At 46.8% G+C, this 71155-nt stretch overlaps 5 protein-coding genes across 10 annotated transcripts in view; 2 read left to right on the forward strand and 3 right to left on the reverse strand.

The window, feature by feature from the left end:
• The window catches only part of daxx (death-domain associated protein), a 21839-nt gene extending 18326 nt beyond the window's left edge, over nucleotides 1-3513 (forward strand). For all 3 annotated transcript variants that reach the window (XM_055665121.1, XM_055665122.1, XM_055665123.1), the window contains one exon: nucleotides 2570-3513. In XM_055665121.1, coding sequence (XP_055521096.1) covers nucleotides 2570-2629 — 60 coding nt within the window. In that variant the 3' untranslated portion in view covers nucleotides 2630-3513. The remainder of the gene's footprint in view (nucleotides 1-2569) is intronic.
• Nucleotides 3514-7683: 4170 nt separating this feature from the next.
• Nucleotides 7684-27444, reverse strand: LOC129715264 (uncharacterized). Of its 4 annotated transcripts, none has more exons than XM_055665125.1 (9): nucleotides 27255-27442; nucleotides 23758-23940; nucleotides 18762-18869; nucleotides 14832-14933; nucleotides 13544-13660; nucleotides 11358-11441; nucleotides 10599-10691; nucleotides 8185-8222; nucleotides 7684-7964 (listed from the first exon to the last, which is right to left on the reverse strand). In XM_055665125.1, exons 1-9 carry the CDS (start codon nucleotides 27337-27339, stop codon nucleotides 7890-7892), a joined length of 885 nt encoding a protein of 294 aa, XP_055521100.1. In that variant the 5' UTR covers nucleotides 27340-27442; the 3' UTR covers nucleotides 7684-7889. The 4 variants fall into 4 exon arrangements, with proteins under 4 accessions (XP_055521100.1, XP_055521099.1, XP_055521101.1 ...); XM_055665124.1 differs by having other exon boundaries at nucleotides 23758-24018; XM_055665126.1 differs by lacking the exon at nucleotides 8185-8222 and having other exon boundaries at nucleotides 23758-24018; nucleotides 27255-27444.
• A 2834-nt stretch (nucleotides 27445-30278) lies between these two features.
• On the forward strand, nucleotides 30279-34893 carry cunh11orf98 (chromosome unknown C11orf98 homolog). The gene is made up of 4 exons (XM_055665113.1): nucleotides 30279-30356; nucleotides 32557-32678; nucleotides 33567-33664; nucleotides 34379-34893. Exons 1-4 carry the CDS (start codon nucleotides 30321-30323, stop codon nucleotides 34459-34461), a joined length of 339 nt encoding a protein of 112 aa, XP_055521088.1. The 5' UTR covers nucleotides 30279-30320; the 3' UTR covers nucleotides 34462-34893.
• A 7022-nt stretch (nucleotides 34894-41915) lies between these two features.
• On the reverse strand, nucleotides 41916-48321 carry LOC129715262 (leucine-rich repeats and immunoglobulin-like domains protein 1). Its single transcript, XM_055665120.1, has 3 exons — nucleotides 47896-48321; nucleotides 46140-46274; nucleotides 41916-43640 (listed from the first exon to the last, which is right to left on the reverse strand). The coding sequence occupies exons 1-3, from the start codon at nucleotides 48296-48298 to the stop codon at nucleotides 43606-43608; spliced, it is 573 nt and encodes a 190-aa protein (XP_055521095.1). The 5' UTR covers nucleotides 48299-48321; the 3' UTR covers nucleotides 41916-43605.
• Nucleotides 48322-65831: 17510 nt separating this feature from the next.
• The window catches only part of LOC129715261 (uncharacterized), a 41581-nt gene continuing 36257 nt past the window's right edge, over nucleotides 65832-71155 (reverse strand). The window contains exons 11-12 of the mRNA XM_055665119.1: nucleotides 69052-69159; nucleotides 65832-65921 (exon numbers count right to left, since the gene is read on the reverse strand). Coding sequence (XP_055521094.1) covers nucleotides 65845-65921; nucleotides 69052-69159 — 185 coding nt within the window. The 3' untranslated portion in view covers nucleotides 65832-65844. The remainder of the gene's footprint in view (nucleotides 65922-69051; nucleotides 69160-71155) is intronic.

Genomic DNA, 71155 nt, shown 5'->3' on the forward strand with positions numbered 1-71155 from the left:
CTCTACTGCCCTCGCCTGGGGCCTGATATACAGCAGGCTGGGGAGAACCATTCATGTTTCACCTCGCCAACCCTGAGTGTGTGTATGTGTCTGTCTCTCTGTCTTTGTCCCTGTCCCTGTCCCTGTCCCTGTCCCTGTCCCTGTCCCTCTCTCTGTCCCTGTCCCTCTCTCTGTCCCTGTCCCTCTCTCTGTCCCTGTCCCTCTCTCTGTCCCTGTCCCTCTCTCTGTCCCTGTCCCTCTCTCTGTCCCTGTCCCTGTCACTGTCCCTGTCCCTCTCTCTGTCCCTGTCCCTCTCTCTGTCCCTGTCCCTCTCTCTGTCCCTGTCCCTGTCCCTGTCCCTGTCCCTGTCCCTGTCCCTGTCCCTGTCCCTGTCCCTGTCCCTGTCCCTGTCCCTGTCCCTGTCCCTGTCCCTGTCCCTGTCCCTGTCCCTGTCCCTGTCCCTGTCCCTGTCCCTGTCCCTGTCCCTGTCCCTGTCCCTGTCCCTGTCCCTGTCCCTGTCTCTGTCTCTGTCTCTGTCCCTGTCCCTCTCTCTGTCCCTGTCCCTGTCCCTGTCCCTGTCCCTGTCCCTGTCCCTGTCCCTGTCCCTGTCTCCTGTCCCTCTCCCTGTCCCTGTCCCTCTCTCTGTCCCTCTCTCTCTGTCCCTCTCTCTGTCCCTCTGTCTCTGTCCCTGTCCCTGTCCCTGTCTCTGTCCCTGTCTCTGTCCCTGTCCCTGTCCCTGTCCCTGTCCCTGTCCCTGTCCCTGTCCCTGTCCCTGTCCCTGTCCCTGTCCCTGTCCCTGTCCCTGTCCCTGTCCCTGTCCCTGTCCCTGTCCCTGTCCCTGTCCCTGTCCCTGTCCCTGTCCCTGTCTCTCTGTGTCTCTGTGTCTCTGTGTCTCTGTCTCTGTCTCTGTCTCTGTCTCTGTCTCTGTCTCTGTCTCTGTCTCTGTCTCTGTCTCTGTCTCTGTCTCTGTCTCTGTCTCTGTCTCTCTGTGTGCTGCCTGCACTCCTGGCCTTGTCATCAGATGCTCTGTGATGCAGGCATGGGTTGTGGGTCAGTGGACTGGGGGGGGTGGGAGACACGGTGTGGACTGGAGTGGGGGGGGGGGGGGGGGGGGTGGTGATGTGGGAGGGGGGCTGTGAATTGGGATGTGGGACAGTGGACTGGGGGGTGGGAGACACGGTGTGGACTGGTCAATAGGCTGGGACCGGGTCGGGGGGGGAGATGTGGGAGGGGGGCTGTGAATTGGGATGTGGGGCAGTGGGTGGAAGTGGATTTGCCAGGTGTATGGGTCAGTGGGGAGGGGCTGGATGGGGGGGGGAGGGGGTTGGAACAGTGGCAGGGGGTGGGTACATGCACTTTGCGGTGATCTCTGCAATACACGGTATGAGATTCAACCTCCTATTTCTGTGTTCAACTTCCCAAGCAGTGGGTAACATTAGTTTGCCCATTTGCATCGGCCTTGGCACCTGGTCCTGTGTATCGTGTATGTCAATGCCCCAATTTCTCTGCACCTCTGCCCTGCCAACTCATCATTCAGATAACCTTTCATTTTACCTGTTCCTCTTTGGTCTTTGGTCACCTACAGCGTCTCTGCACTTGGCGTCCTTCATAACTTGGTAAACGTGCCTTCAGTTTATAACTAATGCCAGTGGAGGCCCCTCTCCAATTGCCCCCCCATCTCCACGTGCCCCCCCCTCTCCACTTGCCCCCCCCCTCTCCACGTGCCTCCCCCCTTTCCATGTTCACTCCTCTGCCCACTCCCTGTGTCCCCACCCCCTACACAGAGCGCGTACTTTGCAAAGCCATCAAAGCAGAAGCTGATCAAATGCCTGCTGACATGTGGAGCACATCCCTTTATCTACATCACATCTTCAAAACTCCCCAATAAATCGGCCAAACGTGCTGCCCCAAACGTGCTAGAATGTCTTCAATAAAAGCTTTGAACATTTTCCGTGTCAAAGCTTCAGCTACAGCGGTGTGGAATTTCTGCTTCACTTCACCGTTACTATATTCCCAGTGTAAAGGAACTTTTCCAAAATTAGGAAATATTAGGAATAACCAAGTATTAATAATTTCACCATTCACTTTCAGGAGCCTAGATTGTGGTGATGAGGCAATGGGAAGTTGCAGGGACAGGGTCTATTCTGTTGCAGTAGGTTATTTAAAAAACATCACGATTGCCTTTGGCACCACACAAGCATAGGAATAGATTGTGTGAATACAGAACCCACAGTTGCTTCCCAAAGCCGAGTGTGTCGATTTCATGGGCAGTTTGGGCTAGTAATTGAGGTTAGTCAGGCCACAGCTCTGATGAGTTGCTGAGTATCACTTTCCTGGGCCCCTCCCTCTCCCACGCGTTGTGGTTTATAGATATTTCTGAGATGTCATGTTGTTGAAGGCTGGCGTGTACAACCCATGGATAAACGCCCAACATTGTATGTTTTATGTCAGGGCTAATGAAACCTGCACCTCTCTAGGATCACCAGAGCTGAGAGGCAGCAGCTCTACTTGCTGTGTCCTAGTGAGGAGGATGAACAGTGTTTTGTGGAGCTGTGCAGCTTTTTCTGACCAAGTTGTGTTTGTGTTTCAGGTGAACGTGGCAACGCAATGTGATCCTGAAGAAATCATCATCTTATCTGACTCTGACTGACACAGGGCTGAGTCCCAGGGTCACAGACAGTGCATCAAGGAAACAAAGCTGTGGCGGTTTCAAATAGCAGAAGCATTGCAGGACATATGCTGCTGAGAAATGTATTCTATTATTTGGGGCGAGTGCTGATGGGGTCAGAAGCTTCTCTTGTCCACTGGCCTGAAGCCCAATTTACTTCTCTAGGGAGTGGGGCATGGGAAAAACCTATCCTGTGTTATAGGTTGTTTTAAAAATGTGTACAGATGAATTGTGTGCCGATGCACATGCTGGAAGGAGCAGGACAACGAGCGGGCAGTTCCCAGATCAGAGGTGGCAGAACTTGCATTAAGTGTCGGAAATTTGTCAACTGATCTTCACACTTCCCAAAAGCTCAGTGGTCTGCGCAGTGGAATCCTGCAGAAGGTAATTAAATGATGATTTTCCCCGATTGGAAATCTAACTTCACAGAAATAATTGGAATAACTTGCAAGGAAGTTCAGATTTCATAGTTGGTTGACTCTAAGATTTATTCCTGCCAGGCCTCTCTGCGCTGCGCTGCAGGTAGCTCGCCCCCACAGTGGGGGTCCCACAAGGTCGGGTGTGAGCTGTGCTGGTCTTGGCTCAACCCTGGGCTGTCCCGTCCGCTCCCATCACCCTGCCCATCAGTGGGAAGCAGGTGCCTTCTGTCTTGTGCAAGCCGACCGACCTCTCTGGGCTGAGGTGCTCTGTAATCTACAGATCCTTTAACCAGTGGTATCATCGCTTGCCTCAGGGTTGGATGTGAAGTTGCTTTTCCATTCTCTGTTTCACTTTTTAAATGCAGAGTTTACTGCACTAAAGTTATGTATTAAAACCTAAAATAAAAAAAGCTACATTTTTGGTCATGAAGCAGATTGACGTAATAACTGGTTTTGCCAACAGTTTGTGTATTTGTCCCAAAACAGACATGCGCTTTCTTGCCTCTTACCCCTTTGGCTCCCGAAATGGACCGAGAAATGGCAGATGGAGTTTAATCCGAGCTAGTCTGAAGGGTCTCGACCCGAAACGTCACCCATTCCTTCTCTCCAAAGATGCTGCCTCTCCAGAGAGTTACTCCAGCATTTTGTGTGGATTTTTGATCCAAGCAAGTATCAGGTGTTTCACTTGGGGAGGTTGATTGCAAGGTTGATACAGTTAAAAGACAAGACCCTGAGCAGCATTTGGATGCAGTGGAATGTCGGGGTCCAAGTCCCTACCTTCCTAAGTGGCAACACAAGTAGGTAGAGTGGTAAAGAATGTTGAACATAATCCAGAATGGTGCCTAGATTTGTGGCTTTCAGCTACAGGGAGAGGTTGTTTTCTCTGGAGCCTCGGAGGTTGAGAGGAAACTTAATAAAAGTGTATAAAATCATGAGAAATATAGATAAACAGAGCCTTTTTCTCAGTTAAAATGTCAAAGACGAGTGAGCATAGGTGTAAGGTGAGCAAAGTTTAAAGCAGTTTTGTACCAGAGTGGTCGATGTAAACGTGGTAGAGAACTCATGACCTACTGAGTAGGGATTCCTCTGGGCTTCAGATAGTTAGACTGTCCAATACATTCAATGGAGAGATGCTACTAAATCCATCCCTGCAAACTGTTCCAATTTCAGACAGGGTAAATTGTTCATGGCCTGTTGCCAGGACTCTAGGGCCTGAGCTATAGGGAGAGGTTGGGCAGGCTAGGACTTTTCTTCCTTGGAGTGCAGGAGGAGCGCTCGGGGGTGATCCCTGAGAGGTGTATAAAATCACAACCTGTATAGTCTTTTACCCAGAGTAGTGGAATCAAGAACCAGAGTTCATGCTTAATAGGATCCAATGGACAAAGGATAGGTGGGATTAATGTAGATGGCTCATCTTGTGTTAGCATGGGCAAATGGGCCGAAGGGCCTGTTTCCATACTGTATGACTTCTCTCAGCACAGACCTGTGTGTAAGGTGGGAATAAGTTACACAAGATGTAATTGACTTTCAAACTGTAGTTTCACTGGCATGGCCAACACCTGTCTATGTAAGAAAGAACTCTTCTGCCACAGCCAGAAACTACCTGATGGGGAGAACTGGTGTAAAATATACTGCTGTAACGGACCATGAAGATGTAACATATGGTTTTAAATGTTTGCAACAGGCATGAGAGTTGGGCCGTAACTTTTTACTGTTTAATTATATAACTTGCATATTTTAATTCTGAGGGTGACACAAGATGAGTTGTGGTGAAGAGGGCATAAGGATCAGGTTAGAATACATGAGTGGACAAAGATCTGACACAAGTGACATCTTGTGGGGAAATGTCGAATTGCTCAATTTGAGAAAAAACATTAAAAAGCAGATGAATCATCTGGGTGGTGCAATTCCAGAACTCAGAGGGATCTGGGTGTTCAAGAGGGTAGGAAGGTTTTCTTGTTTGCGGGGCTATCTAAGAGTAGAGGGAACCTGAGGGACCTGATGGAACGCACAGTCCAAGTAGACTCACAACACTTCAAACATCAAAGCAATGGACCAAGTGTGGGTAAAAGGAATGAGTCTAGGTAGGCATTGTAAAGGGGAATGGGTCTAGGTTAGCCTTTGGCCTTTATCTGTGCTGTATGACTGGTTCTAGATTGCTACAGTGGCCTCCATAATGTTTGGGACAAAGCCACATCATTTATTTATTTGCCTCTGCACTCCACAATTTGAGATTTGTAATAGAAAAAATCACATGCGGTTAAGTGCACATTGTCAGATTTTAATAAAGGGTATTTTTATACATTTTGGTTTCACCATGTAGAAATTACAGCAGTGTTTATACATGATCTCCCCATTTCAGGGCACCATAATGTTTGGGACACAGCAATGTCATGTAAATGAAAGTAGTCATGTTTAGTATTTTGTTGCATATCCTTTGCTTGCAATGACTGCTTGAAGTCTGCGATTCATGGACATCACCAGTTGCTGGGTGTCTTCTCTGGTGATGCTCTGCCACACCTGTTCTGCAGCCATCTTTAGCTTATGCTTGTTTTGGGGACCAGTCCCCTTCAGTTTTTTCTTCAGCATATAAAAGGCATGCTCAATTGGGTTCAGATCGGGTGATTGACTTGGCCACTCAAGAATCCACCATTTTTTAACCTTTTAAAACTACTTTGATGCTTTAGCAGTATGTTTGGGATTATGGTCTTGCTGTAGAATGAACCGCCGGCCAATGAGTTTTGAGGCATTTGTTTTAACTTGAGCAGAGAGGATGTGTCTATACACTTCAGAATTCATTATGCTACTACCATCAGCAGTTGTATCATCAATGAAGATAAGTGAGCCAGTACCTTCAGCAGCCATACATGCCCAGGCCATAACACCCCCATCGTGATTCACAGATGATGTGGTATGCTTTGGATCTTGGGCAGTTCCTTCTCTCCTCCATACTTTGCTCTGGCCATCACTCTGATATGTTAATCTTCGACTCATCTGTCCACGAGACCTTTTACCAGAACTGTGGTTGCTCTTTTAAGTACTTCTTGGCAAACTGTAACCTGCCCATCCTATTTTTGCGGCTGACCAGTGGTTTGCATCTTGCAGTGTAGCCTCTGTATTTCTGTTCATTAAGTCTTTTGCGGACAGGGGTCATTGACAAATCCACACCTGACTCCTGAAGAGTGTTTCTGATCGGCCGGAAAGGTGTTTGGGGTTTTTCCTTGATTATCGAGAGAACTCTTCTGTCATCAGCTGTGGAGGTCTTCCTTGGCCTGCCAGTCTATTTGTGATTAGTGAGCTCACCAGTGCTCTCTTTCTTCTCAATTATGTTCCAAACAGTTGATTTTGGTAAGCCTAAGGTTTGGCTGATGTCTCTAACAGTTTTATTCTTGTTTCTCAGTCTCATAATGGCTTATTTGACTTTCATTGACACAACTTTGGTCCCCATGTTGATAAGCAACAATAAAAGTTTCCAAAGGTGATGGAAAGACTAGGTGCTGAGAGCTGTCTTATACCTGCATTAAGGAGGCATTTAAACACACCTGAGCACTTACAAACACCCGTGAAGCCATGTGTCCCAATCATTATGGTGGCCTGAAATGGCGGAACTATGTATAAACACTGCTGTAATTTCTACACGATGAAACCAAAATGTATAAAAACACCCTTTAATAAAATCTGACAATGTGCACTTTGACCACATGTTAATTTTTTTTTCTCTATTAAAATCTCAAATTGTGGAGTGCAGAGGCAAATAAATAAATGACAGGTCTTTATGGAGGGCACTGTTCTTGAACAAGGGGTTGGATTAACACAGTCAACATCTACAGGGGCCAGGATCAATGCAGGTTATCAGTAGGGATACAGCAGAGTCACTGCTCAGCCCTGGTCCACTGTGTTTGCCTGATGAATGAGACTGTCTAGGCCAGGCAGCTAGCTCGCTTGGCAAAGGGAACAAGAGATCACCATCCGTCTGCTCCAATCCTTGACAGAAAGGCTGCTATCCATTCCTGTCCGTGAATGGTGCTGGCTGGCGAGACTTGGATGCATCCATCCCCCACCCCCCCATCTGAGTGACAGTGATAGATAGACAGGAGGATGGCAGTTGTCCAAAGCTATGGGTGTCGCCAACCGATGGCAATCACCAGCACCCGGAGGTGTCGGTCTCAGCCGCTGATGTGCATCTTCTGTTGTCTTAACCAGCTGACTTGAAACTGTTGTCCCTTTCTCCACTGTTGCGGAGTGGTGGTCATCCCAGTTAACTAACACTTGGATTTTACAACCTTTACCCTCCTCCAGCCTACCCCTGCACTCACCCTTTTGCTGTCCTCTTGCTCAACACCAATTTAAATGCCCCACCATGATTCTAAACTCCAGAATTCAACCCCTGAACCACTCCTAAAAGCCTGTCACTTTAACCACGTCAGGGTCACCTTTTAATTTGTATTAGGAGTCTGAAGCACTTGGAATGGTCCATTGCATCAGAGGTGCTATATAAATGCAGTTACTGCTGCTGGAGTAATTTTACAATGGAAGTACTGATTGATGTAAATGCTAAAATTCACAATGACCAGTCAAACAAATGAAATGGAAGAAATGATAATGTAACTCAGACATGGTGCTGAACAGGAGCAGATTGCTGTATTCAGATTATGAGGAGGTGAGTTGTGACTGCCAATTCTCGGCTCCTCAGTGGTGCAGCGAGCAGGTCAGTGCTACGTCCCTCACTGTGCACGTGGAGACCAGGGCCATAGTTGTACATTCAGGAAGCCACGTGCGTGACTTTGTCACATCTTCAGCCATTGCAGGCGGCTGGAAGCTGATCAGGCCAGTGTTGGTTCAGATTCTTCTCTCTCTGGTTCACCCTCACTTTCTTCTTCTTCCTCCTGGGCTGCAGACTGTGGAGCAGGTGCAAGATTTAGAATGGGAAAACAAAGATGTAAGCATTATACCTGCTCTTTCATCTGACCACTCAGTAACTATCCCTGCACCCTCTATCATGTTCAATGGAATTACTTCCCCAAAAACACCAATCATTCAAAAATAGAAGATTCTATACCAAACTGGGCAAGTGGCAGATAGATACTTATTAATGAAAGTTTAAAAAGTTGTATTTACCTGCAGCCGATAGTCTCTAATTATGTTGGTTATTTTCTCTACAAAAGTAAAGAAAAGCCATTCAGGACAGCAAATAGCTTCAAGACATGTACTTTTTATTCTATGGTGAGTTTTTGTGTCACTTAACTGCCCTCTTGCCAAAGTGATTTCAATATTGTTTCCAACATATAACCAAACAAAAGGCAAACTTACTGGGATTGGGAAATGGACACGGATTTATCTGTTCTTTTTGCTCCCTTCCCCAGGAAATAGGCTTGTACTTTACCTTTAATGCTTTTGAAAATAAAAATAGTAATCTTGTCACCAGGTGGCATCCCAGGAAATGCCATGCTCACTGTTTGTTTTAGTGATGTGAATCCCAACATGATGGCTCTGCTCTATTTCAAGATGTCTATGAAACTGGCCCAAGAGTTAGTTGTTCCACACCACTCTTGGTCCAACTTGAAGTTAACCTTATTATTGTACTGGTGAGTAAGATGCAAGAAGAACAGTGTGGCTTCAGGTCTTGCGTTAGTACTGAGGGAGATTTGCATGGGTGTCAAATGGAGAACTCTCCATCAAGCTGCCATGCACAGATGGAGAACTAGACATCACTGCCATGCACAAATGGACAGCAGTTATTCAGCCATTCCAACACAAGGAAGTGCAAGGGGCAAGCATTCATCCTTGGCTTTGGTTGTCTGTTACTGGTCCTTCATCATTGCTCTGTGTAACTCCTGGGACTGCCATAAAAGGTGATGCTGGTGGAGAGAGGCAACATGCACAAAATTAATGAATTATATACCAATGTGGGTGTACATGTGGAGCAGGTAAATTAGTGGCATTCAAGAGTCTTCTGCATGGACATATGGATATGCAGGGATATGGAGCAAGTGCAAGCAGATAAGAGATAGTCTTGGCATCATGTTCGGCACAGACATTGTGAGCTAAAGGGCTAGTTCTTGTGTTGCACTGTTCTATGCTCCAAGTTACCCAACACGGATTGACATGCTCTGTCATGCCTGAAGTTCCAGGTTGGATTCTTTAAAATCACAGCTGATGATTTTCATAGGATTAAATTCTGACCACAGATTTACCAGGAGTGACTGAGATTACATGACATTTTAGGAAAAGCCAGACGATATGCAAGGATCAAAACAGGCTGAGCTGTGAAATGTATAAACATGGAGGGTGGCTGGCTGGTGCATGGAATGTCATCATCAGCTAAATGTTATGGAACTCACTGAAATTGATAGTCCAACATTGCCAACAAACGCATGACCAGCAACGTTTCACCTGTAGTAAGGATGATACTGACCACCCATTTCATGATCAGAATAATTGGGCAAACAGTAGGGAAGTTAGCACACATTTAGCAAACATAGACCATGGGTCCCTGTCACACAGGATTGCTGGTTCCAGAGCGTAATATTCCACCACTCACCCATAACCCCCCCAACTGCGCAGGGTGACGACAGAGATCCCTGTTGTGACGTGAGTCACGGCAACCCTCCCCAAGTGCACCTCGCCATCTCTCTTCCTACCCCTATCCTCTATTCCCCCTCATCCCCAGCACTTCACCCTTCCTCTTCTCCTCCCCTACCCTACTCCCTCCCTCTCATTTCCACTACCCTCAGTCACTTCCTCCCCCCATAACCCCTCTCACCTCCCTAGCCCCCTTGACATAATTGTGAGGTGGAACTGCTGACGGGCAGTTTATGTAAATTAGATCCCATTATGACGTCATACGCTGCTAGCTAGTGCAGATGGAAGAGATTTTTGTCAAAGTTGGTTTTTGTAAAGTTTAAAATGTGAATAACTTGTAAGATATACCATCAATCTGAACAAGACTTGACACAACACACCACGTGACAATGGTAAGTAAGGTGGGCCAAAAATTGTAGCGCTATCGTGTACCATTTTGGCGCAATTTCAGGATCACACCCCACACAGACAGACATAGAAACAAACAAGATGAGAGTTTTATAATATGCTAGACCAAGTGGGACCCTTTGGGCCCTGTCCCCCAAACATAATTAAATAATCAAATAAAGGAAAGAAGGAACATGTTCTTCAACACTGATGAAGGGAACATCAGGGAAAATGCATTAATAAACATATTTCTAGTATTAGTACCTCCTCATACCCAAAGTTCAATCTCAATCTCATTCCCTTGTCCAGTTGAGACATTCAATCTATATTAGATGATAATAGGAATGCTCCAACTGACCTCAGTGCCATGGAGATGGGTGACTCACTGACACAGGCTTGTCAGTAAGTCTCCAACTTGCTGTTTGATAGGAGAAGACTCATTATAGGGATGCATTTTAAACAGGGTGGAAGAAACACTTACAAACCTTATCCTCAGCATTAATTTACTAATTTCCCTTTAATGCACCACATCTATAAATTGCACAGATATTTACAATACTTACTGTAAATGTAGACCAATGTACATAATGCAAAGGGTGAACCAAGTGCAAAAAGTAATCGATGTAGCAAAGGCATTTCAGATGCACATCCTTCCTCTAAAAAGAACAGAAACAAGTATGTTTGAATTTGGAAGATGCAAAAATTGAGCTCAAAATAGCACTTATAAAGCCACGTGTTCTCTCAGGGAAAGTCCGTTGCTCTTGAAGAAGTTACAGATTAGATATGTTTATGCAAATGCAAACATGTGCTAAAGTTATTGGGGGGAAAATACTTGGAAAGGCTTGGATTAATAAAACTAATTGGATTGGCTTTGTTAGAGGTAGATGTGGTGTGACCAAAATAAAAATAGGAAATGTGGAAACAAGAAACTGGAGGTGCTGGAATCTAACAAAAACTGCTGCAGGAACGCAGCCAGGGGGCAGTGTCTCTGGAGACAAAGAAATGATCAATGTTTTGGATAAGAGTGTGATGTGAGGAGTTGACCAGAATAGTCACACAGAGATTTGGCCAGGGGTTAGAGCCCACAGCGTTGGGTTGAGACAGAATTGATGTTTATCCATCTTCCATCACGCAAGACACTAAAGTTAAAATGAACTGGGATTGTGTAATTTAGGGGCTGGATCTGTCTGACAGTTCTGCTAAAGAACACTTCTCTATGATGGGACAGGAAATGTTTTTGTGGAAATTTTTCTAGACCAAACAAGTGACTGGGTTAAAGAAAGTTTCTGCTTTCATTAGTGAAAGCTCCCAAGTATACTCACCACCATATTGATACTTCCTCATGATCACAATGACTGTGGTGATGATTGTTAGATGTACAAACAAGGCGATCAGGATTGGGAGCCCTGCCAACCACAAGAACAATAACATCATGACTACGTACAAAGAAGTCAACATACATCAGGAAACAATCTAGGAATCGCTCAACATACCCAGGCCTGCTGTGTTAATTGCATGCATTCATGGTTATTTTGGTACAGGTACCAAATGCTTCACTGTGTCATCAGTGGAGGCGATGTCCAATTGCAGGCGTTTAGAATAATGCAAAATAAATGAAAATATAGAAGTCAATGTGGTTTGATGGAATAGATGCCAAGAGGATGTACCCTTTGTGGAAGGATCTAACACTATTAGGCATTGCTTTAGAATGACGGGATCACCCATTTAACACACGGAGAGGGATTTTGTCAAATTCTAAATTGTTGTAATTCTCTACCCTGGAAAGTAGTGAAGGCTGAATCATTGATTATATTGAAAGCTGAGAAAGATATTTGGGTCAGAAGGGGGTTGGGAGGATGATGGTTAAATAGGCAAGCTGCAGCTGATCGTTTAAGAAATAAGTTTCAGGGGCCAGATATCTATTCTGATTCATATTTGTGACGTTGTGATGCAGACACTTGAAGTTCAGAGTCCCATAGACCGGACGGGGTGGGAGATTGCAACCTTCACCTGTTTCGACGAATGCAATAAACCTGGCATGCACAATCAAATAAGATCAAATAGAACAAGTTGTCCTACAACTTTAGGCTGTGCATGCCATACGCAAGAAGAAGATAGGCAGGACAGTCGTAATGGCGTTAAACACTAGTTTATTTTAGAGATACAGTGTGGAAACAGACCCTTCGGCCCATCAAGTCATGACAACCAACCAGCCAGTACATCATCCAGGCTGCCCATTGGCTCTTAGGTACATACAGTAAAACTCTGATAATTTCAATCTGATTATTCTGAAATATCCACAGTTCACCATCATGTTCACTGACTGGTAAATTCACTGGGCCTATTTCCCATTCTCCCTCTAAAACACCAGGTTCACAGTTAAACATATTGTGACAGTATAACCTCGAAAGTAAATTGAAAGTGTGTTGAAGTATTAGTAGAAAAAACATTTGATAGTCTTATAAGCCTGCCAGTCTGCTGTCCCCATGTGACCTCTGTTCTCCACACTGCCAGAGGATGGGATTGTACTGGTGAGAGTGCAGAAACTTCACCAGGATGGTGTTTGGATTGGAGGACTTCACAGATTGGGAAGATTGGACTTTATGTTTCCTCCAGCCAAGGATGCAAGAACTGATAGAAGTATGTAAGATTATAAAAGGCCTCAACAGGATAGATAGTCAAAATCCTTTGTCAATAGTTACTCCACATAGTTATGTGGATACAAGATGCCAATCCCGTGGCATCTATAAATAATAGTAGCTGCACTTCTAAAGGAGCTTAATGGCTAGAAAGAGCATTGGCACTTTCTGTAAAGGATATGTAGGACACTACAGAAACAAGCTTGTCATCCTTTTTTCCAATTTGGTACCACGACTTATTTATAGGGCTATTTCATTCATGCTTTCCCAGCACAATGTTACAAGCTCTGATACTTAAGTTTGTACTTCAGGAAAACTGCTGTAGATTGCACCAGTTGGTAGCAATAGAGAGAGATAGAGTAAGGAGAATCACCAGGATGTTTTCGAGTTAGAAGGAGAGGTTGGGCAGGCTGGGTTTACTCTGAAGAAAGCTGCCAGGCCAAAACGTCAACCTCAGCCTCCCACATTCCTGCCAGGCAGTTATTTCCAGGGCAGGGCAGTCTCGAATTAGAGGGTACAGGAGAAATTTAAGGAAATCTGAGTGGCAAGATTTTTGTGAACTAAAGGTGGTGAATATATGGAACAAGCTGCCAGAAGAGATGGTGGAGGCAGCTACTGAGGTATTTGGACAGGTACTTGGCTAGGAAAGGAGTAGAGGGGCAAGGGGAAATGGATTAGGCATCATCTTCGGTATGGTCGAGGTGGACCATAGGGCCTGTTTCTTTGCTAGATACTTCTAGGATTATTTCAGGTCAAAGAGACATGGCAGCATTGAAAACAACCAAACTTGCAAAGTCTTTCATATATTTTATCAGGTCAGAAATAGGTCTATTATAGACAGAACACACAGCTACAAAAATAAAACTTACAGCTATCTGCCAAATCACGTGCACATCGACCCAATTTCCTTCCAATATATGTTACGAATGGTGAAAGTATGAAAAGAACTGAAAAGATCAGGAGGCACATTGATTCCACAGTCCAACCTGTAGAACAGTAGAATTGTCAATCATCTTTGTCACCTCTTCAAAAAACTCATGAGACACAATTTCCCATGGTGACTATCCCTAATCAATCCCTGCCTTTGCAAATCCAGGTAGGTTCTGTCTGTCAGATTACCCTCCACCACCATTGATATTGGGTTCACTGGCCTATAGTTACCTGGATTGCCTTTGCCACCTTCCTTAAATGAAAGCACAACTTTAGCCACCCTCTAGTCTTCCTGCACCTCACCCGTGGCTAAAGAAAATGCAAAATGTCATTACTTTCCTCCCTAGCTTTTCACGGGTCCTAGAATTCACTTGAGCAGTCCCTGGGGATTTATCCACCTTAATATGTCCCAAAACTGCCAGCACCTACTCTGTGTTATGTGGATATGTTCTAAGGCATCACTATTAATTTCCTTAGATTCCATGAGTAAATACAGATGACAAATATTAATTCAATACATGGCTCATCTCCTGTAGCCCCACACTAACAACTACATTGAACTTTAAGGAGACCTATTGTCACCCAAGTTACCCCTTTGATCTATACTTGTAGAATCTGTAGGATTCTTTACTTTTTCTGCCAAAGCGATCTCACGTCCTTTTTGCCCCTGAAGTCCTCTTTCCCTTTTCAGATGTGTAGTTAAATTTGCCATTTTCCAACCTGCATACCTTTGAAAAATGATAAGCAATACATCCAACATTTCCACAGCTACCTCCTTTAACACCGGACCCTGGGGATTGATCAGTCTTCACTGCCATTAATGTCTCCAGCAATGGTTTTTCCACTACTAATAATTGTCTCCAATTCCTCATTTTCATTAGGCTGTTGGTTCCTAGCATTTCAGGTAAGTTAATTATATCCTCATCCCTGTATCAGAACCAAATGTAAATTGCTCTCCCATTTCTTTGTTTCCCTTTCCAAATCCTCCTGTTTCCGACTGAAAACACCCCTCTCACATCTACATGATTGTATTTACTTGCAGCAGCGTTTACAGTGCACTTTTATGTTCCTTACACTATTTCCTTCTCTTAATCCGACCCTTGTGTCTTTTTAGCTGAATTCAAACTTTTCACAACCCTCACAGCTGTCTGATAATTTTTTGTGGCCGGCCCCATCTTGGATGTAATATTAATCAGGCACATAAGTGGAAATATATAGGGTGATTACCATCTACTGCAATCCATAATACAGTAGAAGTTAGAAGCATAATCAGTGATGTCATCAGGAATAGCAGGCATAGGACAATCAGGGAAGTTTGTGCTATCTTATCTGGAAAAGAACAGAGGATATTATGTGAGCGGTAGCCATTTGAAGGAAACGGAATTATATACTATTGGTAAACTGTATAACAAACCAAACATCACCAAATGAACACTCTAAGTTCAAGTCAAGTCAAGAGAGTTTATTGTCATGTCTCCCAGATAGGACAATGAAATTCTTGCTTGCTGTAGCACAACAGAATATAGTAAGCATAAATACAGAACAGTTCAGTGTGTCTACATAGCATAGACCATATATATACACATAAATAAACAGATAAAGTACAATAGGCTGTAATAGTTCAGAGTTTGTTTAATGGCGAGTTTAATAGCCTGGTGGCTGTGGGGAAGAAGCTGTTCATGAACCTGGACGTACCAGATTTCAGGGTCCTGTACCTTCTACCTGAAGGTAGCGGGGAGATGTGTGTGTGGCCAGGATGGTGTGGGCCCTTGATGATGCTGCCAGCCTTTTTGAGGCAGCGACTGCGATAGATCCCTTCGATGGTGGGGAGGTCAGAGCCGATGATGGACTGGGCAGTGGTCACAACTTTCTGCATTCTTTTCCGCTCCTGGACGCTGAAGTTGCCGAACCAAGGCATGATGCAACCGGTCAGCATGCTCTCTACTGTGCACCAGTAGAAGTTAGAGAGATTCCTCCTTGACAAACCAACTCTCCGTAATCTTCTCAGGAAGTAGAGGCGCTGATGTGCTTTCTTTACAATTGCATCAGTGTGCTGGGACCAGGAAAGATCTTCAGAGATATGCACGCCCAGGAATTTCTTGACTCTTTCCACCATATAAATGGGATAGTGGTTCCCTATCCTACCCCTTCCAAAGTCCACAATCAGTTCCTTGGTGTTGCTGGTGTTGAGAGCCAGGTTATAGTGCTGGCACCATTTGGTCAGTCGGTTGATCTCACTTCTATACCCTGACTCGTCACCATCAGTGATTCGTCCCACAACAGTGGCGTCGTCAGCGAACTTGATGATGGAGTTCGTGCTATGTCCGACTATGCAGTCATGAGTATAGAGTGAGTACAGCAGGGGGCTGAGCACGCAGCTTTGAGGTGCTCCCGTGCTGATTGTTATCGAGGATGACACATTTCCACCAATACGGACAGACTAGTCTATGAATGAGGAGTCGAGGATCCAATTGCAGAGAGATGCGCAGAGACCCAGATCTGAGAGCTTGGTAATCAGCTTGGAGGGTATGATCATATTAAACGCCAAGCTGTAGTCAATGAATAACAGCCTGACACATGAGTTTGTGTTGTCCAAGTGCTCCGGAGCGGAATGGAGAGCCAGTAAGATCACATCCACCGTTGATCTGTTGTGGGGGTAGGTAGGTGGGTCGAGGTACGAGTTGATATGCGCCATAATCAACCTATCAAAGCACTTCATCACCACAGACGTTAGTGCCACTGGTCGATAGTCATTGAGGCACGTCACCTTGCTCTTCATGGGCACTGGTATTATTGATGCCCTTTTAAAGCAGGTGGGAAACTCAGACCTCAGAAGTGAGAGGTTGAAAATGTCCAGTTGGTCGCACAGGTTTTTAGAACACGACCGGGTATACCATCAAGTCTAGGCGCTTTCCGAGGGTTCACCCCCTGAAGGATTTCCTGACGTCGGCCTCTGTGACTGTGACAGAAATACCATCACGGCAAATGTGGACTCGGGAAGGCACATCAGTGTTCTCACTATCAAAGCATTGAGCTCATCAAGGAGTGATGTTTTGCTGACAACTGAGCTGCCTTCTGATTTTGCCTTGTAGGAGATGATGGCATTCAAGCCCTGCCACAGTTGCCGAACATACGTCTTATCCTCCAGCTTGGAACAGAAGTCCCTTTGGGCCTTTTTGATGGCCTTACCAAGGTCGTATCTGGACTTCTTGTAGACCTCTATATCTCAGTCAGTGTTTCAATTAAGCCCTATCCCACTTACGTGCTCTTGGCACGCTAATTACGCGACCTCGTGGTCGCGTTGAGGCGCGATGGTCCGGCAAAGGTCGCCCGCACAGCCGTCTCGAGCGTGTGGCGTCATTTGAAGACGGACACAAAACGCAGGAGTAACTCAGCGGGACCAGCAGCATCTCTGGAGAGAAGGAATGGATGATGTTTCAGGTCGAGACTCTTCTTCAGTCTGAAAGAAGGGTCTTGACCCGAAACGTCAACTCCAGCTCCCGCTCCTCTTCTGCCCAGGTCCAGTCGCCGGGCTCGGCCTGCGGCAGCAACCTCCCCACCATGCGCTAACCGGGGGTGAGTACAGGGCCCGACTTGCTCGTTCTTTCTGCGTCTTTTGAATAACCTGGGGGAGGGGGTTGAAGTGGTCGGGGAGGGGGGGGGGGGGAACGTCACTCACAGCGTGTTGAAGACGGCACGGGGAGCAAACCCATTGTCATGTCATCAGCGAAAAACAGTCATTTTAAAATTCAAAGCTTTGTCAGATTTATGAACATTTTCATTAATAACCAGAAATAAAGCATGATATTTTCAGATAAGGCGATTTTGGACTCCACGGGAATAATCTCTACTGGAATATGTAAAAAAAATGCCGTTACTGCGTCGTTTTTTCGCGAAGATGTGATTACGCACAAACACACAAATAAATGCATATCCAAGATCAGAGTTTTATAAGTGTAGAGATATTTTCTTTGGGAAAGCTCGCTAACGTGTTACCATCTGCCACTATTCAAAGCAGCAAAATAAATTCTGTAGGGTTTTAAAAAAAATCATTGTTATATGTCATAAGGTCATGTCAGAAGTTACAGGAGTAGAATTAGACCATATGACCCATTAAGTCTAATCCGCCATTCAATCATGCCTGGTCTATCTCTCCCTCCTAACCTCATTCTCCTGCCTTCTCCCCATAACTCCTGTGTATGTTGGCCATTGACATGCAGGAAAAAATCTAATCCAAAGGTTTTCTGTTTTTAAAAAAATGGAGTTCAGTCTATTTAGTAAGACACAGTTAAATTAGTAAGTCTATTTTGTAAGACACAGAATTTTGTGATCCACACTTATCTTGGGAGAAGGTTATGGACCCGTCGCACTTAGGCGATTTTTCCATGTCAAGTTGCCGGCAGTCGCCTGAAAAACCAGCAAATGGAACGGCGACAGTCAGAGTGGAATACACACACAAACACATCACTTCCTTCACCAGCCCGATATGCAGGCAGGGCAAGCGGGGGGAGCATTGTCTGAGTGAAATTCACACGGTGTAAAGCCAAGGTGATATAGACACACACCGAGATGATCAGGAAGGTTGGCGCTGTAATTAAGAAGCTAAAAAGCAAAGGGTACGGTAAGTCCTTTAAAAGAGGGGGGAGAGAGGGGGAGAAGGAGTGGAGACAACTTTTAAGAAGCCAGAGATACACGACATTAACATTGCCAGTCTGTTATCCTTGGTTCTGAAAACTACTGCTTATGTTTTTTTCCCCCAATGAGCCAATGAAATGGCAACCCATTAGGACTTCCTGGCGACCCACCTATGGCACGAGAATTCTCGCTACTCTCCATGACGGCTTCATTCTAGTCGCCGCTAATTTTTCAACATGTTGAAAACTTTGCGGCAACCATAATGAGGCTGCGACAAGTTCCCAGAATGCGGGAACTCCTCACGACCATGAAGGCGACTCCCCGGCAACAACCCGCGAACATGTGGCGACTGCATAATCTCCTGCAGTCACCTAAAAAGTTGCCTAAGTGGGACAAGCCCATTAGGGTGATGAAGAATATATTCTTCCAATCAAAACAAAGTTCCACAGCAACCTGTGCTTTTGCTTTTTAGCCTCTGCAAAGTCAATATTTTGTATTACCTACAGAACAACATTCTTATACCTGTGTACCGAAATACCGTTGAAAGCATGAAGGCACTAACTGAGGTCAGCATACATCCAAGACCAATAATAGCCACTGATATTATCTTGTATTCAAATGGAAGGATACCTAAAACAAGTGAAGAACAAAATTAACATCAATAATGCATAAGCATTAGCAGTAATCTGCTTACTAATTACTAGAATCATAGAAATTAGGTGCAGGAGTAGGCCATTCGGCCCTTCGAGCCTGCACCGCCATTCAATATGATCATGGCTGATCATCCACTCAGTATCCCGTACCTGCCTTCTCTCCATACCCCCTGATCCCCTTAGCCACAAGGGCCACATCTAACTCCCTCTTAAATACAGCCAATGAACTGGCCTCAACTACCCTCTGTGGCAGAGAGTTCCAGAGATTCACCACTCTCTGTGTGAAAAATGTTTTTCTCATCTCGGTTTTAAAGCATTTCCCCCTTATCCTTAAGCTGTGACCCCTTGTCCTGGACTTCCCCAACATCGGGAACAATCTTCCTGCATCTAGCCTGTCCAACCCCTTAAGAATTTTGTAAGTTTCTATAAGATCCCCTCTTAATCTCCTAAATTCTAGAGAGTATAAACCAAGTCTATCCAGTCTTTCTTCATAAGACAGTCCTGAAATCCCAGGAATCAGTCTGGTGAACCTTCTCTGCATTCCCTCTATGGCAATAATGTCCTTCCTCAGATTTGGAGACCAAAATTGTACGCAATACTCCAGGTGTGGTCTCACCAAGACCCTGTACAACTGTAGTAGAACCTCCCTGCTCCTATACTCAAATCCTTTTGCTATGAAAGCTAACATACCATTCGCTTTCTTCACTGCCTGCTGCACCTGCATGCCTACTTTCAATGACTGGTGTACCATGACACCCAGGTCTCGTTGCATCTCCCCTTTTCCTAATCGGCCACCATTTAAATAATAGTCTGCTTTCCAGTTTTTGCACCCAAAATGGATAACCTCACATTTATCCACATTATACTGCATCTGTCAAACATTTGCCCACTCACCCAGCCTATCCAAGTCACCTTGCAGTCTCCTAGCATCCTCCTCACAGCTAACACTGCCCCCCAGCTTAGTGTCATCCGCAAACTTGGTAGATATTGCCTTCAATTCCCTCATCCAGATCATTAATATATATTGTAAATAGCTGGGGTCCCAGACTGAGCCTTGCGGTACCCCACTAGTCACTGCCCGCCATTGTGCAAAGGACCCGTTTTACTCCTACTCTTTACTCCTACTGCTCTGTTACATTGAAATACCAAAATAATGTGCAGTTTCACCACATAGTGTTTTTAGCACATTCCTTTGACCACTGTTTAGTTTAGTTTATGATTGTCATGTGTAAAATGTTTTGTTAGGCTATCCAGTCAAAGAAAAGACAATCCATGAACATAATCAAGCCACCCAAAGTGCAGTCAAGGATAAAGAGTGAAACATTCAGTGCAAGACACAATATTGAAATCCGATAAAGGATGATTAAAGGTAGTTCAAATGAGGTAGATGGGAAGTCAAGAAAAGCTGCAGCTTTATTATCTCTCAAATTAACCAGTAAATGTTATATAAACATATTTAAATAATCCCAATAGAATATGCCATGCTGGTGTTTCAGCTGTGTTTCACAAAAGCATCACCTATGCAGTGACTTTGGAGAGCATGCAGCCAAAACGGTTCACCAGAATGTTGCCTGGATTAGAGGCTATTAGCTTCAAGGAGAGGTTGGCCAAACTTGATTGTTTTCTCAGGAGTATCGAAGTGTGAGGGGCAGCCTGATGGAAGTACACACAATTATCAGACACAGAATCAGTGCCCAGAGACATTTATCAAACACAGATACAGTGCCCAGAGACATTTATCGGACACAGATACAGTGCCCACACAGAGACGTTTATCAAACACAGATACAGTGCCCACACAGAGACGTTTATCAGACACAGATACAGTGCCCAGAGACATTTATCAGACACAGATACAGTGCCCAGAGACATTTATCAGACACAAGATACAGTGCCCACACAGAGACGTTTATCAGACACAAGATACAGTGCCCAGAGACATTTATCAGACACAGATACAGTGCCCAGACAGAGACGTTTATCAGACACAGATACAGTGCCCACACAGAGACATTTATCAGACACAAGATACAGTTCACAGAGACATTTATCAGACACAAGATACAGTGCCCAGAGACATTTATCAGACACAGATACAGTGCCCACCAGAGACATTTATCAGACACAGATACAGTGCCCAGAGACATTTATCAGACACAGATACAGTGCCCACACAGAGACATTTATCAGACACAAGATACAGTTCACAGAGACATTTATCAGACACAGATACAGTGCCCAGAGACATTTATCAGACACAAGATACAGTGCCCACACAGAGACATTTATCAGACACAGATACAGTGCCCACACAGAGACATTTATCAGACACAGATACAGTGCCCACACAGAGACATTTATCAGACACAGATACAGTGCCCACAGAGACATTTATCAGACACAGATACAGTGCCCACACAGAGACGTTTATCAGACACAGATACAGTGCCCACACAGAGACGTTTATCAGACACAGATACAGTGCCCACACAGAGACATTTATCAGACACAAGATACAGTGCCCACACAGAGACATTTATCAGACACAGATACAGTGCCCAGAGAGATTTATCAGACACAAGAAACAGTTCACAGAGACATTTATCAGACACAAGATACAGTGCCCACACAGAGACATTTATTAGACACAAGATACAGTTCACAGAGACGTTTATCAGACACAGATACAGTGCCCACACAGAGACATTTATCAGACACAGATACAGTGCCCACACAGAGACATTTATCAGACACAGATACAGTGCCCACACAGAGACGTTTATCAGACACAGATACAGTGCCCACACAGAGACATTTATCAGACACAAGATACAGTGCCCACACTGAGTCATTTATCAGACACAAGATACAGTGCCCACACAGAGACATTTATCAGACACAGATACAGTGCACAGAGACATTTATCACACACAGATACAGTGCCCACACAGAGACATTTATCAGACACAAGATACAGTGCCCACACAGAGACATTTATCAGACACAGATACAGTGCCCACACAGAGACATTTATCAGACACAAGATACAGTTCACAGAGACATTTATCAGACACAGATACAGTGCCCACACAGAGACATTTATCAGACACAGATACAGTGCCCACACAGAGACATTTATCAGACACAGATACAGTGCCCACACAGAGTCATTTATCAGACACAGATACAGTGCCCACACAGAGTCATTTATCAGACACAGATACAGTGCCCACACAGAGTCATTTATCAGACACAGATACAGTGCCCACACAGAGACATTTATCAGACACAGATACAGTGCCCACACAGAGACATTTATCAGACACAGATACAGTGCCCACACAGAGACATTTATCAGACACAGATACAGTGCCCACACAGAGACATTTATCAGACACAGATACAGTGCCCACACAGAGTCATTTATCAGACACAGATACAGTGCCCACACAGAGTCATTTATCAGACACAGATACAGTGCCCACACAGAGACATTTATCAGACACAGATACAGTGCCCACACAGAGACATTTATCAGACACAGATACAGTGCCCACACAGAGACATTTATCAGACACAGATACAGTGCCCACACAGAGTCATTTATCAGACACAGATACAGTGCCCACACAGAGACATTTATCAGACACAGATACAGTGCCCAGACAGAGTCTTTTACCCAGGGTGGAAATGTCACATATTGGAGGGCATAGATTTAAAATAAGGAGGAAAAAGTTTAAACAATTGTGAGGCATGTTTATTTCCACAGAGAGTGGTGAGTGCTGCCAGGACAGGTGGTGGAAGCAGATACCACTGTCACATTTGGACATGACATGAACAGGCATATGATCAAGGGATAGACCATGTGCAAGTAGATGGGATTAGTTTCAATCAGCACCCTGAATGGCAAGGACATTGTGGGCTGAAGGGCCTGTTGTGCTGCCTGTTCTACCTTCGAAGGAAACTGTTAATGCAGCACCCCTTCCTGAAACATTTGTGTATTTTACTGAGTTTTGGAGGAGGCCAATCTATTATTTTTATATTTTTATAATTTTGTTTTCACTCTCCTTTGCTCCTCCTGTCATCGAGAAGGTTAACCAAGGGATTTGGATTCATCCCCGGTTTCTGCCAAAGCTGCTCTGTGACATCCAAGAATACTTATCTCCCAGTAGTAACTTCTGCTGCACCACCTTATGTTCTACCTCAGTATCAACCACAAAAGGATAAGCATCATGAAATGCACAATTATAAAGTGGAAATGAAGATTTAATCATACAGACCCTACCCTAATCCTAACCATAACCAAGTATGGTCACGATGAACATAATGGCCACCATCTGTGTTGTCATATTTTATACATCAAAATAAAAACTCCAGTCTATGGAATTCCAAAATAAAAACAAGAAATACTGAAAAATATCAGCCAGCCAAGCTTCATTTGTGGAAAGAGAAACACAGTTAACATCTGGTTTGAAACAGCCTGTTTCCATTCTTTCAATCAATCAATTAACTTCAGGTTAAAGACCTTTCGTAAAACTGGGAATGAAACAAAAAGTGTGTAAAGTTACAGGGAGGTTGAGGAAGGGGATTTCTGGTTTTCTTTTAATGATTTCATGAAGTTGGAGATATTTGACAGAATTTGCCAGATAAATGCCAGAATTTAAGGAGCAATTCACAACGTAAACATGAATAAGTAGTCAGATCCCCATCCAACCCCAAATCAAGGCACTTTCATTGTGCTTTTAAAAATAACTCACAGTGAGAGGTTAATGACTATCATTCCCAGATGCCCCAATAGTGTGAACTATCACAAAAGGACAAGTAGCAGGAACTATTGACAATCATTTCTCCAATGTTCAACTCACCATCAATAATTAAGTTGAATTCTTGTGCTGCAATGAGGCCATGATGTCTTGTGACGCACTTATAAACTCCACAATCATCAAAAACAGCATCAGGGATATAGATGGTGGTATTGTCCTTGGATAGTTTATAAAAATCAGTTGCACTGACATTCCCTTTGAACCATTCATAGCTGGTAACATGCACTGTAGATAGGCATTTAAGTTCGATCGTTGAATGAGCATATGTGTTATTGACTGTTATTATAATTTTAGACAACACGGCTAAAACAACAAAAATAAATGTTAATCCAAAAATGTATTTCGAACATATATTTATTTCACAGCTGTTTTCACTTACTCTCTATGATGAGTTCCAATCTCACCTTTTTATCACATTTTTCCCCAGGCTCACATAAATTTGTAACTTCAGTTCTTCCCAGCCACTAAAAACTGTGTATTTCCACACTTTGCTAATTTCCCTAAATCACATTTGCTTCACATACAACAGAATTCAGTAGAAAATTGCTCTTTTTCTCTAACAATAGGTTGTTTATTCCCAACTTTCCTGGTACTGATGCAAAATCATCAACAGGAACATTGTCTTCTCTCTCATAAGATAATAAGAGATAGGAGCAGATTTAGGCCATTTGGCCCATCAAGTCTACTCCGCCATTCAATCGGCAGTGCAGGCTCGAAGGGCCGAATGGCCTACTCCTGCACCTAATTTCTATGTTTCTATAGCCGATCTACCTCTCCCTCCTCACCCCATTCTCCTGCCTTCTCCCCATAACCTCTGATACCGGTACTAATCAAGAATCTATCTATCTCTGCCTTAAAATTATCCACTGACTTGGCCTCCACAGCCTTCTGTGGCAAAGAATTCCACAGATTCACCACCCTCTGACTAAAGAAATTCCACCTCATCTCCTTCCTAAAACAACGGCCTTTAATTCTGAGGTTGTGACCTCTGGTCCTAGACATCCTCTCCACATCCATTCTATCCAAGCCTTTCACTATTCTGTACGTTTCAATGCGGTCATCCCTCATTCTTCTAAACTCAAGCGAGTACAGGCCCAGTGCCGACAGATGCTCATCATATGTTAAACCACTCATTCCTGGGATCATTCTTGTAAACCTCCTCTGGGCCCTCTCCAGAGTCAGCATATCCTTCCTCAGATATGGTGCCCAAAACTTCAAGATTTGAAGGTCAGTTTATTGTCCAAATGTGGCCTGACCAGCGCCGTATAGAGCCCCAGCATTACATCCGTGTTGCCTCAAAAAGGCAGCCAGCATCATCCTGACCACACACTCATCTCTCCGCTGCCATCAGGTAGAAAGTACATGAGCCTGAAATCTGCAACTTCCAGGTTCAGGAACAGCTTCTTCCCCACAGCCATCAGACTATTAAACACAACTTCAAACAAACTCTAAACTACAACAGCCTATTGCACTTTATCTGTTTATTTATGTGTGTGTGTGTATATATATATATATTCTATGGTATATGGTATATGGACACACTGATCTGATCTGTATTTATGCCTACAATATTCTGTTGTGCTGCAGCAAGCAAGAATTTCATTGTCCTATCTGGGTCACATGACAATAAACTCTCTTGACTCTTGTATTCTAGCCCTCTTGAAATAAAAGTTATATATAAATGACTTGGATGAGAATGTTGGTGTTCTGATTGGTGGGGGTATATTATTGTCATTTGTACCAAGATACAGTGAAACAGATAACTTGCTAGTTAAAACCGTAGTAAGTCGGGCAAATGCTATGTTAGATAGATACAAAAAGCTGGAGTAAGTCAGTGGGACAGGCAGCATCTCTGGAGAGAAGGAGTGGGCGAAGTTTCGGTTCGAGACCCTTCTTCAGACTTTTCTCAACCCAAGCATCTGCATTTCCTTCCTACACAAATGTCACATTAGCATTTAGATTTGACAAAGGAGTTTGAGGTTAAGGAGCCATTAGGAGGTAGTGACCATAATATGGTCAAGTTTAATCTACAATTGGAGAGGGAGAAGGGTAGATCGGTTGAATAAAGGTGACTATGGGGCCATGAGGGAGGGAGGAGCTGGACAAAGTTGACTGGATGACAGTGGATCAACAATGGTAGATATTCCTGGGAATAATGGAAGGTTGGTTAAGAAGGTTCAACTGTTGGGTATAAATGCAGGAATAGCAAGATGGATTCAACAGTGGCTGAATGGGAGAAGCCAGAGGGTAATGGTGGATGGCTGTTTATCGGGTTGGAGGCAGGTGACTAGTGGGGTGCCTCAGGGATCTGTGTTGGGTCCTTTGTTGTTTGTCATGTACATCAATGATCTGGATGAAGGGGTGGTAAATTGGATTAGTAAGTATGCAGATGATACTAAGATAGGGGGTGTTGTGGATAATGAAGAGGATTTCCAAAGTCTAGAGTGATTTAGGCCATTTGGAAAAAATGGGCTGAAAGATGGCAGATGGAGTTTAATGCTGATAAATGTGAGGTGCTACACCTTGGCAGGACAAATCAAAATAGGACGTACATGGTAAATGGTAGGGAATTGAAGAATACAGTTGAACAGAGGGATCTGGGAATAACCGTGCATAGTTCCTTGAAGGTGGAATCTCATATAGATAGGGTGGTAAAGAAAGCTTTTGGTATGCTAGCCTTTATAAATCAGAGCATTGAGTATAGAAGCTGGGGTGTAATGTTAAAATTGTACAAGGCATTGGTGAGACCAAATCTGGAGTATGGTGTACAATTTTGGTCGCCCAATTATAGGAAGGATGTCAACAAAATAGAGAGAGTACAGAGGAGATTTACTAGAATGTTGCCTGGGTTTCAACAACTAAGTTACAGAGAAAGGTTGAATAAGTTAGGTCTTTATTCTCCGGAGCGCAGAAGGTTAAGGGGGAACTTGATAGAGGTTTTTAAAATGATGAGAGGGATAGACAGAGTTGATGTGGACAAGCTTTTCCCTTTGAGAATAGGGAAGATTCAAACAAGAGGACATTACTTCAGAATTAAGGGACAGAAGTTTAGGGGTAACATGAGGGGGAACTTCTTTACTCAGAGAGTGGTAGCGGTGTGGAATGAGCTTCCAGTGGAAGTGGTGGAGGCAGGTTCATTGGTATCATTTAAAAATAAATTGGATAGGCATATGGATGAGAAGGGAATGGAGGGTTATGGTATGAGTGCAGGCAGGTGGGACTAAGGGAAAAAAAGTTGTTCGGCACGGACTTGTAGGGCCGAGATGGCCTGTTTCCGTGCTGTAATTGTTATATGGTTATATATTATATGGTTATAATACACGGGATCAGTTCAGGGGCGACCGTGGCTGACGAGGGAAGTCAGGGACAGTAGAAATATAACAGAGGAGGAGTAACAATTGTTTAAAGCTTCACTTTAATCAGATGGAAGGAGACGGTGAATCATTGGCAGAGTAGAGACTGTGACTATGTTTTATTAGTCCGTGTGTCTGGGGCGGGAGAGTTAATGGGGGAGGAGACATGATGGGCCGGATCCTCACCTTGGACGGTGATCAGTCCCAGCGAGCAGAGAGCGCGGGGCCCGAGGCTGAGGCTGGAAGACGCCATGGCGTCGCTCACCAACATGGCGGCGGCCAACCGTCACCCGCGCGCAGCACGCGCCGGCGCCGGCTCCGTCCCACGTGACCGTCACCGAGTACGTCATCCTCGGGTCCGTCCGTCCCACGTGACCGTCACCGAATACGTCACCCTCGGGGCCGACCCACACACGTGACCGCCACCGAACACGTCATCCTCGGGGCCGACCCACACACGTGACCGTCAGCGAATACGTCATCCTCGGGCCCGTCCGTCCCACGTGACCGTCACCGAGTACGTCACCGAGTACGTCACCCTCGGGACCGCCCGTCCCACGCGACCGTCACCGAACACGTCATCCTCGGGACCCACCCACACACGTGACCGTCCATGTCACCGCCCTCCACACGTGACCCTCGGCACGGCTGTTCAACCCGTCCATCCCCTGCCTGCGCTGGGACCAAGATCATAGATGCGCGACCAGTATAGGTGGGGGACCAGTATAGATGGGGGACCAGAATAGGTGGGGGACCAGTATAGATGGGGGACCAGTATAGATGGGGGACCAGTATAGATGGGGGACCAGTATAGGTGGGGGACCAGTATAGATGGGGGACCAGTATAGATGGGGGACCAGTATAGATATAGGTGGGGGACCAGTATAGGTGGGGGGACCAGTATAGATGGGGGACCAGTATAGGTGGGGGACCAGTATAGGTGGGGGACCAGTATAGGTGGGGGACCAGTATAGGTGGGGGACCAGTATAGGTGGGGGACCAGTATATATGGGGGACCAGTATAGATGGGGGACCAGTATAGGTGGGGGACCAGTATAGATGGGGGACCGGTATATAGTAGGGGGGACCAGTATATATGGGGGACCGTATATATGGGGGACCAGTATATGGGGGACCAGTATGGGGGACCGGTATAGGTGGGGGACCAGTATAGTGGGGGACCAGTATAGATGGGGGACCAGTATAGGTGGGGGACCAGTATAGGTGGGGACAGGGGGACCGGTATAGGTGGGGGACCAGTATATATATGGGGACCAGTATAGGTGGGGGACCGGTATATGGGGGACCAGTATAGATGGGGGACCGGTATAGGGGGGACCAGTATAGGTGGGGGACCGGTATAGGTGGGGGACCAGTATAGGTGGGGGACCAGTATAGGTGGGGGACCAGTATAGGTGGGGACCAGTATATAGGTGGGGGACCAGTATAGGTGGGGGACCAGTATATGGGGGGTGGGGACCAGTATAGGTGGGGGGACAGTATAGTACCAGTATAGATGGGGGGGACCAGTATAGATGGGGGACCAGTATAGATGGGGGACCAGTATAGTATAGGTGGGGGACCAGTATAGATGGGGGACCAGTATAGGTGGGGGACCAGTATAGATGGGGGACCAGTATAGATGGGGGACCAGTATAGAGGGGGGACCAGTATAGATGGGGGACCAGTATATAGGTGGGGGACCAGTATAGGTGGGGGACCAGTATAGGTGGGGGACCAGTATAGGTGGGGGACCAGTATAGGTGGGGGACCAGTATAGGTGGGGACCAGTATAGGTGGGGGACCAGTATAGGTGGGGGACCAGTATAGGTGGTGGGGACCAGTATAGGTGGGGGACCAGTAGTATAGGTGGGGGACCAGTATAGGTGGGGGACCAGTATAGGTGGGGGACCAGTATAGGTGGGGGACCAGTATAGGTGGGGGACCAGTAGTAGGGGGGACCAGTATAGGTGGGGGACCAGTATAGGTGGGGGACCAGTATAGGTGGGGGACCAGTATAGGTGGGGGACCAGTATAGAAGGGGGGGGATAGGTGGGGGACCAGTATAGGTGGGGGGACCAGTATAGGTGGGGGACCAGTATAGGTGGGGGGGTATAGGTGGGGGACCAGTATAGGTAGTATAGGTGGGGGACCAGTATAGGTGGGGGGTATAGGTGGGGGGTATAGGTGGGGGACCAGTATAGATGGGGGACCAGTATATATGGGGGACCAGTATAGGTGGGGGACCAGTATATAGGATGGGGGACCAGTATAGGTGGGGGACCAGTATAGTGGGGGACCAGTATAGGTGGGGGACCAGTATATATGGGGGACCAGTATATGGGGGACCATATGGGGGACCAGTATAGATGGGGGACCAGTATAGGTGGGGGACCAGTATAGGTGGGGGACATATATGTGGGACCAGTACAGGTGGGGGACCAGTATATATGGGGGACCAGTATAGATGGGGGACCAGTATAGATGGGGGACCAGTATAGGTGGGGGACCAGTATAGGTGGGGGACCAGTATAGATGGGGGACAGTATAGTATAGATGGGGGACCAGTATAGATGGGGGACCAGTATAGATGGGGGACCAGTATAGGTGGGGGACCAGTATAGATGGGGGACCAGTATAGGTGGGGGACCAGTATAGATGGGGGACCAGTATAGATGGGGGACCAGTATAGATGGGGGACCAGTATAGATGGGGGACCAGTATAGGTGGGGGACCAGTATAGATGGGGGACCAGTATAGGTGGGGGACCAGTATAGATGGGGGACCAGTATAGGTGGGGGACCAGTATATATATAGATGGGGGACCAGTATAGATGGGGGACCAGTATAGATGGGGGACCAGTATAGGTGGGGGACCAGTATAGATGGGGGACCAGTATAGGTGGGGGACCAGTATAGATGGAGGACCAGTATAGGTGGGGGGGACCAGTATATATATAGATGGGGGACCAGTATAGATGGGGGACCAGTATAGATGGGGGACCGGTATAGGTGGGGTGGGGTAGGTGGGGGACCGGTAGGTGGGGGACCGGTGTAGGGGTGGGGGACCGGTATAGGTGGGGGACCGGTGTAGGTGGGGGACCGGTGTAGGTGGGGGACCGGTGTAGGTGGGGGACCGGTATAGGTGTGGGGGACCGGTGTAGGTGGGGGACCAGTATAGATGGGGGGGGACCAGTATAGGTGGGGGACCGGTATAGACGTCAGTTCCGGTGGGGGAGCGTGGGGGGCAACATGGCGCCCGGCGGAAAAATCAACCGACCCCGAACCGTGAGTGAGAAGAGAAGAGGGAGGAGGGTGAGTAGAGGGGGGAGGTAGGGGGCGAAGGGGAGAGAGAAGGACGGGGAGGGGGGGAAGAGAGGGAGGGGGAGGAGGGGGAGGGGGGGGGGAGAGAGGGTGATGAGGAGGGGAGGGGGTGAGAGGGAGGGGTAGGAAGGGGGGGGAGAGGGGGTGAGGGTGAGGGGGGAAGAGAGAGAGGAGGAGGGAGGAGGAGAGAAAAGAAAATGAAATGAAATGAAATGAAATGAAATGAAATGATTCAATTTATTGTCATTGTCAGTGTACAGTGTACAGTACACCGACAACGAAATGCATTTTTAGCATCTCCCTTGAAAGGGAGACACAGGGCGCCTGCCGCCGTAACATTCACCCCTTACAGGCAAAGGTGGGTGAAGTGTCTTGCCCAAGGACAAAAACGACAGTATGCACTCCCAAGCGGGATTTGAACCGGCTACCTTCCGGTCACCAGCCGAACTCTTAGCCCATTGTGCTATCTGTCGAGAGAGGGAAGGAGGAGGGAGGGGATAAGAGAGAAGATAGAGAGAGAGAGAGAGGGAGGGGGGGGGGGAGGGGAGAGGGGGTAAGTAGGGGGGGAGGGGGGGAGGAGGGGGGGAGGGCGAAGGGAGGGAGGGGGTGAGGGGAAGGGGGTAGGAGAGAGAGGAGGAGAGAGGTGGGGGAGAGAGGAGGGGGACGGGGAGGGAGGGTGAGGGGGGGGAGGGGAGGGGGGGGGAGAGAGGAACAGGGGGTGAGGGGACGGCACGCGTGGATAATGCAGCCATGTGTGTGAGTCCATCACTGATCATCCTATCACCAACCAGAGAGCGGTGATGATGTGACCTCATTGGAGACGGCTGGACTAACCTTATTGGGCTTGAGCTTGCACTAAACGTTATTCCCTGCGTCTGTACGTAGAAAGATAGAAAATAGGTGCAGGAGGAGGCCATTCGGCCCTTCGAGCCTACACCGCCATTCAATATGATCATCCAACTCAGTATCCTGTACCTGCCTTCTCTCCATACCCCCTGATTCCTTTAGCCATGGTACACCAGTCATTGAAAGTAGGCATGCAGGTGCAGCAGGCAGTGAAGAAAGCGAATGGTATGTTGGCTTTCATCACAAAAGGATTTGAGTATAGGAGCAGGGAGGTTCTACTGCAGTTGTACAGGGTCTTGGTGAGACCACACCTGGAGTATTGCGTACAGTTTTGGTCTCCAAATCTGAGGAAGGACATTATTGCCATAGAGGGAGTGCAGAGAAGGTTCACCAGACTGATTCCTGGGATGTCAGGACTGTCTTATGAAGAAAGACTGGATAGACTTGGTTTATACTCATTAGAATTTAGAAGATTGAGGGGGGATCTTATAGAAACTTACAAAATTCTTAAGGGGTTGGACAGGCTAGATGCAGGAAGATTGCTCCCGATGTTGGGGAAGTCCAGGACAAGGGGTCACAGTTTAAGGATAAGGGGGAAATCTTTTAGGACCGAGATAAGAAAAGCATTTTTTACACAGAGGAGTGGTGAATCTGTGGAATTCTCTGCCACAGAAGGTAGTTGAGGCCACATAGTTCATTAGCTATATTTAAGAGGGAGTTAGATGTGGCCCTTGTGGCTAAAGGGATCAGAGGGTATGGAGAGAAGGCAGGTACAGGATACTGAGTTGGATGATCAGCCATGATCATATTGAATGGTGCAGGCTCGAAGGGCCGAATGGCCTCCTCCTGCACCTAATTTCTATGTTTCTAAGTCTACTCTGCCATTCAATCATGGCTGATCTATCTCTCCCTTCTAACCCCATTCTCCTGCCTTCTCCCCATCACCTCTTGACACCCGTACTAATCAAGAATCTATCTCTGCCTTAAACATATCCACTGACTTGGCCTCTACAGCCTTCTGTGGCAAAGAGTTCCACAGATTCACCACCCTCTGATTAAAGAAATCCCTCCTCATCTCCTTCCGAAAAGAACGTCCTTTAATTCTCTGGCTGTGCCCTCTAGTCCTAGACTCTCCCACTCGACTGGAGAACTGGCATCCAGTGGGACTGGTGGGAATTTTCTGCTGGGATCTGGGATAGGCTTGATGGGCTGAATGGCTTTTATTTGCAGCCTAGTACAGTGTGAGTGACATGAGGCTGATGGGCAATGTTTGCCCGACTTCATTCAGTCTTAACTCCTCTTCCTTTTGCCTTTCCAGGAACTACAGAGAAATCATTTGAAGAGGAGAAGAGTTGCCAGGAAGGGGAAGGGGAAGAAGCGCATTGTAGGTGCGGTGATTGACGAAGGTCTAATCACCATCCATCACCTGAAGAAGCGAAGGTGAGGGAGGTTGGCAACAGGCTGGGCTTGCTGTGTCCCGTCTGTGGGACTGTTTGCTGGCGTTTGCCGTCCCCATGTGATGAGGCTCTGTGGTCCACTCCCCTGTGGCTAACCAAATGTTTATTAGAAGCAGTGTACAAAAATATAAGCAGTGGCATATGACATAATACAGTTACTGTACAGCTTCGATTTTAATTTTTAGCTAAAATTGTAGGTGGGGCATGTTGGTCGGCATGGAGGAGTTGTATTGTATTGTATTGTATATCTTTATTGTCATTTCCTGAGTATTCACATACCCAGAGGAAACAAAAAAACGTTGCTCAACCAGTGTCCATTCAGTGTGCAGTGAAAAATAAATAGAAATAAAAATACATATATCATGAACAAATTTAACACTCTACTAAACATCAACAGGCGTTCCGATCGGCAGCGGCACAACAGTGGCTCTGCTGCAGTGTGTCCAGGTTGGTGGTTGGTGCGCGATACTTTGGCAGGGGGCAAAGTCCGTTTATCAGTCTTATAGCCTGCGGGAAGAAGCTGAGGAGCATCCTGCTGGTTTTGCAGCTAATGCTCCTGTACCTCTTCCCAGATGGCAGAATGGAGAATATGTGATGCGATGGGTGGTAGGGGTCTTTGATGATGGAGATGGCTCTGCTGATACATCTCTTCCTGTATATGTCCAGCAGGAAGGGGAGTGGAGCACCAATAATCCTGCTGGCGGTCTTCACAATCCTGTCTAGTTGGGCCGAAGGGCCTGTTGCTGTGCTGTGCTGTAGTCTGTGTTTCGGCCTGATTGTACAAGGTTGTTGTATAAGATTCGCTCCCTCCCTCCCTGCTGGAGTGTGAGGCTGAGATTCACCGTCTGTGATGGTTATTTCTCCTTTGCAGCTCCAACCAGAGAGCAAATATCACACTGTCTGGGAAGAAGAAGAGGAAGTTGCAGAAACAGCTGCAGCACAGTCTGAGGGAACGATCAGCCATGGATGGTACGGTACCAACAGCCTGAACCTGGCACTCAATACCTCCACAGAGTGGGGGAGAGGGGGGTGGAAGGTTGGGGGGGGGGGGGGGGGGAGGAGGGAGAGTGCTCCATCACTAGTATTCATTAAAATCTGTCAACCATTCCATCTTGTGCCCGTGTTTCTTGTTCTGCCCATATAACCATATAACAATTACAGCACGGAAACAGGCCATCTCGACCTTTCTAGTCCGTGCCGAACAACATAATCTCCCCTAGTCCCATCTACCTGCCCTCAGACCATAACCCTCCATTCCTTTCCCGTCCATATGCCTATCCAATTTATTTTTAAATGATAAAATCGAACCTGCCTCCACCACCTTCACTGGAAGCTCATTCCACACAGCTACCACTCTCTGAGTAAAGAAGTTCCCCCTCATGTTACCCCTAAACTTCAGTCCCTTAATTCTCAAATCATGTCCCCTTGTTTGAATCTTCCTTACTCAATGGAAAAGGCTTATCCATGTCAACTCTGTCTATCCCTCTCATCATTTTAAAAACCTCTATCAAGTCCCCCCCTTAACCTTCTGTGCTCCAGAGAATAAAGACCGTGTTCCATGTTTTGCCCGTGTTCCATGTTTTGCCCGTGTTCCATGTTTTGCCCGTGTTCCATGTTTTGCCCGTGTTCCATGTTTTGCCCGTGTTCCATGTTTTGCCCGTGTTTCTGTCTTCACCCTTGCAGTTGCCCCGGGGCCTGGGCGAGTGGTTGGAGCGTCGGTGACGAGTGACGGAGGGACAGAGCAGAACGTGGAAATGATTCAGTAGCCCACGTGAGAACGCTGTTACAGGACGGGGAACAGCACGCACCTCCCCTCCCCTCCCCTCCCCCACCTCTCCCCCACCCCCCCAGCCCCCCTCCCTACCACTCTCCCCCCACCTCCCAGCCCCCCTCCCTACCACTCTCCCCACCTCCCAGCCCCCCTCCCCCCCTCCCCTCCCCGCCCCTCCCCTCCCCCGCCAGACTGAGCCATGTTGTGGCCGCCCCCACTGTACGCTGTAAATAAAGAGAATGTTATGGATGGTGAGGCAGTCGTGGTCTTTCACCCGCTGGCGTGACACATCCCTGCAGCCGTACGGGCATCACCGACACGCCAGTCACACAATACTCACGGTTCTCATGAACCTACGCTGCACTGCCTCAAGCACAAGGATGTCCTTCCTCAAATTAGGAGACCAAAACTGTACATAATACTCCAGATGTGGTGGTCTCACCAACGCCCTATACAACTGCAGAAGAACCTCTCTACTCCTATACTGAAATCCTCTTGTTATGAAGGCCAACATTCCATTAGCTTTCTTCACTGCCTGCTGTACCTGCACGCCAACTTTCAATGACCGGTGTACAAGGACGCCCAGGTCTCTCTGCACCTCCCCCTTGCCTAACCTAACCCAATTGAGATAATAATCTGCCCCCTTGTTTTGGCCGACAAAGTGGATAACCTCTCATTTATCTATATTATACTGCATCTGCCCACACACTCAACATGTCCAGGTCACCCTGCAACCTCCTAACATCCTCTTCACAGTTCACACGGTCACCCAGCTTTGTGTCATCTGCAAACCTGCTAGTGTTGCTCCTAATTCCCTCTTCCAAATCATTAATATATATGGTAAACAGTTGCGGCCCCAACACCGAGCCTTGCGGCACTCCACTCGCCACTGCCTGCCATTCTGAAAAGGACCCGTTCACTCCTACTCTTTGCCTCCGTCCTGCCAACCAATTTTCTTTCCATGCCAACACCCTACCCCAATACCATGTGCTCTAATTTTAGTCACCAGTCTCCCGTGCGGGACCTTATCAAAGGCTTTCTGAAAGTCTAGATGCACTAAATCCACTGGCACCCCTTCATCCATTTTACTTGTTACATCCTCAAAAAATTCCAGAAAATTAGTCAAGCATGATTTCCCTTTGATAAATCCATGTTGACTTGGACTAATCCTTTTACTGCTATCCAAATGCCCCATTATTGCCTCTTTAATAATTGACTCCAGCATCTTTCCCACCACCGAAGTCAGGCTAACTGGTCTGTAATTCCCCGTTTTCTCTCTCGATCCTTTCTTGAACAGTGGGATAACATTAGCTATCCTCCAATCCCCAGGAACTGATAAATTGAGTTGGATTAGCTGCCTGACCTGCTGAGTTACTCCAGCATTCTGTGTCTTTCCCTGGTAGACCAGCATCTGCAGTTCCTTGTTTCTGCATCTGTTATGCTTTCCCCTCTTTGCCTTCTCCCACTCCGCTTATTCATGGGGGAATTCCAACCATGGGGGAATTTTGAATGGTTCTACTTTTGATTCATTATTTCTCATCTACTTTTACTAAATTTGGTAAATTTAATTTCACTTAATTCTTAGTTAATCATTGCTTTTTCCACAACTGCTAAATATAAATAAATTAGATCCAGTACATTAAATGCTGTTTTATTCCAGTTCAGCTTTATGCCTAAAGCTAGCTCCACTCTCAACATCTCTCTGGTTTTGCTTGATGTGGAATGATTTTTATAGAAACATAGAAACATAGAAATTAGGTGCAGGAGTAGGCCATTCGGCCCTTCGAGCCTACACCGCCATTCAATATGATCATGGCTGATCATCCAACTCAGTATCCTGTACCTGCCTTCTCTCCATACCCCCTGATCCCTTTAGCCACAAGGGCCACATCTAACTCCCTCTTAAACATAGCCAATGAACTGGCCTCAACTACCCTCTGTGGCAGAGAGTTCCAGAGATTCACCACTCTCTGTGAAAAAAGTTCTTCTCATCTCGGTTTTAAAGGATTTCCCCCTTATCCTTAAGCTGTGACCCCTTGTCCTGGACTTCCCCAACATCGGGAGCAATCTTCCTGCATCTAGCCTGTGCAACCCCTTAAGAATTTTGTAAGTTTCTATAAGATCCCCTCAATCTCCTAAATTCTAGAGAGTATAAACCAAGTCTATCCAGTCTTTCTTCATAAGACAGTCCTGACATCCCAGGAATCAGTCTGGTGAACCTTCTCTGCACTCCCTCTATGGCAATAATGTCCTTCCTCAGATTTGGAGACCAAAACTGTACGTAATACTCCAGGTGTGGTCTCACCAAGACCCTGTACAACTGCAGTAGAACCTCCCTGCTCCTATACTCAAATCCTTTTGCAATGAATGCTAACATACCATTCGCTTTCTTCACTGCATGCCTACCTTCAATGACTGGTGTACCATGACACCCAGGTCTCGCTGCATCTCCCCCTTTCCCAATCGGCCACCATTTAGATAATAGTCTGCTTTCCTGTTTATAAACCCTTTTATTGTAATTCAGGAACTCTTCCTCCATTCAGTTTCTTTACTGTCCTCAATATTGTCCCAGTGGTTGGAAATGCCCCAACATTACACTTTGTTATTTTCATACTTTGTACCTATATATTTGTTCCTGATTCCTGGGATGGCAGGACTTTCATATGAAGAAAGACTGGATAGACTCGGCTTGTACTCGCTAGAATTTAGAAGATTGAGGGGGGATCTTATAGAAACGTACAAAATTCTTAACGGGTTGGACAGGCTAGATGCAGGGAGATTGCTCCCGATGTTGGGGAAGTGCAGAACAAGGGGTCACAGTTTAAGGATAAGGGGGAAATCTTTTTGGACCGAGATGAGAAAAACATTTTTCACACAGAGAGTGATGAATCTGTGGAATTCTCTGCCACAGAAGGTAGTTGAGGCCACAGTTCATTGGCTATATTTAAGAGGGAGTTAGATGTGGCTCAAGGGATCAGGGGGTATGGAGAGAAGGCAGGTACAGGATACTGAGTTGGATGACCAGCCATGATCATATTGAATGGCGGTGCAGGCTCGAAGGGCCGAATGGCCTCTACTCCTGCTCCTATTTTCTATGTTTCTCTGTTTATATATACCAATACCTGCATCAACCAGATGCATTCCAGATTCCAAACATTGAATCTCCTCTAAACTTCCCCATACCCTAAATGATGGGATAGGCGTGAGTGGTCTGGTGACCTATTCCGATTTTGTTGTGTGTGGTACTCAAAATGTCATTCAAGAATGCAACAAAAACACTTGAAAAAGTGCAGCTTGAAACTATATGTGAAATCACCGGAAAGGGTTGCTTATTGAACCTCAACCACATAAATCTTCCACTTTGTCCAACAGCCACATTAAGTAGGTCATGTAAGCAACTGGTTATGCTATAAATGTCAGCTCCCAGATAAAATAAAACATATGCAGGCAAGAAGAATAGCACAAAGCACAATGATCAGATCTTGGGACATGAAGCAAGCTATAAATTCCTCAGAGTACATATCTCGGAAGATTTGTCCTGGTCCCTCAACACCTCCAAGCTGATCAAAAAGGCACAGCAGCGCCTTTACTTCCTGAGGAGGCTCAAGAAAGCCCACCTGTCCCCCCGGATCCTGACCAACATATCCCGCTGCACCATCGGGAGCATCCTGACCACCTGCTTCACGGTATAGAAACATAGAAACATAGAAATTAGGTGCAGGAGTAGGCCATTCGGCCCTTCGAGCCTGCACCGCCATTCAATATGATCATGGCTGATCATCTAACTCAGTATCCCGTACCTGCCTTCTCTCCATACCCCCTGATCCCCTTAGCCACAAGTGCCACATCTAACTCCCTCTTAAATATAGCCAATGAACTGGCCTCAACTACCCTCTGTGGCAGAGAGTTCCAGAGATTCACCACTCTCTGTGTGAAAAAAGTTCTCCTCATCTCGGTTTTAAAGGATTTCCCCCTTATCCTTAAGCTGTGACCCCTTGTCCTGGACTTCCCCAACATCGGGAACAATCTTCCTGCATCTAGCCTGTCCAACCTCTTTAAGAATTTTGTAAGTTTCTATAAGATCCCCTCTCAATCTCCTAAATTCTAGCGAGTATAAACCAAGTCTATCCAGTCTTTCTTCATAAGACAGTCCTGACATCCCAGGAATCAGTCTGGTATCATATGGTACAGCAGCTGCACTGCTGCGGACAGGAAGGCACTACAACGGGTGGTGAAAACCGCGCAGCACATCATCGGTGCCCCGCTCCCTGCCATGGATGCCCTCCACTGAAAACGGTGTCTGAGACGGGCTGGGAAGATCATCAAAGACCCCTCACACCCCAACCATGGACTGTTTGCCCTCCTCCCATCAGGGAGGCGGTACAGGAGCCTCAGGTCACGTACTAGTAGGATGAGGAACAGCTTCTACAACAATACAATCACACTGCTGAACTCGGAGTCCCGCCGATAGATTTCTCCGGTCCCTCCGTCCCCATTGTTTAATTATTCTGTATTTTTTGATTATTCTGTATCTTCTCTCTTTCTATTTTTTACATTTCTTTATGCACAACTACTACGGACTGACGCAAAACTGCATTTCGTTGTACTCATACTTGTATTTGTGCCATGACATTAAAGTTGAATTGAATTGAATTGAAAAAAGATTTTCATTGCGAGTGCATTGTGTATAAACTCATCTCAACTTGACGAGGTGTAGGTGGCAAAAGAACAGGAGGTAATAGAGGCAGTTTGGGTCGACCCCCCCATCACAGCCCCCAGCAACCAGATCACATCCACTGAAGTTAGTAATGCCTGCTGCAGGGAGCACTTTGCACAATTCTTGCAATACTTTAGATTATTGTCACGTGCACTGAGATATAGTGAAAAGTTTAGTGTTGTGTGGTTTCCTGTTAGACTGTTGCATGATTACAATATACGATGACTTTCACTCTGGTAAACAATAGGGCCAACTCACCATTGTTACCACAGTTGGATAACTCCTTTGTAGAAGGCAGTCACTATTATAATAATGTCTCTATGATCTCATGGTAACCTGTCTTCATTCAAAGCAACATCTTGAATTTGCTCTGGAACTTTGCAGCCATGAGCTTGACCTTCAGCAAGGAGTTTGTGTTTCAGAGTCTTCGTGTTTGCAGCAGGATGGAATTTTCCGTGTCTTGTGGGCAGAGGTGGCAACAAGTTTTGTGGCAGATTGTACACCATGGAAACATGCCTGCCTTCATTGGTGGGTGGGCGATGGAAAATGTTAACTTGCTGGGTGTTAACATGGTTGTTGAGCTGTTCTCTGTACTGTACACTGACAATGACAATTAAAATTGAATTTGAATCTGAATCTGGGGTTCTGGAGGCAGTAAATCGGACTCGCATTAAACGTTATTCCCTTTATCCGATATCTGTACACGGTGAATGACTGGATAGCAAGGGTTTTCATTGTACCTCAGTACATGAGACTAAGAAAGTAAAGGAAACTAGATGAGTGTGAGTATGAAGGGCTGGCACATGTAACTGGGTCCTGAACTTCCTATCGCAACGGCAGCAGACAGTCAGGGTGGGCAGTAGGACATCAAACACCATAGCCGTGAGCACTGGCTCGCCCCAAGGCTGTGTCCTAAGCCCCCTGCTGTTTAGTCTGCTGACACACGACTGTACTGCTAGACTCAATAACGCTCCTAGATGCTACTGCACCCGCTGAGTTTCTCCAGCAATTTTGTGTACCTCAGATTCAATAACAACTTCATCAACAAGTTCGCTGATGACACAACAGTGGTGGGTCTCATCAGTGACAATGATGAATCGGCGTACAGGATGGAGGTGGAGCTGCTCACAGGTTGGTGCAAATCCCACAACCTCATTCTTAACGTGGGAAAAACTAAGGAGATGGTGGTTGACTTCAGGAGGGCGGGGAAACAACACCATACACCTCTGCACATCGATGGAGCTGATGTGGAAAGGGTCAGCAGCATGAAGTTCCTAGGACTCCACATGTCAGATGACCTGACGTCCACGGCCAACACCACAGCTCTGGTCAAGAGAGCCCAGCAGCGACTACACCCTCTCCGAAGACTACGGAAAGCAGGCCTCCCCACCACACACCTACGGACTTTTTATAGGGGGACTGTCGAGAGCACACTGACCTACGGCATCACTTCCTGGTTCGGGAGCTGCAAGGCGTACGAACGGCACCAACTAGACAGGATTGTGAAGACCGCCAGCAGGATTATTGGTGCTCCACTCCCCTTCCTGCTGGACATATACAGGAAGAGATGTATCAACAGAGCCATCTCCATCATCAAAGACCCTTACCACCCATCGCATCACATATTCTCCATCCTGCCATCTGGGAAGAGGTACAGGAGCATTAGCTGCAAAACCAGCAGGATGCTCCTCAGCTTCTTCCCACAGGCTATAAGACTGATAAACGGACTTTGCCCCCTGCCAAAGTATCGCGCACCAACCACCAACCTGGACACACTGCAGCAGCTGTCGATCAGAATGCCTGTTTATGTTTAGTAGAGAGTAGAGTGTTTAATTTGTCTGGAACGAGGAGGGAGGCGGAGCGACTCTCGTCAGCAGCGGCCTCTGCAGCCCGTCTGCGTTTTTATTATTTTTTGTCTATGTTTTTATGTAGTTTTTGTTATTTTTTGTTGGGGTGTGTGTGGGGGGGTGGGGTGGGGAGGGAGGGGGGTAACTTTAAAATCTCTCCCTGCACGGGAGACCCGACCTTTTCTTTGTCGGGTCCCCGTTGTCGTTGGGGCTGCAACGTGGAGTGGCCTCCAACATGAAGAATGGGGGCTCTGGTGCCGACGACTCACCTCACCGTCGCGGAGCTGGCCGAGTCCAGAGCGGGTGGAGCGGTGGTGGAGCGCTGCTGCTGCTGCGGCCCGACCTCCGGAGATTCGGAGGCTGCAACTGCGGGTCTGGCTGATGGCGGCATCGGGAGCCCGCGGGTCCCTGGAGGGAGACCGCTTTTCAGGGGCTCCCGCAACGGCGACTTCTCCCGCCCGAGTTGCGGGGTTGAAGAGCTCCTGGAGCGGGGCCTGACATCACCGCCCCGCGCGGCTTGGAATGGCCGCGGGACTCTGCGAGTGCACGCCGGGGGCTCTAACACCAAGTCCCGGTGTGCGACCTCGCACCACCCGGCGTGGCTTTAATGGCTGCGGGACAATCGCCATCGCCAGCCGGGGGCTTTGACTTTGACTCTGACATCGGGGGGGGGGGGAGTGCAGTGGAGAGATAAGTTTTTTTGGCCTTCCATCACAGCAATGTGATGGATGTTTATGTAAATTATGTTGTGTCTCGGGTCTATTTGTGTGTAATGTATGGCTGCAGAAACGTCATTTCGTTTGGACCTCAAGGGGTCCAAATGACAAATAAATGTATCTTGAATCTTGAATTTAATTTGTTCATGATATATGTATTTTTATTTCTATTTATTTGTTGTTATTTTACTGCACACTGAATGGACACTGGTGGAGCAACGTTTTTTTGTTTCCTCTGGGTATGTGAGTACTCAGGAAATGACAATAAAGATATACTGATACTGATACTGATAAAGGGGTGTGGATACAGTTAAATAGTGGGCTAGAGTATTGAAGCAGGAATATTATATTACAAATTACCAGGGTAGACACCCTGGTGCATAGAACAGAAAAGATAATAGCTCTTAAAGATAGCGGAGTCAGGGGATATGGGGAGAAGGCAGGAACGGGGTACTGATTGGGGAAGATCAGCCATGATCACATTGAATGGCAGTGCTGGCTCGAAGGGCCAAATGACCTCCTTCTGCACCTATTGTCTATTGCGTATTGTAGGATGTACTTGTCATCGGGGAAGTACAGTGAAGATTTGTCAGCTTGCTTCCACGACCAAGATTGTTCTTTACTGATTCTACAATCAGTCTGTGTGGTTTAATGCTGCTTTTTTTTTGGACTAACTGCAACATAAAAACACAAAATGACCCACAATAGCAGAATCAGGTTGAAGAAATACTTCTTGCTGCTGTTTTATTTGCTTTTTGAATAAGTTCTAATGTTTTTGTATTGGCATAAACAACAAAGACAGCTGCAATCTTACTCGCTATTTCAGAATGTTAGATTTACAGCCTAAAGCCATGTGTTAAATATTTCTGCTGAAAACATATGCTGATAAATGTGAGGTGCTACACCTTGGCAGGACAAATCAAAATAGGACGTACATGGTAAATGGTAGGGAATTGAAGAATACAGTTGAACAGAGGGATCTGGGAATAACCGTGCATAGTTCCTTGAAGGTGGAATCTCATATAGACAGGGTGGTAAAGAAAGCTTTTGGTGTGCTGGCCTTTATAAATCAGAGCATTGAGTATAGAAGCTGGGATGTAATGTTAAAATTGTACAAGGCATTGGTGAGACCAATTCTGGAGTATGGTGTATAATTTTGGTTGCCCAATTATAGGAAGGATGTCAACAAAATAGAGAGAGTACAGAGGAGATTTACTAGAATGTTGCCTGGGTTTCAACAACTAAGTTACAGAGATAAGTTGAATAAGTTAGGTCTTTATTCTCTGGAGCACAGAAGGTTAAGGGGGGACTTGATACAGGTCTTTAAAATGATGAGAGGGATAAACAGAGTTGATGTGGACAAGCTTTTCCCTTTGAGAATAGGGAAGATTCAAACAAGAGGACATGACTTCAGAATTAAGGGACAGAAGTTTAGGGGTAATATGAGGGGGAACTTCTTTACTCAGAGAGTGGTAGCGGTGTGGAATGAGCTTCCAGTGGAAGTGGTGGAGGCAGGTTCATTGGTATCATTTAAAAATAAATTGGATAGGCATATGGATGAGAAGGGAATGGAGGGTTATGGTATGAGTGCAGGCAGGTGGGACTAAGGGAAAAAAAAGTTGTTCGGCACGGACTTGTAGGGCCGAGATGGGCTGTTTCCGTGCTGTAATTGTTATATGGTTATATGGTACATACAGTGGGCAAGCTGCTTACAGTGTCATTTACAAATACAAGTAAACTCAGCTTCTTGATGACGGACATATCTTATCCACCTACAGCAGAGCTGCAGAATAATCTTTAATGCTTCATTGCTGTGTACACAAAATCTTGGGATATTCACACAAGAAAGAGCCAACTCTTTACTTTACTATGTGGGTGTTTTCATAAATAGTTTCTGAAAGAAAAATAAAAGATAAACAATTGACAATCAAGGAACTGAAAATCACAACTGTATCACTGGTCATCGGGGTTAGGTTACCCTAACCCTATACCAGACTGATTCCTAGGATGGCAGGACTTTCATATGAAGAAAGACTGGATAGACTCGGCTTGTACTCGCTGGAATTTAGAAGATTGAGGGGGGATCTTGTAGAAACTTACAAAATTCTTAAGGGGTTGGACAGGCTAGATGCAGGAAGATTGTTCCCGATGTTGGGGAAGTCCAGGACAAGGGGTCACAGTTTAAGGATAAGGGAGAAATCTTTTAGGACCGAGATGAGAAAAACATTTTTCACACAGAGAGTGTTGAATCTGTGGAACTCTCTGCCACAGAAGGTAGTTGAGGCCAGTTCATTGGCTATATTTAAGTTAGATGTAGCCCTTGTGGCTAAAGGGTCAGGGGGTATGGAGAGAAGGCAGGTACAGGATACTGAGTTGGATGATCAGCCATGATCATATTGAATGGCGGTGTAGGCTCGAAGGGCCGAATGGCCTCTACTCCTGCACCAATTTTCTATGTTTCTATGTTAACCTAACCCTCTACCAGACTGATTCCTGGGATGTCAGGACTGTCTTATGAAGAAAGACTGGATAGACTTGGTTTATACTCTCTAGAATTTAGGAGATTGAGAGGGGATCTTATAGAAACTTACAAAATTCATAAGGGGTTGGACAGGCTAGATGCAGGAAGATTGTTCCCGATGTTGGGACAGATGAGAAAAACATTTTTCACCCAGAGAATTCCACAGATTCACCACTCTCTGTGTGAAAAAAGATTTTCTCATCTCGGCCCTAAAGACTTCCCCCTTAACCTTAAATTGGACTTCCCCAACATCGGGAACAATCTTCCTACATTGAATTTTTCTATGAAAGTTTCTATAAGATCCCCCCCTCAATCTTCTAAATTCTAGCGAGTACAAACCGAGTCTATCCAGTCTTTCTTCATATGAAAGTCCTGCCATCCCAGGAATCAGTCTGGTGAACCTTCTCTGCACTCCCTCTATGGCAAGAATATCTTTCCTCAGATTAGGAGACCAAAACTGTACACAATACTCCAGGTGTGGTCTCACCAAGACCCTGTACAACTGCAGTAGAACCTCCCTGCTCCTCTACTCAAATCCTTTTGCTATGAATGCTAACATACCATGATTCTATCCACAGTGTTGATCTGCCTGGATCAGTGCTGTTGTCTCTGTTTTCCACAGTCTGCCACTGTGGCCCATTCTATATTCACAATCTGTACATACACTTCCATTAGTACCCAACATTTAGAAACATAGACATAGAAACATAGAAATTAGATGCAGGAGTAGAGGCCATTCGACCCTTCGAGCCTGCACCATTTGCCATTCAATATGATCATGGCTGATCATCCAACTCAGTATCCCGTACCTGCCTTCTCTCTATACCCTCTGATCCCCTTAGCCACAAGGACCACATCTAACTCCCTCTTAAATATAGCCAATGAACTGGCCTCGACTACCCTCTGTGGCTGAGAGTTCCAGAGATTCACCACTCTCTGTGTGAAAAAAGTTCTTCTCATCTCGGTTTTAAAGGATTTCCCCCTTATCCTTAAGCTGTGACCTCTTGTCCTGGACTTCCCTAACATCGGGAGCAATCTTCCTGCATCTAGCCTGTCCAACCCCTTAAGAATTTTGTAAGTTTCTATAAGATCCCCTCTCAATCTCCTAAATTCTAGAGAGTATAAACCAAGTCTATCCAGTCTTTATTCATAAGACAGTCCTGACATCCCAGGAATCAGTCTGGTGAACCTTCTCTGCACTCCCTCTATGGCAATAATGTCCTTCCTCAGATTTGGAGACCAAAACTGTATGCAATACTCCAGGTGTGGTCTCACCAAGACCCTGTACAACTGCAGTAGAACCTCCCTGCTCCTATACTCAAATCCTTTTGCTATGAAAGCTAACATACCATTCGCTTTCTTCACTGCCTGCTGCACCTGCATGCCTACTTTCAATGACTGGTGTACCATGACACCCAGGTCTCGCTGCATCTCCCCTTTTCCTAGTCGGCCACCATTTAGATAATAGTCTGCTTTCCTGTTTTTGCCACCAAAGTGGATAACCTCACATTTATCCACATTATACTGCATCTGCCAAACATTTGCCCACTCACCCAGCCTATCCAAGTCACCTTGCAGTCTCCTAGCATCCTCCTCACAGCTAACACTGCCCCCCAGCTTAGTGTCATCCGCAAACTTGGAGATATTGCCTTCAATTCCCTCATCCAGATCATTAATATATATTGTAAATAGCTGGGGTCCCAGCACTGAGCCTTGCGGTACCCCACTAGTCACTGCCTGCCATTGTGAAAAGGACCCGTTTACTCCTACTCTTTGCTTCCTGTTTGCCAGCCAGTTCTCTATCCACATCAATACTGAACCCCCAATGCCGTGTACTTTAATTTGCCGGTTAGATACCCACTGAATACTTACCACTCTCTTTTGACAGTTTTGTTGTTTGTTTCTTCCTCCGGCAGCACAAGATAATGAGAATGATGTACCCAATATATCCGGGATAGCCACCATATCCCAGGTACTTAGATTCCACTGAGCATCCTTTTGATGGTACTACAATGGAATGTTAATATTTAGTAAAATAGTCACAAACAAAACTGTTTTTCTACAGAAGGTTAGTCTTTGAGATAGAAAATAGGTGCAGGAGGAGGCCATTCGGCCCTTCGAGTCAGCACCATCATTAATTGTGATCATGGCTGATCGTCTCCAATCAATAACCCGTGCCTGCCTTCTCCCCATATCCCTTGATTCCACTAGCTCCTAGAGCTCTATCTAACTCTCTCTTAAATCCATCCAGTGACTTGGCCTCCACTGCCCTCTGTGGCAGGGAATTCCACAAATTCGCAACTCTCTGGGTGAAAAAGTTTCTCCTCACCTCAGTCTTAAATGGCCTCCCCTTTATCCTAACACTGTGGCTCCTGGTTCTGGACTCGCCCAACATTGGGAACATTTTTCCTGTTCTTGCCACCAAAGTGGATAACCTCCTATTTATCTAAAGTGGACAACTAGCCCCACAATGCCTGTGTTAACCATATAACCATATAACCATATAACAATTACAGCACGGAAACAGGCCATCTCGGCCCTACAAGTCCGTGCCGAACAATTATTTTCCCTTAGTCCCACCTGCCTGCACTCATACCATAACCCTCCATTCCCTTCTCTTCCATATGCCTATCCAATTTATTTTTAAATGATACCAATGAACCTGCCTCCACCACTTTCACTGGAAGCTCATTCCACACAGCTACCACTCTCTGAGTAAAGAAGTTCCCCCTCATGTTACCCCTAAACTTCAGTCCCTTAATTCTCAAGTCATGTCCCCTTGTTTGAATCTTCCCTACTCTCAGTGGGAAAAGCTTTTCCACGTCAACTCTGTCTATCCCTCTCATCATTTTAAAAACCTCTATCAAGTCCCCCCTTAACCTTCTGCGCTCCAAAGAATAAAGCCCTAACTTGTTCAACCTTTCTCTGTAACTTAGTTGCTGAAACCCAGGCAACATTCTAGTAAATCTCCTCTGTACTCTCCCTATTTTGTTGACATCCTTCCTATAATTAGGCGACCAAAATTGTACACCATACTCCAGAATTGGCCTCACCAATGCCTTGTACAATTTTAACATTACATCCCAACTTCTATACTCAATGCTCTGATTTATAAAGGCCAGCACACCAAAAGCTTTCTTTACCACCCTATCTATATGAGATTCCACTTTCAGGGAACTGTGCACAGTTATTCCCAGATCCCTCTGTTCACCTACATTCTTCAATTCCCTACCATTTACCATGTACATACTATTTTGATTTGGCCTGCCAAGATGTAGCACCTCACATTTATCAGCATTAAACTCCACCTGCCATCTTTCAGCCCATTTTTCCAAATGGCCTAAATCACTCTGTAGACTTTGGAAATCCTCTTCATTATCCACAACACCCCCTATCTTGGTATCATCTGCATACTTACTAATCCAATTTACCACCCCTTCATCCAGATAATTGATTGAACATAATGTTGTTGAACATAATGTTCCTGGTTCCCCTCTCCCTTTAGATGGTTCCAGGAAGACAGCAACATCAGTACCCCCCGTTCCTGCCTGCCTTCTCCCCATATCCCCTGACTCCGCTACCTTGAAGAGAAATGAAGGAGAGGATGAACAATTGTTGATATACATACGGCAAAGCTGGAAGGTAAAGTCTATGTGTTTGGAGCTGATGCGATTTTCTGCTTTACACTGATAGACACCAACATCAGAGTCCTGCACATTCAGCAGTGTCAGCGAACGGTTGTTCTGTGACAGGTGATAGTCCATTCCATTTGACAGAGGCAGATCACATCGGTACCAGCTGTATCGGACAAGATTCCCCAGTTGAACAGAGCATTCCAGAGTCACATTATCACTGGCCTGGGGCGCTTCAGGATTCATTCCAACTCTCAGACTGGACACAGCGACTGTGTGGACAAAACACAACATGGGTGAAGCAAAGACTGGAGCGAGAGCAGGATATCTGGAATGATCGCAACACCCCGTATATGTAGTGGAATCTGGCACAAGAGACCACAGATGCTGGAGTAACATAGTCTGCCAATCAGCATCTATGGGGGGGGGGGGGGGGGGGGGAGGATGGGCCAGAAGTGATACGTGGAACCATCTAAGGGGAGAGGAGGAACCATGAGTAAGGGAAGAGTTAGTGTGTAAAGTATGTGGGTCATAGAGGGCAGAAGTAGGCCCCTCGACCCAACCTGCCCATGCTGATCCAGGTAACCACCATATACCTCTGTTAGACCAATATCCATCTAAATATCCCGATCCATGTACCTGTCCAAGTACCGATCCATGTACCTGTCCAAGTACCGATCTATGTACCTGTCCGATCCATGTACCTGTCTGATCCATGTATCTGCCCTATCCATGTACCTGTCCGATCCATGTACCTGTCCGATCCATGTACCTGTCTGATCCATGTACCTGCCCTATCCATGTACCTGTCCGATCCATGTACCTGTCCGATCCATGTACCTGTCCGATCCATGTACCTGTCCGATCCATGTACCTGTCCGATCCATGTACCTGTCCGATCCATGTACCTGTCCGATCCATGTACCTGTCCGATCCATGTACCTGTCCGATCCATGTACCTGTCCGATCCATGTACCTGTCCGATCCATGTACCTGTCCGATCCATGTACCTGTCCGATCCATGTACCTGTCCGATCCATGTACCTGTTTGAGCCATGTACCTGTCCGATCCATGTACCTGTCCGATCCATGTACCTGTCCGATCCATGTACCTGTCCGATCCATGTACCTGTCCGATCCATGTACCTATCTGATCCATGTACCTATCCAAGTGTGCTATTAAAGCTGTAATTTGGAATAATGAAAGGGGGGGGGGGGGGGGGGGGGGGGGATAACACTTCTACCCTTACACAAGAAAATTATATTTTATTTATTATCAATGTTCTCTGTCTTCAGATTGGTTTAAACATTGACATGGGCCTGATTTAATATGATCTATTGTTTGCTTTTCCATTCCAGCCAGAAGAAACAAGAACCATATAATAATAACCATATAACAATTACAGCACGGAAACAGGCCATCTCGACACTTCTAGTCCGTGCCGAACACATAATCTCCCCTAGTCCCATATACCTGCGCTCAGACCATAACCTTCCATTCCCTTCCCATCCATATAACTATCCAATTTATTTTTAAATGATAAAAACGAACCTGCCTCCACCACCTTCACTGGAAGCTCATTCCACACAGCTACCACTCTCTGAGTAAAGAAGTTCCGCCTCATGTTACCCCTAAACTTCAGTCCCTTAATTCTCATGTCATGTCCCCTTGTTTGAATCTTCCCTACTCTCAAAGGGAAAAGCTTTTCCACATCAACTCTGTCTATCCCTCTCATCATTTTAAAAACCTCTATCAAGTCCCCCCTTAACCTTCTGCGCTCCAGAGAATAAAGCCCTAACTTATTCAACCTATCTCTGTAACTTAGTTGCTGAAACCCAGGCAACATTCTAGTAAATCTCCTCTGTACTCTCTCTATTTTGTTGACATCCTTCCTATAATTGGGCGACCAAAATTGTACACCATACTCCAGAATTGGCCTCACCAATGCCTTGTACATTTTAACATTACATCCCAACTTCTATACTCAATGCTCTGATTTATAAAGGCCAGCATACCAAAAGCTTTCTTTACCACCCTATCTACATGAGATTCCACTTTCAGGGACTGTGCACAGTTATTCCCAAATCCCTCTGTTCACCTACATTCTTCAATTCCCTACTCACTGATCTACCTAGAACAGAGGTAGATCAGTCAGATCTTGATCAATCCAACTTCCCAATTTTCTCCCTACAACCACTGATTCTCTTCCTGATTAAAACATCCCCCGAGTTTTGAAAATGACCAGGAATTCATGTTCCATCACTCTCTGGAGCCAAGAATTATAAATGCCATGACCCCTCTGGTCCTGAACACTCCCACAGGTGAAACATCCTTAAGCAAACACAAGTCAGGCCTGTTTGAATCTTACATATTTCCCTCTGAGCTCCAGTGCATCTCTGCAGGGCCACATATTTCTGACGACCCAGGGGACAGACATCCTGACCTTGGGTTCTGTCGGCATGCTCTCTGTGGATACACAGGTGTTCCCAGATGTTCCGGCTCCCTCCCACATCCCAAACACGAGCAGGTGCGAAGTTTGTAACTGCTGTAAAAACTGTCCTTAACGGTGGCAGGGTAACAGATGGGAGTTGGGCACATAGAAACATAGAATATAGGTGCAGGAGTTCGGCCCTTCAAGCCTGCACCATTCGCCATTCAATATGATCATGGCTGATCATCCAACTCAGTATCCCATCCCTGCCTTCTCTCCATAACCCCTGATCCCTTTAGCCACAAGGGCCACATCTAACTCCCTCTTAAATATAGCCAATGAACTGTGGCCTCAACTACCTTCTGTGGCAGAGAATTCCACAGATTCAGCACTCTGTGTGTGTGAAAAGTGTTTTTCTCATCTCGGTCCTAAAAAACATCCCCCTTATCCTTAAGCTGTGACCCCTTGTCCTGGACTTCCCCAACATCGGGAACAATCTTCCTGCATCTAGCCTGTCCAACCCCTTAAGAATTTTGTAAGTTTCTATAAGATCCCCCCCTCAATCTTCTAAATTCTAGTGAGTACAAGCCGAGTCTATCCAGTCTTTCTTCATATGAAAGTCCTGCCATCCCAGGAATCAGTCTGGTGAACCTTCTCTGTACTCCCTCTATGGCAAGAATGTCTTTCCTCAGATTAGGAGACCAAAACTGTACGCAATACTCCAGGATACTCAGTCAGACACATGAACAATTAAGTGTAATTCTTAGTTATTTTCTGTTTGTGGTGTTGTTACTGGCGAGCGGAGCACGAAGGCAAATTCCTTGTATGTGAACATACTTGGCCAATAAACGTATTCATTAATTCATATGAGAAGTATCAGGCAGTAAGTGGACAAGTGAGACTGACAATGCCAAAACGTGGAGAGAAGATCTTACAAAGATGCAGATTTTTCTCACAAATCAAATCGTAAACTGGCCTTCAGACATTTGGTCATTAATCATAATGAGCACACACCAGCAGTGATCTTTAGAGTAAACGGGTCCTTTTCACAGTGGCAGGCAGTGACTAGTGGGGTACCGCAAGGCTCAGTGCTGGGACCCCAGCTATTTACAATATATATTAATGATCTGGATGAGGGAATTGAAGGCAATATCTCCAAGTTTGCAGATGACACTAAGCTGGGGGGCAGTGTTAGCTGTGGGGAGGATGCTAGGAGACTGCAAGGTGACTTGGATAGGCTGGGTGAGTGGGCAAATGTTTGGCAGATGCAGTATAATGTGGATAAATGTGAGGTTATCCATTCTGGTGGCAAAAACAGGAAAGCAGACTATTATCTAAATGGTGGCCGATTGGGAAAGGGGGAGATGCAGCGAGACCTGGGTGTCATGGTACACCAGTCATTGAAAGTAGGCATGCAGGTGCAGCAGGCAGTAAAGAAAGCGAATGGTATGTTAGCTTTCATAGCAAAAGGATTTGAGTATAGGAGCAGGGAGATTCTACTACAGTTGTACAGGGTCTTGGTGAGACCACACCTGGAGTATTGCGTACAGTTTTGGTCTCCAAATCTGAGGAAGGACATTATTGCCATAGAGGGAGTGCAGAGAAGGTTCACCATACTGATTCCTGGGATGTCAGGACTGTCTTATGAAGAAAGACTGGATAGACTTGGTTTATACTCTCTAGAATTCAGGAGATTGAGAGGGGATCTTATAGAAACTTACAAAATTCTTAAGGGGTTGGACAGGCTAGATGCAGGAAGATTGTTCCCGATGTTGGGGAAGTCCAGGACAAGGGGTCACAGCTTAAGGAGAAGGGGGAAATCGTTTAAAACCGAGATGAGGAGAACTTTTTTCACACAGAGAGTAGTGGGAACTCAGATTCAGATTCAGATTCAGATTCAATTTTAATTGTCAACCGAGATGAGACGAAACATTTTTTTCACACAGAGAGCGGTGCAAACGATCTCTGGAACTCTCTGCCACGGGGGGGGTGAGTCGAGGCCGAAGTAGTTTAGTCAGAGTGGCGGATACTCTCTTAAGAGGGAGTTAGATGTGGCCTTTGTGGCTAAGGGGATCAGGGGGTATGGAGAGAAGGCAGGTACGGGATACTGAGTTGGATGATCAGCCATGATCATATTGAATGGCGAATGGTGCAGGCTCAAAGGGCCGAATGGCCTACTCCTGCACCTAATTTCTATGTTTCTATGTTTCTATGATCTGATCACCAGTCAGATCGATCTGATCGCTAGATCTCGCATTGATCTTATACACACGTTATAGACAAAGAAGGAAATGAAATCAGTTTACCATTTACAGTTAGAAACACTGAACGTTTAGTTGGTATCCCATCTGCAGTTGTAACTTCAAGTTCATAAACCCCTTCATCTGCAATTTGAATGTCTTTCAGAAACAATTCTGCATTAGTTCTGGAAAAGTTCACTCTGTTTTCGAAGGTCTGTGAGATGAAGGGGTGCAGGGAGTTGGGTGAAAATGTCAGGATGGAACTTGGTATCTTGTCCTGGATAAATCGCCATTCCAAATTAAAGACTTGATTTGTCTGGCTGATGTCGATATTCAGAGGGAAGTGTACAGTCTGGTTCAATCTTCCATGTAGCACCTCCTGGTGTGATTGTGCCACCACAGAGCTCCTAGCTTGATAAAGTGGGCACACAGTATAGAAACATAGAAACATAGACAATAGGTGCAGGAGTAGAGGCCATTCGGCCCTTCGAGCCTGCACCATTCGCCATTCAATATGATCATGGCTGATCATCCAACTCAGTATCCCGTACCTGCCTTCTCTCCATACCCCCTGATCCCCTTAGCCACAAGGGCCACATCTAACTCCCTCTTAATTATAGCCAATGAACTGTGGCCTCAACTACCCTCTGTGGCAGAGAGTTCCAGAGATTCACCACTCTCTGTGTGAAAAAAGTTCTTCTCATCTCGGTTTTAAAGGATTTCCTCCTTATCCTTAAGCTGTGACCCCTTGTCCTGGACTTCCCCAACATCGGGAACAATCTTCCTGCATCTAGCCTGTCCAACCCCTTAAGAATTTTGTAAGTTTCTATAAGATCCCCTCTCAATCTCCTAAATTCTAGAGAGTATAAACCAAGTCTACCCAGTCTTTCTTCTTCATAAGACAGTCCTGACATCCCAGAATAAGAGAGAGAAAAGAAGGGATTGAAGAGAAGGTGAGTTGGTGATAGAATCAAAAGGATGGGATCCAGAAAAAAGAACCATCTTCATTATCTAAAATACCAACTACTTTAGTGTCAGCTGCAAACGTAATCATTGATACATGACAAACAGTAATGGACCCAGAACCAAACCCTGAGTCACCAATAGTCACAGGCCTCCAGTTCAACAAACAATCTTCCACCATCACCCTCTGCTGCACCTATTGACATTGTCTGCTTCCTTCCATGAAGCCAATTTTCTATCCAGTTAGTTAGTTTTCCCTGAATCCTGTGCAATCTAATATTCCAGAGCAGCCTAGCATGTGGAACCTTGTCAAATGCCTTGCTGTAATTCATATATACTGCAGCACTGCCCTCATCAACCTTTTGGGTCACATCTTCAAAAAACGTAATCAGATTTGTGAGACACTAAATTTTTTTTTTTTCTCATCTCAGTCCAAAAAGATTTCCCCCTTATCCTTAAGCTGTGACCCCTTGTCCTGGACTTCCCCAACATCGGGAACAATCTTCCTGCATCTAGCCTGTCCAACCCCTTAAGAATTTTGTAAGTTTCTATAAGATCCCCCCTCAATCTTCTAAATTCTAGCGAGTACAAGCTGAGTCTATACAGTCTTTCTTCATATGAAAGTCCTGCCATCCCAGGAATCAGTCTGGTGAACCTTCTCTGTACTCCCTCTATGGCAAGAATGTCTTTCCTCAGATTAGGAGACTAAAAACTGTACACTATACTCCAGGTGTGGTCTCACCAAGGCCCTGTACAACTGCAGTAGAACCTCCCTGCTCCTATACTCAAATCCTTTTGCTATAAATGCTAACATACCATTTGCTTTCTTCACTGCCTGCTGCACCTGCATGCCTACTTTCAATGACTGGTGTACCATGACACCCAGGTCTTGTTGCATCTCCCCTTTTCCTAATCGGCCACCATTTAGATAATAGTCTGCTTTCCCGTTTTTGCCACCAAAACGGATAACCTCACATTTATCCACATTATACTGCATCTGCCAAACATTTGCCCACTCACCCAGCCTATCCAAGTCACCTTGCAGTCTCCTAGCATCCTCCTCACAGCTAACACTGCCCCCCAGCTTCGTGTCATCCGCAAACTTGGAGATATTGCCTTCAATTCCCTCATCCAGATCATTAATATATATTGTAAATAGCTGGGGTCCCAGCACTGAGCCTTGCGGTACCCCACTAGTCACTGCCTGCCATTGTGAAAAGGACCCGTTTACTCCTACTCTTTGCTTCCTGTTTGCCAGCCAGTTCTCTATCCACATCAATACTGAACCCCCAATGCCTTGTGCTTTAAGTTTGTATACTAATCTCTTATGTGGGACCTTGTCGAAAGCCTTCTGGAAGTCCAGATACACCACATCCACTGGTTCTCCCCTATCCACGCTACTAGTTACATCCTCGAAAAATTCTATAAGATTCGTCAGACATGATTTACCTTTCGTAAATCCATGCTGACTTTGTCCAATGATTTCACCACTTTCCAAATGTGCTGCTATCCCATCTTTAATAACTGACTCTAGCAGTTTCCCCACTACCGATGTTAGACTAACTGGTCTGTAATTCCCCATTTTCTCTCTCCCTCCCTTTTAAAAAATATGTACACTAGTTCATGTACAACTCTGTGGAGCCTTTCCTAGACTAGCTGCCCTTCTTGACATCTGACATTGCTGAGAACAGGAAGTTCTGGTTTCACATTCATGTCCTGGTAACGTTAAAAAACACAAAAACCCCAAACAACTAATCAAAGGGCCAAAGCCACAGGCTGCCCCATTCACACAGAGTAAAATCATATCATAACAGGAACTGAACTCAGTGTAACCTCCCACTAACTAGAGGAGAGGGGCTGTGTTTAAAGGACATGGTGTACATGGGTGGTGGAGGAGGCAGATACCAGGGTGTGGGGTGGAGGATGTGGGGTGTGAGGTGTGGGGGTGTCATATGGCATTTCTTGCTATGAGAATGCATGGGGACTTGGACAGATTGGGTGAGTGGTGAGTGAACATCAAAAAAACGAAGGAGCTGATCATGGAATTTAGGAGGGCACATCATCCGAGGACGTACACTCCATTGAGTATAAATGGGGATCCTGTGGATAGGGTGAACTGTTTTAAATATCTGGGAGTCCACATCTCTGAGGATATGACATGCGCATCACACGCCTCAGCACTCGTGAGTAAGGCAAGGCAGCGCCTTTACCACCTCAGGCAATTAAGGAAATTCAGAGTGTCTCCGAGAATCCTCCAGTGCTTCTACGCAGCAGCGGTGGAAAGCATCTTGTCCGGGAACATTACCATCTGGTTTGGGAATTGCTCTGCCAAGGACAAGAAGGTTCTGCAGAGAGTAGTGCGTTCGGCCGAACGCACTATGGGAACTTCACTCACCCCCCTGCAGGAACTATACAACAGGAGGTGCAACTCCAGAGCAAATAAAATCATGAGAGACCCCTTCCACCCCTGCAACGGACTGTTCCAGCTGCTACGGTCAGGCAAACGCCTCCGTTGCCATACGGTGAGAACGGAGAGGTTGAGAAGGAGTTTCTTCCCAGAGGCAATTCGGACTGTAAACGCCTATCTCACCAGGGACTAACTCTACTGAACGTTTTTCCTTCCATTATTTATTATGTAAAAGAATATGTGTGTTATGATTGTGTTTATAATTTGTTTGGTTGTTTTGTTGTTTGTCTTTTGCACAAAAGTCCGCGAGCATTGCCACTTTCATTTCACTGCACATCTCGTATGTGTATGTGACAAATAAACTTGACTTGACTTGGCTTGACTTGACTAAATGCGTGGCAGATGCAGTATAATGTGGATAAATGTGAGGTTATCCACTTTGGTGACAAGAACAGGAAAGTAGACTATTATCTGAATGGTGGCGTATTAGGAAAAGGGGAGATGCAAATCTCTCCTATCCCTGCGCCTATCCAAATGTCCCTTAAATGCTGGTAATGTTTCTCCCTCCACTACTTTCTATGGCAACTCATGTAAACATCCAAACATAGAAATTGGGTGCCGGAGTAGGCCATTCGGCCCTTCGAGCCTGCACCGCCATTCAATATGATCATGGCTGATCATCCAACTCAGTATCCCGTACCTGCCTTCTCTCCATACCCTCTGATCCCCTTAGCCACAAGGGCCACATCTAACTTCCTCTTAAATATAGCCAATGAACTGGCCTCAACTACCCTCTGCGGCAGAGAGTTCCAGAGATTCACCACTCTCTATGTGAAAAAAGTTCTTCTCATCTCGGTTTTAAAGGATTTTCCCCTTATCCTTAAGCTGTGACCCCTTGTCCTGGACTTCCCCAACATCGGGAACAATCTTCCTGCATCTAGCCTGTCCAACCCCTTAAGAATTTTGTACGTTTCTATAAGATCCCCTCTCAATCTCCTAAATTCTAGAGAGTATAAACCAAGTCTATCCAGTCTTTCTTCATAAGACAGTCCTGACATCCCAGGAATCAGTCTGGTGAACCGTCTCTGTACTCCCTCTATGGCAAGAATGTCTTTCCTCAGATTTGGAGACCAAAACTGTACACAATACTCCAGGTGTGGTCTCACCAAGACCCTGTACAACTGCAGTAGAACCTCCCTGCTCCGATACTCAAATCACATTAAAAGGATCTCCTCTTCTGAAAATCTGGGACCATTGAAAATTCCACTTACTTGTTAGTAGAATGTGCAGCACTATCATAACCGACAGCCACCCCATGTCGTCCCTTCAACCAGGCGCGTGGTGAAGTATCTATCAGTGGTTTGGTGACAGAGATTGTGTTCGGTGGAAACTCACAGTTGTGGGCAGCGTACTATGCACTGGCGCTGTGCTTTGTTTAAGGGCGTGGACCTCAAGTATGGAGCTATCTTGTACTCTTCCTCCTGTTCTATCTGCCTCTTCTCTCTCTCACAATTATCACGGCCCTCAAGGACCCTCTGTGAATTTAACGCATTAGCATTCTTTCTCTTCCCACTGATGCTGCCTGACTTGCCATCGTCTTATTTCAAATGTTGCTGCATTTGCTTTCTCTCCTCCCTTAACTCTCTCTCCTCTCTCCTCTCTCACTCTCACCCTCTCCCTCTCTCTTATCTATCCCTTTACGCCCTCATTTAATCTCCCTCACTCTCTTCCCTTTAACACAGTTAATTTTTCACAGTTCATAACTTATAGTGTTGACCAGAACACTAGGCAGGCAGGCAGGCAGTCGGATTGAAATTGTTTCATTGTAGATCCTGAAAGAGGATGTGGGAATTTAGCTCCAGGCTGAGCAGCAGAAAGTGTTACCGATGTGTGAAGTTCTGTGCAACAGAAGGTGAACATGTTGGGTGCAACAGGAGATTAACTATTTCCCCAGTGACTGTGATAAATCAATAACTTCAGACCCAGTGGGCAGACTGAATGGTTCTGACCCGAAACGTCACCTCTCCAGAGATGGTGCCTGACCCGCTGAGTTACTCCAGCTCTTTGTGTCATTGTGTCAGTGTGAACCTGCACCTGCAGTTCCTTGTGCATATTGTGGGCGGAAGTTACGGTATATTCCATTTGACATTTACTCACAGACCACAGAGTAGAAAAATGATTTAACTCTTTCTCATATCACTGATGGGGATGAGTCAGAGTATAGAAGAGAGATCGAGCAACTGTCCATATGGTGCCAGCACAATAACCTGGCCCTCAACACCAGCAAAACCAAGGAACTGATTGTGGACTTTGGAAGGAGTAGGAGAGGGACCCACAGTCCCATTTATATCAACTATGGTTGAAAGGGTCAAGAGCTTCAAATTCCTGGGCGTGCACATCTCTGAAGGTCTCTCCTGGTCCGAGAACACTGATGCAATTATTAAGAAAGCTCATCAGTGCCTCTACTTCTGAGAAGATTACGGAGAATTGGTTTGTCAAGGAGGACTCTCTCTAACTTCTACAGGGGCACAGTAGAGAGCATGCTGACCGGTTGCATCGTGGCTTGGTTCGGCAACTTGAGCGCCCTGGAGAGGAAAAGAATGCAGAAAGTTGTGACCACTGCCCAGTCCATCATCGGCTCTGACCTCCCCACCATCAAAGGGATCTATTGCAGTCGCTGCCTCGAAAAGGCTGGCAGTATCATCAAAGACCCACACCATCCTGGCCACACACTCATCTCAAAGGACAAAGGGCATTTATTGTCACATTAGATTAAGTGGAACTCGTGGGTTCCATGTCCACACGTGAGGGCTGGTCTCCCCAGGCAATATTCCACCTGTCCATAAATTACAATATTGGTGGCCAGTGGGGGGGAGGGAGGGGGGGTCTTGAGCACTAGCATGGGTGTTGTGGGCAGAAGGGACTAGTTTCCAGAGGGCTAGAATGGACAATGGACACTCCCACACACTCACACTCACCCGCACACATTCACACTCACACACACACACTCACCCGCACACATTCACACACTCACAAACACACGCTCACCCGCACACACTCACATATACACTCACCCACACACTCACACACATATACACACTCACCCCACCCCTATCACACACACCCGCACACACACCCACACACACACACCCGCACTCACACACATATACACACCCACACACACACTCACATATACACAACCACACACTCACACACAGACACTCACACATACACACTCACCCCCACACACTCACACACACACACTCACACACACACACACACACACACTCACACACATATACACAACCACACACACACACACATATACACAACCACACACTCACACACACACACACACACACACACACTCACCCACACACACACACACACACACACACACACACACACACACACACACACACACACACACACACACACACACACACACACACTCACATATACACAACCACACACTCACACACACACTGACACACTCACACATACACACTCACCCACACACTCACCCCCACACACTCACACATACACACACTCCCTGCGTTGGGGGGGGAGGGGTGGGGGGGTCGCCTCCATCCTGCTGACGGAACCTCCATCCGCCGATCACCCGCTGGTCATTTCACTCGTTCACTGTTGATATCCGAGCGACCTGAACCAGAGGCGTTTGTCCGCATTAACACAGACGCCGGGAGCTCATGTACCGTCGGCGAGAACACATTGACTTCAGCCCAGGGGCCTCCAAACCTTTCAATACGAGGGCCACATTATATATTTGGCACATTTTTGCAGGCCGCAGGGAAAAGAAATAAAGAAATGTCAGTTTTATAAATTTAATGTATCTCTCTCTGTCTCTGATATGAGCGGGTAGCAGTGGGAGGGGGAGGGGAGGAGGAGGAGGAGATGGGGAGGGGGGTGCATGGGAGGGGGAGGAGGAGGAGGCATGAGGGGGGAGAGGGAGGAAAGGGAGAGGGGGGAGGGAGGAGAGGGGGAGAGGAGAGGAGGGGAGGGGTGAGGAGGGGAGAGGAGATGAGGGGAGGGGGGCGGAGGGGAGAGGGGATGAGGGGAGGGGAGAGGAGTGGAGAGGAGAGGGGAGGAGGGGAGGGGAGGAGGGGGGGGGAGAGAGGGGGGAGAGGAGAGGGGGGAGAGGAGGGGGGGGAGAGGAGGGGGGGGAGAGAGGAGAGGAGAGGAGAGGAGAGAGAGGAGAGAGGGGGGGAGGGGAGGGGGAGAGGGGGAGGGGGGAGGAGGGAGGGGGAGGAGAGGGGGAGGGGTGAGGGGGGAGAGGAGAAGGGGAGGGGAGGGGTGAGAGGAGGGGGGAAAGGAGAGGGGGGGAGAGGATGGGGATTGAGGAGAGGGGGGAGAGGAGGGGAGGGAGGAGGAGGGAGAGGAGGGGGGAGAGGAGGAGGGGAGGAGAGGGGGAGGAGGAGGGAGAGAGGGGGGGAGGGGAGGGGGAGAGAGGATAGCAGGGGGGGGGGGAGAGGAGGGGGAGAGAATAGGGGGGGGCGGGGGGGAGGAGGGGGGGGAGAGGGAGAGGGGGGGGAGAGGATAGCGGGAGGGCGGGGAGGAGGGGGAGAGGAGCGGGGAGAGGATGGAATTCCCACATATATGCATGAACCAAAGATGCAAGAAGTAATATTGATAAATGAAGAGAAGCCACCTGATGGTATACCAGAAATATATGTAATCTTTAGTTTATTTTATAAAGTACTTACAGGTAACACATTAATAAATTCAATGAAGAAAAACAGCACTCAGCCTCCCGAATGTAGTAACGTAATCACCTCTGTCATGTTCAGGAATGAAATGCCCTGGTTAAACTCTATAATGTGAAGATATTCAGCACCACTGCCTACCTGACCCAATACACAACTCCATATGGTGAATGAGTAATGGATTGATCATCACAGCAGCAGCAGCTGTATAATAGAGAAAAGCACACTGGATCAGAAACACATTACTCCACACGTTACACTGGATCAGAAACACATTACTCCACACGTTACACTGGATCAGAGACACACTACTCCACACGTTACACCATGTAACTATACAGCATATAACCATATAACAATTACAGCACGGAAACAGGCCATCTCGGCCCTTCTAGTCCGTGCCGAACACTTACTCTCACCTAGTCCCATCTACCTGCACTCAGACCATAACCTTCCATTCCTTTCCCGTCCATATAACTATCCAATTTATTTTTAAATGATAAAAACAAATCTGCCTCCACCACCTTCACTGGAAGCTCATTCCACACCGCTACCACTCTCTGAGTAAAGAAGCTCCCCCTCATGTTACCTAAACTTTTGTCCCTTAATTCTCAAATCATGTCCTCTTGTTTGAATCTTCCCTACTCTCAGTGGAAAAAGCTGATCCACGTAATTGTTATATGTTTATATAGTTTTTATGGATGAGGGCCCAACCCTACAGGGCACAGGTTTCAGGCAAGCGGGGCAAAGTTTAAAGAAGATGTGCGGGCAAGATGTTTACACAGAGAGTGGTGGCTGCATGGAGTGGTGGCTGCATGGAGTGGAGTGTGCTACTAGGGGTGGTGGAGGCATGGAGTGTGCCACTAGGGGTGGAGGCATGGAGTGTGCTACTAGGGGTGGTGGAGGCATGGAGTGTGCCACTAGGGGGGTGGTGGAGGCATGGAGTGTGGCACTAGGGGTGGTGGAGGCATGGAGTGTGCTACTAGGGGTGGTGGAGGCATGGAGTGTGCTACTAGGGGTGGTGGTGGAGGCATGGAGTGTGCTACTAGGGGTGGTGGAGGAGGCATGGAGTGTGCCACTAGGGGTGGTGGTGGAGGCATGGAGTGTGCCACTAGGGGTGGAGGAGGCATGGAGTGTGCCACTAGGGGTGGTGGTGACTGCATGGAGTGTGCCACTAGGGGGGTGGAGGAGGAGGGGTGGTGGAGGAGTGTGCCACTAGGGGGGTGGTGGAGGCATGGAGTGTGCTACTAGGGGTGGTGGAGGAGGCATGGAGTGTGCCACTAGGGGTGGGGAGGAGGCATGGAGTGTGCTACTAGGGGTGGTGGAGGCATGGAGTGTGCCACTAGGGGTGGGTGGAGGAGGCATGGAGTGTGCCACTAGGGGTGGAGGAGGCATGGAGTGTGCCACTAGGGGGGGGTGGTGGAGGAGGCATGGAGTGTGCCACTAGGGGTGGAGGAGGCATGGAGTGTGCCACTAGGGGTGGTGGAGGCATGGAGTGTGCCACTAGGGGTGGTGACTACATGGAGTGTGCCACTAGGGGTGGTGGAGGAGGCATGGAGTGTGCTACTAGGGGGTGGTGGTGGCATGGAGTGTGCCACTAGGGGTGGTGGAGGCATGGAGTGTGCCACTAGGGGTGGAGGAGGCATGGAGTGTGCTACTAGGGGGTGGTGGAGGAGGCATGGAGTGTGCTACTAGGGGTGGTGGAGGCATGGAGTGTGCCACTAGGGGTGGAGGAGACATGGAGTGTGTGCCACTAGGGGTGGTGGTGGAGGCATGGAGTGTGCCACTAGGGGGGGTGGTGGAGGCATGGAGTGTGCCACTAGGGGTGGTGGAGGAGGCATGGAGTGTGCCACTAGGGGTGGTGGGAGGCATGGAGTGTGCTACTAGGGGTGGTGGAGGAGGCATGGAGTGTGCCACTAGGGGTGGTGGAGGAGGCATGGAGTGTGCCACTAGGGGTGGAGGCATGGAGTGTGCCACTAGGGGTGGTGGTGGTGGAGGCATGGAGTGTGCCACTAGGGGTGGTGGAGGCATGGAGTGTGCTACTAGGGGTGGAGGAGGCATGGAGTGTGCCACTAGGGGTGGTGGTGGAGGCATGGAGTGTGCCACTAGGGGTGGAGGAGGCATGGAGTGTGCCACTAGGGGTGGAGGGTGGAGGCATGGAGTGTGCCACTAGGGGTGGTGGAGGCATGGAGTGTGCTACTAGGGGTGGTGGAGGAGGCATGGAGTGTGCCACTAGGGGTGGTGGAGGAGGCATGGAGTGTGCCACTAGGGGTGGAGGAGGCATGGAGTGTGCCACTATAGGGGTGGTGGTGGAGGCATGGAGTGTGCCACTAGGGGGGGTGGTGGAGGCATGGAGTGTGCCACTAGGGGTGGAGGAGGCATGGAGTGTGCCACTAGGGGTGGAGGTGGAGGCATGGAGTGTGCCACTAGGGGTGGTGGAGGCATGGGAGTGTGCTACTAGGGGGGGGTGGAGGAGGCATGGAGTGTGCCACTAGGTGGTGGAGGAGGCATGGAGTGTGCCACTAGGGGTGGAGGAGGCATGGAGTGTGCTACTAGGGGTGGTGGAGGAGGCATGGAGTGTGCCACTAGGGGTGGAGGAGGCATGGAGTGTGCCACTAGGGGTGGGTGGAGGCATGGAGTGTGCCACTAGGGGGGGGTGGTGGAGGCATGGAGTGTGCCACTAGGGGTGGAGGAGGCATGGAGTGTGCTACTAGGGGTGGTGGAGGAGGCATGGAGTGTGCCACTAGGGGTGGAGGAGGCATGGAGTGTGCTACTAGGGGTGGTGGAGGCATGGAGTGTGCCACTAGGGGTGGAGGAGGCATGGAGTGTGCCACTAGGGGGTGGTGGAGGCATGGAGTGTGCCACTAGGGGTGGTGGAGGGGGCATGGAGTGTGCCACTAGGGGTGGTGGGGGGCATGGAGTGTGCTACTAGGGGAGGTGGAGGGGGCATGGAGTGGCCACTAGGGGTGGAGGGGGCATGGAGTGTGCCACTAGGGGTGGTCGAGGCATGGAGTGTGCCACTAGGGGTGGTGGTGGAGGCATGGAGTGTGCCACTAGGGGTGGTGGTGGAGGCATGGAGTGTGCTACTAGGGGTGGTGGTGGAGGCATGGAGTGTGCTACTAGGGGGTGGTCGAGGCATGGAGTGTGCTACTAGGGGTGGTCGAGGCATGGAGTGTGCCACTAGGGGTGGTGGAGGAGGCATGGAGTGTGCTACTAGGGGTGGTAGTGGAGGCATGGAGTGTGCCACTAGGGGTGGTGGTGGAGGCATGGAGTGTGCCACTAGGGGTGGTAGTGGAGGCATGGAGTGTGCCACTAGGGGTGGTGGAGGAGGCATGGAGTGTGCCACTAGGGGTGGTGGAGGAGGCATGGAGTGTGCCACTAGGGGTGGTGGAGGCATGGAGTGTGCCACTAGGGGTGGTGGAGGAGGCATGGAGTGTGCCACTAGGGGTGGTGGAGGAGGCATGGAGTGTGCCACTAGGGGTGGTGGAGGCATGGAGTGTGCCACTAGGGGTGGTGGAGGCATGGAGTGTGCTACTAGGGGTGGTGGAGGAGGCATGGAGTGTGCCACTAGGGGTGGTGGAGGCATGGAGTGTGCTACTAGGGGTGGTGGAGGAGGCATGGAGTGTGCCACTAGGGGTGGAGGAGGCATGGAGTGTGCCACTAGGGGTGGAGGAGGCATGGAGTGTGCCACTAGGGGTGGTGGTGGAGGCAGTTACAATAATTGGCTTTTCAGAGACTATCAGATGAGCACAAGGATATGCAGAGAATGAAGTGGCGTGGACCACAAATGCAGATTCGATTAGCTTACCTTGGCACCAAGGTCGGCACAAACATCTTGGGCCAAAGTTTAGTTTAGTTTAGTTTAGTTCAGTTTAGTTACATAGAAAATAGATGCAGGAGTAGAGGCCATTCGGCCCTTCGAGCCTGCACCGCCATTCAATATGATCATGGCTGATCATCCAACTCAGTATCCTGTACCTGCCTTCTCTCTATACCCCCTGATCCCTTTAGCCACAAGGGCCACATCTAACTCCCTCTTAAATATAGTCAATGAACTGTGGCCTCAACTATTTTCTGTGGCAGATAATTCCACAGATTCACCACTCTCTGTGTGAATTTTTTTTTTCTCATCTCGGTCCTAAAAGACTTCCCCCGTATCCTCAAACAGTGACCCCTTGTTCTGGACTTCTCCAACATCTGGAACAATCTTCCTGCATCTAGCCTGTCCAACCCCTTAAGAATTTTGTGAGTTTCTATAAGATCCCCCTTCAATCTTCTAAATTCTAGCGAGTACAAGCCGAGTCTATCCAGTCTTTCTTCATATGAAAGTCCTGCCATCCCAAGAATCAGTCTGGTGAACCTTCTCTGTACTCCCTCTATGGCAAGAATGTCTTTCCTCAGATTAGGAGAACAAAACTGTACGCAATACTCCAGGTGTGGTCTCACCAAGGCCCTGTACAACTGCAGTAGAACCTCCCTGCTCCTATACTCAAATTATTTTGCTATGAATGCCAACATACCATTCGCCTTCTTCACTGCCTGCTGCACCTGCATGCCTACTTTCAATGACTGGTGTACCATGACACCCAGATCTCGTTGCATCTCCCCTTTTCCTAATCGGCCACCATTCAGATAATAGTCTATTTTCCTGTTCTTGCCACCCAAGTGGATAACCTCACATTTATCTACATTATACTGCATCTGCCATGCAGTTGCCCACTCACCCAGCCTATCCAAGTCACCTTGTAGCCTCCTAGCATCCTCCTCACTGTTAACACTGCCCCCCAGCTTCGTGTCATCCGCAAACTTGCAGAAATAGCGAGGAAACATGCCCTTGGGCTCACCGAGTGTACAACGGCCAACAATCCCCGCACATTAACACGACCCTACACACTCTAGGGGCAATTTCTTACATTTATACCAAGTCAATTAACCTACAAACCTGTACTTGTTTGGAGTGTGGGAGGAAACAGGAGATCACGAAGAAAACCCATGTAGGTCACGGGGAGAACGTACAAACTATGTATAGACATCACCCGTAGTCAGGATCAAACTGTGCAGTACTGTACTTTTCCATGTTCCATGTAACAGAATATTTTTTCTATGCAAAATAAGTCTCATCTTGGTCCTATACTTTCTAACTATCCTTTGGCAATTTACCTCATCATTCGGAGTAGTGCTAATATTCTTCAATTTGGCTGTGTACGAATCTTCTGACTTCTTTCAATTTGACATAGTTCTTTTGCTTACTAAAAGCTGTGGAAGTAAAGATGCATAGACTCAGTGGGTGGTTGAAAATATTTCCTTTGGTACAAGAATTTCCCCTTATACTGCCTGGACTGGCTCGTTTGGTAACTCATAAATAAAACACCATGGCAAAGCTATGTTTGCGAATGAAAGCAGTATAAATGTTAATAATTATCCACATGCTGTACAACCCAGCCCCTCTTCAGTGGAGCATCATTACAATACAGTGCTTGATATAAAAGTCAAGACAAGTCATTTGAGGAGCAAAATAAGGAGACCTTGCGGATGACACGAAGCTGGGGGGGCAGTGTTAACTGTGAGGAGGATGCTAGGAGGCTACAAGGTGACTTGGATAGGCTGGGTGAGTGGGAAACTGCATGGCAGATGCAGTATAATGTAGATAAATGTGAGGTTATCCACTTTGGTGGCAAGAACAGGAAAATAGGCTACTATCTGAATGGTGGCCGACTAGGAAAAGGGGAGATGCAGCGAGACCTGGGTGTCATGGTACACCAGTCATTGAAAGTAGGCATGCAGTGCAGCAGGCAGTGAAGAAAGCGAATGGTATGTTAGCATTCATAGCAAAATAATTTGAGTATAGGAGCAGGGAGGTTCTACTGCAGTTGTACAGGGTCTTGGTGAGACCACACCTGGAGTATTGCGTACAGTTTTGGTCTCCTAATCTGAGGAAAGACATTCTTGCCATAGAGGGAGTACAGAGAAGGTTCACCAGACTGATTCTTGGGATGGCAGGACTTTCATATGAAGAAAGACTGGATAGACTCGGCTTGTACTCACTAGAATTTAGAAGATTGAGGGGGGATCTTATAGAAACTTACAAAATTCTTAAGGGGTTGGACAGGCTGGATGCAGGAAGATTGTTCCAGATGTTGGAGAAGTCATGAACAAGGTGTTTGAGGATAAGGGGGAAGTCTTTTAGGACCGAGATGAGAAAAATAAATTCACACAGAGAGTGATGAATCTGTGGAATTCTCTGCCACAGTCAAAACAAAATGGGAGTTTATGTAGAGTTTAAGATGAAATCAGACAAGGTCTTTGAGGAATATACAGCAAGAGAAAAGAACATGAGCAAAAAGGGGTCATGATATGTCTTTGGCAAGTCAGATTAAGTAAAATCCTAAGGCCTTTTATACCTCCATTAAAAATAAAAAGTGAACACAAATCACATCAGCTGTTTATCATCCTTGGCTGAACTGGCTCTATTTAAGCAAAGCTCTGACTTTAACGTTTTCTTCCATCCAAAGTTGTCCAAATGTCTTTCATTTGTTTGCATAACTATCTGTGACTATATCTGTATTGTGCTGCTTGATCTCTGCTCATGTTCCAGCCTGGCTGGCTGTTCACCCTGATTTATATAATTCCACCATTTGTAGCCATGGCTTCATCTGCTAGAGGGATTCAATTATTAATTTGGCCTTTCCCGTTTGTTTTAAACATTGGTTAAAACCTTTCCATCATCTGTCTGAATATCATCTGACCTGACTCGGGGTCAAAGTTTGTTTGATAGCACAGCTTTGAAATACCACCAAAATTCTTCTTCCCTCAGTCAGCTTATCGAGTCCACACACAAGATTAGAAATTGTTCATCCGGAGCTGAACACACTTCTCGGCATTTGCATGCAATGGTGTCTGTCCTGACGCTTCTGGTGCTCCCTGTGCGTGGAAACAGGGCCGCGATGGACATGAACGCTCTTCCCTTCCCTCAGTGGGATTGCACAAGTACAATTTGCAAAGAGGATAGCTCCCTGGCTCCTGCCCACAACAAAGGGTCAAGTTCACATGTATTGTCACATGCACCAATTAAGGCAACAGTGATATTTGAGTTACCATACAGCTGTACAAGTAAAAAAGAACACGATACAAAATAGATTTAACAGAAACATCCACCACAGTGGAATCAACATTCCTCACTGTGATGGAAGGTAATAGAGTTCAATCCTCTTCCTCCTTTGTTCACCCGTGGTGGTCGGAGCATTGACCCTCAGCACTGCCTCTGCCGATGGTCCGCTGTTCAAGCCCTCTCGTCGGGATGATGGAAACTCCGGGATCGGGACGGATCGGAATACTCTGCGGCATGGAGCTCCCGAGTCGGCCTCTTCTCACCGGAGGCTGTGACTTCCACAGACCCCGTGGTCGGAGCACTTCCACAGCGATCCTCGGCAAAGGATCGCCTGCTCCGCGATGGTAAATCCGCGCTGTGCTTGCGGCTTGAAGCTTTGGCCGGTCTCCAGGAACAATAGCAAGGATGTCCTTCCTGACAAGATTACGGAGATTTGGTATGTCAAAGAGGATTCTCTTGAACTTCTACAGGTGTACAGTGGAGACCATATTGACTGGTTGCATTGTGGCCTGGTCCGGCAACTTGAACGTCCAGGAGCGAGCAAGAATGCAAAAAGTGGTGACCACTGCCCAGTCCATCACTGGCTCTGACCTCCCCACCATCGAAGGGATCTATCGCAGTCGCTGCCTCAAAAAGGCTGCCAGCATCATCAGAGACCCACATCATCCTGGCCACACACTCATCTCACCACTGCCATCGGGAAGATGATTACAGGAGCCTGAAAACTGTAACGTCCAGGTTCAGGAACAGTTTCTTCCCCACAGCCATCAGGCTATTAAACACGACAACAAATAAGCTCTGAACTACAATAGACTATTATTATTATTGTTGCACTGTTTTGTTTGTTTTTTTGAGTATGAGTGTATGTGTGTATATATATATATATCTATATAAATATATTGTGAGTATGTGTATATATACACACTGATCTTTCCTTTTTACTCTCTCATTTGTCATATCGTACTATGTTTACATATTCTGTTGTGCTGCAGCAAGTAAGAATCTCATTGTTCTATGTGGGACATACTCTTGACTTAATGCCATTTGGCCAGAAGGACAGAGAACAGGAAGGGATTAGCAATAAACCTCAGTTTACCATTGTTCATTCTATGGCCACTGAAATCATGGGCAGAATTTACATTCACAAACAAAATTCAATATTTCACAGCTTCCCGCATGTTATATAACTGGAAAAATAAACGATTACAAATATATATATATATATATATATATATATATATAGCGTAGCTCCAGCAAACTTCAGTGACTAATACTCACAGAACTTTGCATGAAAGAGGGTAAACAGTCCAAGACCACAGACGTAGAGAGTTACTGACAGGATAACCTTCACAGACATGGCATGGTACGGAAAGTCACAAGTTTGAACTGTGAAGAGAAACACAATAGTCTCTGTTACAGGTAAGTGACGGTGGAGTTATAAGATGATAGACATTTATAACGCAGTGTGTGGCCATTTGGCCTATCGTGTCTGTGCCCACATTATATGTTCTTTAGTTCATTCCCACATCCCCGAGTTTGGTAGCGGTAAGTTCTCCAAGTCCAGATACATGTGTTTCTGGCTTCACTGTGCTTTCAAAGTATTCAAAGGTCAGTTTATTTTCACCTGTACCAATTAAGATACACTGATATTCGATTTACCATACAGCCATACTTTAAAAAAAAAAGCAACAAGACACACAACTACATAAAAGTTAACATAAACATCCACTACAGCAGATTCCCCACATTCCTCACTGTGTGAAAAAAAAATTCTCATCTCGGACCTAAAAGACTTCCCACTTATCCTTAAACTGTGAAGCCTTGTTCTGGACTTCCCCAACATGGGGAACAATCTTCCTGATTCCTATATCATCTTAAAAGCTAATATCTGCATTACAGGATGATATAAATTGGTAAGCACATCTCAGAAGCCAATTGCACTTTATATCTCTGCATTGCGTTATAGGGTTAGCCAGTTACCTTGTTTCATCAGTACTGGAAGATGGTCGGTCCGAAGACACTGAAACCCAGGGGCAGATGATCCTTCTGTTTCTCTTCATTAAATACTGGGACGACTTTCACTCGGAGCTGACGGATATAATTGGTACTATTGAACTTCTTTTGGCTCCGACATTATTTGCCACATTTGTTAGCAGCTTGTATTTTATTGGGCCTTGCAACACAAGAGACCTTGTTGGAAGCACTGTTTCAAACTGGCTGGGTGTCTGAGCCAAAGAGGTGCTGTGGACGGTTAGCTGGTGACATTGTACGTTCTCCACGTGATCTGTGTGGGTTTTCTCCGAGATCTTCGGTTTCCTCCCGCACTCCAAAGACATGCAGGTTTGTAGGTTAATTGGCTGGGTAAATGTAAAAAACCTGTCCCCAGTGGGTGTAGGATAGGGTGAATGTGCGGGGATCACTGGTCTGCACGGACCCGGTGGGCCGAAGGGCCTGTATCCGCGCTGTATCTCTAAACTAAACTAAACTAAACAATAAAGTCTAATCTTCTTCCTCTTTATTCTCCCGCGGTGGTCAAACTATGGCAGTCAGGGCAATCGAAGCCCCCGCGTCGGGGTAATTGTAGCTCCTGTGGCTTGGAGCTCCCAAAGTCAGTCTCTAACCAGGGATTGCCAACTCCACGATGTTAGGCCGCAGGCTCCCTGTGGTTGGAGCTCTCGGTCTGTATCCAGCAGAGACTGCCAACTCCACGATGTTAAATCCGCAGGCTCTCCGTGGTTGGAGCTCTCGGTCTGTATCCAGCAGAGACTGCCAACTCCACGATGTTAGGCCGCAGGCTCTCCGTGGTTGGAGCTCTCGGTCGGTATCCAGCAGAGATTGCCAACTCCACGATGGTAGGCCGCAGCGTCCCTGTGGTTGGAGCTCTCGGTCTGTATCCAGCAGAGATTGCCAACTCCATGATGTTAAATCTGCAGGCTCCCTGTGGTTGGAGCTGTCGGTCTGTATCCAACAGAGACTGCCAACTCCACAATGTTAGGCCGCAGGCTCCCTGTGGTTGGAGCTGTCGGTCGGTATCCAGCAGAGACTGCCAACTCCACAATGTTAAATCCGCAGGCTCCCCGTGGTTGGAGCTCTCGGTCGGTATCCAACAGAGACTGCCAACTCCACGATGTTATGTCCCGTAGACTCCCATGGTTGGAGCTGTCGGTCTGTATCCAGCAGAGACTGCCAACTCCACAATGTTAGGCCGCAGCGTGGACGAAGATACAATACGCAAAAATAAAAAATTTGCATCTCCGTCGAGGTAAGAGATCAAAACCCCCATAAAACAAGCTAAAGAACACTAAAACATACATTTATCACATACTATAAGACAACAAAGAAGGTAAGGAGGAGAGACTGTTGGCGAGGCAGCCATTGCAGG

This window comes from Leucoraja erinacea, unplaced genomic scaffold (assembly GCF_028641065.1).
Source record: "Leucoraja erinacea ecotype New England unplaced genomic scaffold, Leri_hhj_1 Leri_107S, whole genome shotgun sequence".
Lineage (NCBI taxonomy): Eukaryota > Metazoa > Chordata > Chondrichthyes > Rajiformes > Rajidae > Leucoraja > Leucoraja erinaceus.

What these genes read in the sequence shown, in the direction of transcription:
- LOC129715264 (XM_055665124.1), bottom strand. Translation starts at nt 27,339, where the DNA reads ATGTTGGTGAGCGACGCCATGGCGTCTTCCAGCCTCAGCCTCGGGCCC. An exon ending in ACGTGATTTGGCAGATAGCT is followed by an intron (nt 11,442 to 13,543) that starts GTAAGTTTTATT and finishes TGTGGTTGGCAG; the next exon opens with GGCTCCCAATCCTGATCGCC. An exon ending in TTAGAGACTATCGGCTGCAG is followed by an intron (nt 7,965 to 8,184) that starts GTAAATACAACT and finishes CCTGCTCCACAG; the next exon opens with TCTGCAGCCCAGGAGGAAGA.
- cunh11orf98 (XM_055665113.1), top strand. Translation starts at nt 30,321, where the DNA reads ATGGCGCCCGGCGGAAAAATCAACCGACCCCGAACC. An exon ending in CATCACCTGAAGAAGCGAAG is followed by an intron (nt 32,679 to 33,566) that starts GTGAGGGAGGTT and finishes TCTCCTTTGCAG; the next exon opens with CTCCAACCAGAGAGCAAATA. An exon ending in GGAACGATCAGCCATGGATG is followed by an intron (nt 33,665 to 34,378) that starts GTACGGTACCAA and finishes TCACCCTTGCAG; the next exon opens with TTGCCCCGGGGCCTGGGCGA.
- LOC129715262 (XM_055665120.1), bottom strand. Translation starts at nt 48,298, where the DNA reads ATGTTACTCCAGCATCTGTGGTCTCTTGTGCCAGATTCCACTACATAT. An exon ending in CTTTACCTTCCAGCTTTGCC is followed by an intron (nt 46,275 to 47,895) that starts GTATGTATATCA and finishes ATTCCATTGTAG; the next exon opens with TACCATCAAAAGGATGCTCA. An exon ending in AAAACTGTCAAAAGAGAGTG is followed by an intron (nt 43,641 to 46,139) that starts GTAAGTATTCAG and finishes TTTTTCTTTCAG; the next exon opens with AAACTATTTATGAAAACACC.